The 72,089-nt window shown below is 27.2% G+C and overlaps 4 protein-coding genes across 4 annotated transcripts; 1 reads left to right on the top strand and 3 right to left on the bottom strand.

Annotated features, from left to right (window-relative positions):
* The first annotated feature begins 7,879 nt into the window (after positions 1-7,879).
* Positions 7,880-10,810, top strand: LOC136084019 (extracellular calcium-sensing receptor-like). Its single transcript, XM_065804036.1, has one exon. The coding sequence runs from the start codon at positions 8,050-8,052 to the stop codon at positions 10,615-10,617; it is 2,568 nt and encodes an 855-aa protein (XP_065660108.1). The 5' UTR covers positions 7,880-8,049; the 3' UTR covers positions 10,618-10,810.
* A 7,064-nt stretch (positions 10,811-17,874) lies between these two features.
* Positions 17,875-19,389, bottom strand: LOC136083496 (tigger transposable element-derived protein 4-like). Its single transcript, XM_065802899.1, has 2 exons — positions 18,346-19,389; positions 17,875-18,255 (listed from the first exon to the last, which is right to left on the bottom strand). Exons 1-2 carry the CDS (start codon positions 19,387-19,389, stop codon positions 17,875-17,877), a joined length of 1,425 nt encoding a protein of 474 aa, XP_065658971.1.
* A 6,188-nt stretch (positions 19,390-25,577) lies between these two features.
* Positions 25,578-27,164, bottom strand: LOC136083495 (zinc finger MYM-type protein 1-like). The gene has a single exon (XM_065802898.1). The coding sequence runs from the start codon at positions 27,162-27,164 to the stop codon at positions 25,578-25,580; it is 1,587 nt and encodes a 528-aa protein (XP_065658970.1).
* A 24-nt stretch (positions 27,165-27,188) lies between these two features.
* On the bottom strand, positions 27,189-27,692 carry LOC136083494 (zinc finger MYM-type protein 5-like). Its single transcript, XM_065802897.1, has one exon. The coding sequence runs from the start codon at positions 27,690-27,692 to the stop codon at positions 27,189-27,191; it is 504 nt and encodes a 167-aa protein (XP_065658969.1).
* Between the last annotated feature and the right edge of the window lie 44,397 nt (positions 27,693-72,089).

Genomic DNA, 72,089 nt, shown 5'->3' with positions numbered 1-72,089 from the left:
AACTTAACGACATAATTGTTTTTTGTAAAAATTTTGTATATTTAATCAGACGATTTTGTAAATTTAGGCAAATAGTTTTGGAAATTGAAAAACTTTATTTAAAAATCTTTACAATCACTTGCAAAACTTGCTATAACATTCCTTTTAAATTTTTTTTTTTTTTAAATTTATTTTTTTATACATATTCGTCATTATTAATATAAGTTTGTACAACATTTTACCGTGAAATATATGACTGGAGCAGTAGAAGACAATAGTCTTATCATCTTGCCCCATTTTTGTCGTTGACAAAATATAACAAAAATATAAACCAAGTACAAATATAATAAATTATTTATAATACATATTATTATTTTTTTTTTTACTTCTTTTACAATGAACATCATTAAATAACCAAGCAAGTAATATAATAGAATTTCAAGAAAAAGTGAAGATTTAAATTGAAACAGAAAAAATTTAAAAATAAGAAAAAATTTTAAAAATAAGAGATTGTTTCTTTAATGTTGAGGTCTAGTAGCTGTTGCTTTACAACGCATTTAAAATGTTGGAATGAGTTTATCGTTTTTATTTTGTTTGTTAGAAATGAGTTCCACAATTGGGGTCCTCTGCTGGATATTGAGAATTTAGATTGTCTTAAAGAGGTTTTCGGAATATAGTAGTTCTTGATAGAGTATTTTGTTTGATATTTGTGATTAATAAGGCGAAAAAAGTTATGGAAGACTTCAGGGACCAGATCATTTTTGAGTTTAAACATGAACTGAAGAATGCAATAGATATTTTATTCGTATATATTAAGAACTCTCATTTCCTAATATCTACGAACTCTCTCAGTGTTGCAAAACGTGATTTTAAGCAGGTGAAGACTTTTATAAATTAAAAAATTTTATATGGGAATTATAAATAACAATTGGATATCTTTTTATATCGAAACTTATTAATATCGATTTATTTAATATTAAATTACACAGTTAACTTAAACTTTTTAAAAATGATTTAAAAGTGAATCATAAAACTTTGTACTCGCTTTGGTCCTAATTATTTTTTATACTTATTTATTATATTTTCGAATTTATTTTTAATTTATATTATATGTAAATTACAAGTAAACTCAAAAAAAAAAAAAAAAAAAAGGATTTTTAATCAGTATTTCAAAATATATTTAAATTGGTAAGTTCTTGGCCCACCTTAAAGAGAGAAATGGGCAGAAATTTAGTATCACAAGAAATCAAATTACAAATAGTCTGTCTATCCAAGTAATCACAAAATGTCAACTAGAAATAACAATTTTATGTTGTCTTTCACAATCCTGTGTCCAAAGAATGCCAAAATGAAACGTACATTACTAACGTAGTGGTGTAATGTGGGTCTACATAAAATGTTGGTAGTTCTGGTTTAAAATACTGCTAGTCAAGAAAAATCTAACATACATTCTCAACACACGCACCTTTTTTATAGTATATATACAAGGTTTTAACTTAACTAGTAGTCTCAAGTGCATACATACATACATAACATAACAATAAAAATTAAAAACTCGGAGAAATAAAAGTAAAGAAATGATTATCTAAAACAGATATAATAAAGTTTTAATAATTTGTTTTATAAAAAACAACTAATTTTTTGATCACTGATCTTTTATGGTAACATTCGGGCTATTTTGGGCACTACTTAGATCTTTTTGGGTATTTCATTGATACTTCAGTAGAGGTAATAGTTTTTTTTGTAAACTTTTTTTTAACTTAATTTTTTTCCTCTCTAACTTTTTGTTCCTCAAGTAACCGTCGTTTGACTTTCTCATTTGTAAGGAGTTCTTCACATTTTGCTTGTACTCTCTTCCTTTTTTGTTTTTGTAGTTCCATAATTGCTGCTATTTCTGCAGGTACATTAGAACATATAACTGACCGTAAAGCTTCTCGCATAGCTGATTTTGGAGTTTGTAATCTTGGAGATTTAGGGCTACAACGTTCAGGTGATTGGTTAAGAAAGTCAATATCTGTTATTCTTTTTTCCATTTTATCTTACTTAATGGTGAGATACTTGTACCACGAAATCCTGCTATAGCATTTGCTGGAGAGAGTCTCTGAGACGATTGTTTCAATAATCCTGTAAAAGCTGTCTTATCAATACTTTTGTGTTGTATTTCTCATGCAAACCGCTTTAAAATTTTTCTCCACTCATTCTTTAATGGTCTGAAGACAGCGACATCTAACGGTTGTAATGCGTGTGAGCAATTTGATGGAAGACAAACAATTCGGATATGGTTGTCCATGGCCGCTTTTATGGTACCATATGTTAAATGACTGCCATGACCATCATAAAGCAAGAGTATTGGTTTTTGATCTTATTCAACAAATGGTAGAAAGTGCTCTTCAAACATAAACGAATAATGTATTTACTTCTATTTAATCCTTTGTACCGGCTTTAAGAACAACAAAGGCTATTTAGTGTAAACACAATATTAAAAAAAGAAAAGAAAAAAAAAATTTGAAAGAAAAAATGAAATTTATAAAATTCAAGTAAAATACCAGTTTTCAAATAGAAAGTCTTGCATCCATCCATTCGCTGTTGCCTAAAAAGCACATCCTGGTGGTCCGTTTTCAATCCATTTAAAATACAGATAGCCTTCTCCCTTAAAAACAACAAATGGTGGAAGATATCTTCCATCTGCAGACACACAGAACAGCACAGAGTACATAGCTTTACCAGAAGAAGCAGCCAGTTCATAAGCATCTTTGCGTTTTGGATGTACAAATACTCTCTTCGTTAAGTGATTTGTGGAGAGTCCAGTCTCGTCAATTTTGCATTCTACTTGGTAGAATTTTATTATGAATTACATCAGATAAAGTAATAAAAAATTTATCTACAACTTCACGAGATAAACTTTTAGCTCTTGAAAATGTAAGTATTTCAGGTTTTCGTAATCAAAGTTTATCAACATGACACTTCCTTAAAGAAATTATCCAATCTTTCCCAGGAATTCCATTCTTAAAAGGAGTTTTCACCCTCATTTTTGTGCAAAATTGAGCAATAAAATTACAAATGTCAAGAGAATCTAATGGAAGACCATACCTTGGACAATACTGCGTTGCAGCTACAATCATAGTTTCATCATTGTCACTTAGCACACTTTTTCCACCTTCGCGTTTGTTTGCATTAAATTCTTGTTGTTTTATTCTTCGTCTCAATGTTTCTTTAGGATCAGAACATTCTTTAGCGGCATGATAAATATTCTTTTTTTCCTCACGTACTAACATAATTGCTCTTTCCAAACATTCAGCCTTGTACTTGGGTTTTATTTTTTTATTGTAACATCTTGACATTTTTTGAATACTTTCTAAAGTAATTTTTAGTGAAATAATTAAGCATAAATCATAGCATATCACAAAAAATTTTTTTTATCACCAAATTGGTCTTACATAATATTTTATTTGATCTAAATGAATGTATTGTTTCATATAAATAAATACACATATTTCCTAATATAAACTTCATAGAGATAAACTTCAAATATAAGAGTTTAATAGTTCTGAAGAATTATTAATACAAAAATAGTTAGGTCTGATGAAACTAATAGGTTTATAATGTTACTAACAACAACTTCGATAGTATAATTGCATATCAATGTTTTACATACATAGATCCACTTTACCCCACCTAATTATATTTTAAATTTTAAACAAACCATGTGCGTTAGTGTCTTAAAGATATACTTTCCTTAAAATATAGTAATTTAACTTTCAAAATTTTTATAAGCTTATGCCTTATTTGAATATATTTTCTCTTAAAAACGGAGAAAAATGACTTTGCTGATGCATCTAGCATTTTAGCTAAAAAAAGTGCCGTTTCTGACAGCATAGCTAGGTTATATTTTAAAATTAATTAGCCTCATATGTTATATCTAAATGGTAAAAATTGCAACTTTATACCTAAAGCTATTATAGAACAGATAAAAATGAGTTAGACCCAGATTAGCCAGCAGACCCACATTACCCCACCCTAACCTAACAAGTGTATTTTCATGCTAAGTCTCTGTAAGAGCTATGACGTCAAACGTGTATTTTATAATATTTTAAAAAGTTTTTAAACTTGTTAATGTTTTGATTAACAGTTGATGCGTAAGTTATCGGACAAAGGAAAAGCGTCAACAACTTATACATAAACGAAAAAAAAACTATTAAAATAATTTTTTTAAATAATGTATTTCTCTTAAAATAAAAATAAGTTATTTTTTAAATGAAAAAACATCACTATCTGCAATTGATATGAATTTTGCTCTGACACCGTTCAAAAGCGACTATTAAAAATTTAAATCGATTTCTTGTAGTTTTAATTTAATCGATCAATCAAAACTTGCTCTATTGACGCTTGCCAATATCCCAAGTAAACCTTCTGTGTCAAATATCCCGAAAAGTTTTTAATTGTTGTGCTTGAGGCATGTTTTGGACATTGAATTCTTTACCAATGTAATAGACATGTCGGTGCATCCAATTTAAAGAATCTTTAGAATAATGAGAACTTGCTCTCTCTTCTCTCTCTCAAAATAAATTCTCCATGATGTTTGTACATGAATGGAAGTCGTTTTTTTAAACATTCGTCATTATAAATTAATGAATTAATTGCTGCAACCTTGGAAGTGCAAAACAATGGCTCGGACATACCACCCAGTGGGCACAGGACGTAAAAAAGACGTCTTTTAACGTCTTTTGAACGTTTTGGACGTCTTTTAAACGTTCAAAAGACGTCTTATTTAGGTCCTGTGCCCACTGGGCACGGTCAGATATGGTTATGATATCCATATTAAGAGTTTTTTTGGAAATTTCTCCTTTCCTATAAAACCAACACTTTCTTTGCCTGTTTTCTTTTTCGTTTGTATAGTATCCAGAATTTCCAGGCATGGTGTCCACTGCAAAACAAAAGTGTTTTTCGTCATCGATGACCAAAAGCAATTTTGTGTTATAGAGTTGGTTGACTAGTTTCCTGCTTCTTTTCTTTGACTTTAACTTTTGTTCTAAAGTGTATTTTAGATTCTTTTCACGTTGTCAATATTTAATACTAATTTTTTTTAACTGACGACCAATTGTCGATTAATTTTTACCGAATTTAAAGTCTATTTTTCACTGACTGACTCCTTTTCGATTGATGGCAAGTCTCTTTAATTCGGCTTTCTTTTCTCTAGTTCAGGATGTTGGACGACCAGGGTGCTTTCTACCAGAAAAGGGTTGAACAGTTTTAAGTCCTTTTAGTTTATCATATATTGTACTTGGAGAAAATCCTTCCTTTTCAAAATAATTGACGATTTCATTTTTTTTTATATAATAGATTTATTTACAAAACATTTTGAGTCGCTTTTGAAAAGATTCCGTTCAGCTGCATTAAACTTTATCTTAAATAACTGTGTTTCAAATAATAAAGTTTATATTTTATAGAATGATTATGCCTACGCATAAAACCACAAAAACAAATTGCTATGCTCAAATAATTATATTCAGATTTGTGCGATAACTTCCGCATCACCCGTTAATGTTAAGAACATTAAGATGTAATATAGAATATGAAGTTATTACTTAACTTCATAAGGATCAAAATATGGTCTTTTAATTGCATTCCTTTGAGTTTCTTGAAAAATATTTGTGTTATTTATTGTCTTCAAAAGAGTCAAAGTTTATATTTTTAAAATTTTGTTCAAAAACATTCTTCGAATCCATTTTTAAATAAAATAAGTATATAGGAATTTAGCTATAAATATATCAATAAACTATTTATCCTGAGGTATTACATTTTCCGTGTTTTCAAAGTTTTTTTTGCTGTTGTCGTTGAAATTCATGCACAATAAGTTTATTATACACAACTTTTAAAACCATTATGTCTATAAATTTTAGACTTACCGAATAACTCTTTTTGAACATTTCTAGTAGTGCTACAATAACCTTCGTTAACAAAAATATTGGTACCTTTTAGCTTCGATGCGTTATCAGTGATCGCTTTTTTTTTTCTTGGAGTCGTGAAGTTTCTAAACAATTGTTTGTTCATGATTATCATTTTTACCTCCAACTACATGCGATCGTTTAATTTCAATTTCTTTTTCGATATTGAGATTTTCAACTAAGAGTTTCTTTACTTTTTCTTTAGTTTTTTTCCTTTCCTTTATATCACTATTCTCAGCAAAGCCATCGAAATTTAAAAAATAAAGAGAGAAATGAGTTTTTTCAAAGAAACAACTTGCAAGTTGTTTATTCAATTTTGATCATCTAAGTGGAAAGTATGTAGAAACAAGCAACTTGGTCTGGAACATACTGGTAGTTGACTAAGAAATGTTAAGCGAAAGTTATAAAATTTATTTAAGTGCTCCTATGTTTTGTTTCTTGAGATATTTTTTTTCTACCTAAAATCATTTACTGTTGATTTTAAAAAGTTTTAATAAATGACTTTGTGTTCTTTTTGATATGACTGGTTAAATTCATTGTATTCCATTTTTCTTTATCTTTTAAACCATTTTTCTCATTATTTTTTAAATGATTTTTTAAATGTTTGACATAATATTTGATGAAAAAGACTCAAGTAAAAAACTGCCTAAACTTTCCGAAGCAATTATGACTTTTTGAAACAAATATAAACTTAAACAGTTTTTGAGAGATATTAAAAGTAATAAAAATCTAAGTCTAAGAGTGAAACCTTTTATTAGGAAAATTAAGAAGTCGTAATTCGCCGAATATTTCTGATGCACTTCGCTAAAATGCAAAACTTCTTTTGATCGATTCCCAGCATAACATTTATTTTTAGAGCTAAGACTATGTACAGCTTATAATTTAATATAAAGAATTAATCGAATTACCATTATCGGTATTAAAATACAAACAAATTAGAGAATTAACTTTTATTTTTAGTACAAGTTGAATAAAAAAGGTATAAGATATTTTAATCCACCGTAATTATATGTGCATCGAAATCACCGTAATTATAAGTGTATATTCAACGTAAAAATAGAAATATGAATGCAATTTTGTTATGCTTTGTTATGTTACTTTACCTTTGTTATCATTTCCTAAAGAGACATATATAAAACGCGTTTGTAGAATTTATTTAGGGAGTTTCTTGCACGTGATCATAGTTATGATTATATTTGTTAAAATTACCCGGCTCGTTGAAGTTTTTGATCTCATTGTTCCTCGCACAATGACACTTAAAAATAAAGTCTACTTTGTATTTAAAACTGTCCTGCTCCTACTACTACTCTCTTCAATTTATATTGTGTTTATTTATACTATTCACAACAATAAATATAAAGTATTTCTTGGAGAAGAAAAGTTGAATAAAAAAGGAAGATATTGTAATTCACCGTAATTATATGTGCATCGTAATCACCGTAATCATAAGTGTATATTCAACGCCAAAATAGAAATATGAATGCAATTTTTGAAAATCTTTTTTCAAAATCACACTCCTCAAATTTAGTTTAGAAATATCATTATTATAATATAATAACCAGCAATCATTTTGTCTTAAAAAAATGTTTTTATATGCTTAAAACACAAAATTATGTGGTTAAGTTTGCAAAATGACTTTTCTGAGAAAAGGTTTCTTGCAGCGTTTCATTTATTAAAAGAAATTAATTGAAGCACCTATATTAGTGTAAGAATCTACGCAAAATGTAAGTTAAAAAGTTTATTTATAGATTATGTTAAATAAAAAAGGTAGAGACTATAATCTAGTGTAATCTTATGATTATCGGAGACATATAGATAATTCTACTTTTTTCGAAAAGGTTTCCGAAAATCTTTATGGTTCATATATGCTTCAAGATTACAAATATATAACTATATACAATGTGCTATAAAAAACAAACATAGCTTTATACAAAACTATTTTATTTCGTTTAATTCAACTGAAGGTTTTGATTTAAAGAAATATTTAGTTGTTAATAATTAATCGCAAAAAACATTTTTATTAACAGCAAAGGCATTTAGTCTTTTGAAATAAATATTAGAAAAATAACGCTTTAAAAATTTTTTTCAAACGATGTTACGTATTAGTAAATAAATTTTTTCACAAATGTTCTTGTGGTTTAATTTCAAAAACTTTTTGATTTTTTTTTTAATTGGAAAAACTTGTTGTAAAACTTGCATGAAAACAAAAGTTCAAAGTGATTTTAAAGGGGAATTCACAATACCAGCCTTATTTCCTTTAAGGTGTTCTTCACAGGAAAATATAGATATGAGAACTGTTGCATGGATAGAAGCTATGAAGTATACTATTGAGGAAGAAAATAAAAAGCAAAACAAGAATTTATTCGATTATGTGATTTACGACACATACGATTCTACAAACTTTGACAAAACCTCATTTGCTCTTCTAGACACATTAATGTTTAGCCCCGACAATAAAAGTGAAAGTTGTGCGTGCAATGACTTTGTTCAGCAAAACAAAATATTAGGCTTTATTGGTCCATCAGAATCAGCAAACTGTATTTACGCTCTCGCACTAACACTACCTTATACAGACTTTCCAATCATTAGTTACTCTGCAACAAGCGTGGATTTAGATAATAGAGTTTTATATCCAAACTTTTTTCGTACGGTTCCCCCTGATAACTATCAAGTATTATTTATTAAAGACGTTTTAAAAATGTTTCATTGGACATACGTTGCCGTCATAGCGATTGATACTTCATACGGCAGAGCAGGAATTGAGCAACTTGTAAAAGTGGTTGAAACTGATGCGTCCGAAGATAAAGTTTGCTTAGCTTTTACGGCATTACTACCGCAAGTTTATGATCAAAGTAAATATTCAAAAGTAGCAGAAAAGTTGATTAAAGAGAACATGGCATCAGTCATAGTGGTTATTGGAACATTTAATCTTGTACAAAATATTATAAAAGAAACAGATCGTTACAGTATATCAAATCGACTATGGCTGTTAAGTGAGGCTACTGGTAAAAACAATTGGTTTTATAATTACAATAATACACTTGGAAATACTTTTCTGTTTATTGTTCAGACTGAGGGAGAAGACGAATTATTTAAAAAATACTTTCTTGGTTTAACTTACCAAAATTCAAGCTCATGGTTAAAAGCAGTTTTTGAAAAACTCGGAGCAACTGAGAGTTCAAATACAACAAATGACATATCACAAGTTTTTGATCTCAGCATGGTTTCATTTATTCAAGACTCAGTGAAAGTTTTAATTGAAGCATTTTACTTGTATCAGAAAATGTATTTCCCTAACCAGATTCAAAAAATTCACAATAGAACAATGTTCAACGAGCAAATCAAAAAAGTCAGCTTTCCTATATTAAATAATTCCAAAACTTTTAGTTTTAATTTAAACCAAAATCCTGAGTCGGCATATTTTGAACTTTATACCTTAAGTAACTCTACGTTTTCGAAAATTGCATTGTGGTCAAATAACTTAGGTTTAACGTATTTTAATAAAAGCATAGAACTACATTCTATAAAATCAACGTGTTCGACACCTTGTAATCCGGGAAATATGAAACTAGTCAGTCCGCTGAATAAATGTTGTTGGACGTGCATTTTATGTCCAGACAATTCAATAACAACGTCGTCAGATGATGAAAATTGTACAACATGCAATGAATTATTCGATTTTTACCCAAATGAAAACAAAAGTGAGTGCATCAAACGTAACCGTTTATACTGGAACTTTATGAGCAGCATGCAAATGCCGCATCAAGTTATAGTTTTATTATTATGTAGCATAGGTGTATTAATTAGCTTAACGTTCATTTTCACTTTTGTTTTGAAAGAATCGACACCCGTTGTTAGATCTTCAGACTACATATTGTCGTTGATTCAGTTGTCGTTGCATCTTGTTATGTTTACTTTACCTTTATTGTCATTTCCTGAAGAGACATATATAAAATGCGTTTGTAGAATTTATTTAGGGAGTTTCTCGCACGTGATCATAATTACGATTATATTTGTTAAAGTTACCCGGCTTGTTGAAGTTTTTGATCTCATTGTTCCTTGCAAAATGACACTTAAAAAAAAAGTCTACATTGTATTTAAAACTGTCCTGCTGCTACTACTACTGTCTTCAATTTATATTATGTTTATTTATGCTATTCACAACAGTAAATATAAAGTATTTCTTGAAGACGAAAAGGGAACAACGTTGTTTTCTGTGCAAAAGTACTGCAACGCGCATAGTTTTTTATTATTTCACTTATGTTACGTGCTCGTTTATTCTATTATATGTGGCTATCAAACATTTAAAATTAGAGATCTACCAGATAATTACAACGAAACAAGCAAGATAGCATACTCTTTGTTTTTTTCTAACGTAACCCTGTGCGCGTTGGTTGGACTTAATTACAGTAGTTTTGATTTAAATACGAAAAGGTTTATAAGTTGCATACTCTTCAATATAATAATGTTTTTTCTGATGATTATCTTGTTTTTTAACAAAATAAAAACAATATGGTTTTACCCTAAAAAAAATGATCGATTAGAATTTCACAAAAACTCTTTTAAAACAATTTGTTCGCACACTTCACTTTGTTCAATCCCATCAAACCAAGATGAGCCTGTTTCCTCTTCACTCAAAAATCAAGATCGATCAACTGTATATATAAACAAATCTGTTTGCTCTTCCCTCTGAAATCAAATGGAGCATATTTCGTCTTTACTTATAAATCAAAAAGGATCTCTGTGTTCAACAGTATATGTTCATACAAAGTCGACATGTGAAGATGAAGGCTTAGCTCTTTTTTTTTTCTTTTGCGCATTAAAACTCTCTGTTAAAAGATTGAAAAATTTTTTTATATTTTTTTAAAAGAAATGGGAGTTTAATACGGAAATTTTTTGATATTTTTGTCATTTGAGACGTTTTTATAACTACAACGTATTCTTAAGTAATAAAAACGACTGTTTAGTGGGACTTATATGCCATTAAACTTCTTTATTTTTGTACATAATTTTAATTATTTAAATACTTAAACAAAAAAAATGGGTTTTTGCTTTATACATTAGATTCTCTAGGCTCACGAATCAAAATATAAAAGCTGAAAAGAGAATAATAAACACCATTAGTTTTAGTATAAACAAAACTAAAAACCGAAGTGTATTAGGCAATGTTTAGCGTAATTTTCCAGCAGAAATCAAATGCTCAACGTGGTTTGTCCGCAGAAACTAAATGTATAGTGCAATTTGCCAGCAGTAATAAAAAAAAATACATTATTAACATGGAATGTGAGACTGTTTTTTTTAAAGTTTGCTTTGTGTTTCATGGCCTATTTAATGCATACAACCTAATATTCCCTATTTTGCCAAAAAAAACAGAAGGCAATTAACAAGAATAACAATGCTACAAAAAGCAAAGCAAACAAACAATCAAAAAGTTTTTATTTCTAATAAAACTCTTTTATTCAACAAAATTTTTTTTCTTTATTTAATAAAATTTTATTTTTATTAAATTTTTTATGTCTTAGAACAAAAAAAAGGAATATTTGTTTGTTTTTAATCTTTTAAAAGCGTCATGTGTTATATTTGTAGTTACACTATAATTATCCGTGCAACTACAATCGGAAATTTTCATTAATTTTATAACATTGTTATGTCAATAAATGAAGATTAAAATGAAAATTAAAATGAAGATTAAAATGAAGATTAAAATGAAGATTAAAATCAAAGAAAATTGAGATTTTATTATGTTAATAAACTTCATTAAAAAAGAATTTAATGTTTTTTTTTGGTGATATTTGTTTCAAGTTTTACATGCTTACTCTTTTGTGTTCTCTAATCTTGTCTCTTTTATAATCTCAAACTTACATAGTCTCTTATTTTCTCTATCTTCTCAAATCATTAGTTCATGACAGATTTTACTGAATCTTCTAAAGTTTTTTTGTAACAAAACCGAGAGTATAAAAATGAGCTTCTCTACTATCTCTGACAACGCTACATTTTTAAAAAAGAAAACTGGACACTAGAGACTATCAAACAGAATAGCTAGCACAACAACATTTGTATTGAACGAGACAAATTTTTAATAACCTTTGTTTTAAGATTTTTGAAATTGATACAGCTTATATAATCTATGGAGTATTTTTATCTAAACTCTTTATTACAAAATAAACAACACTTTTTAAAGTTCGTCATTATTAATTACACCTGTTAAAGTTTCACCAGAGTACTTAGCAAACACATTTCTTCAATATTGTTTAGATATATTTTAACATTTTGCAAATTTGAATTATTAGTTTTGCAGATTTTATTGCACCTTAATTACTAAAACTAACTTTATTTAATAGAGAAATGAATTAATAGTAAAAAAAGTTCTTTCAAAAGCACTTCGTTGGATTGCATGGATGTATTTGTATAATATATGTATATGTATGTTGCATAATATAAATGATATATTTAAAACTTCATCTTTATTTGATTCACTGATCAGCGTAGCAGTTTTATGCCCATTTGATTAGAGCTTACATGCAATAGCTCGGCATGTAAGCTCTCATCAACTCGCATACACTCAATGATGTCTGCGATGCAAAATGAACATTATGTATTAACGTTTAATAGTCACTTAAGCATTAAAAATCAGCAATACAATCTTAATTTTAAATAAAACTATTTTTTAAATTTTCACTTGTTTAATTATTCTAGTAAATACGTTTTGTTGGAGATTTTCTTTTCATATTCATTGTTGGTATACATGATATAGCTAGGAAGCTTATATGTATATATGGTCTTGGTTTTATTTTTTCATCTCTATAGAAACAAATGATTTAATGTTGTACCAACAACCTGAATTAATGCTATATTTTTCTGGTATAGTATTGAAAGACAAAAGACAAAAAAAATATTTGTTTTTTTGAAATATTAAAGACAAAAATATTATGCACATAATTAAGCAGATTATGCACATAACTAAGTCTTTTTAAACAAAAGATGTATTCTTATTTTAAAAATAACTTTATATAAAACTTGTCTTTTTTAGTAAAATATTTTAGTTGAATGAGTATGAATGTTAAAGTTTTTAAACTTTGTTACAAACATACGTTTTAAACATTTTTTGGAGCACGCGTTCACATGTCTTATTGTCCAACGTCTTAGTAACATTCTGAATCCCCTTATCTAAACATCTTTTAAAAAGCTCGTCAGAACCAACGTATTTCCAATAAATTACTTATAGATATTGGTGTAAATATTTTGTCCATGTATTTGGAAGTATCGTTTAATTTATGATGTTAGTACTTTTGCAATGATTTAATAATACGAAGACAAATTTTAGACCGTCTTCAAGATCATTGTTGCAGAACAATAATGTATGAGTGTAGCAATACTCTTTTTCATACCATATGTATCATCTTTTTCCAGTCCTTTTTTTGAAAATTTTTAAAGCATTCATTATTTTAAATTTTATTTCCAGAATATTTGCCTGCATAAAATATATCTTTAAATAGTTTACTATCTCCATTACCTCTTTATTTTCTGTACTGTAAACTGTTTATTCTGACAGAATGTTGAAGCATTATAAGCGCACCAGATGGTTAGTTTTATAGTTATGCAAAGCATACTTAATATTATAGGCAGGAGACTCAAAACTCCCAGCATTTACAATTAGAAACAACCGCTACCACACCATTCAGGGATGAATTTCCGCGTTTCCGCCATGTACCTTTAAAACTAAGAGTTACATTTCTTATTGGATTGTCTTTCAAACACTTGGATGATTTTTAGTATTATTTTCCATGCATTTTTGTGAGGCTACTAAAATTGAACTTTGGGCAGCTTTTGCATACGTCCCTTGAAAATTAGCTGTAATAATTTCGTACAAAGTTCAAAAGTTGTGACATGTTCATTAAGCTACAAAATTTTTTATACGGATAAGACCTTTGACAGTTTCTTAAGATACCACAGCTACTCAAATGTTGACAATAGATGGTTTTATTCCCATTCCTGTAAATAATGGAGTTATCCGCACTTCTATATTTTATTGTTTATTAGGTGAAATATCTTTTTGATCACTCACATCTCAAGCAGTTAATAATAGGATTCAGAATCTTTTATAACTTTTATGTCATATTTCAGTGTCCATTATTATTAATATTTTTTTTTGCAAATGTTGCTTTGCTTGAAGAAGTCTCTGTTCTTGCTTCAGTTATATCTGTATATTTGCGTTTACTTGACGTTTAAAACGTTTTTATGTTATCCCATTTTTCAGTGGTTATACAAATAAAAAGCTAAGAAAAATCCACACAAAAAAACAAGATATATCTTGATTATTAAAATGGTTTCCGCTCAATTTGTGGTTTAGAGTTATTGATTTCAGAGTTGCCTCAAAGAGGATACCAATCTATATAACATCCACTGCGTTATTTCCAAAAACACGTTTTTGTGTTAGGGTTTTTTAAGAGTTTTACACGGTTGCTACGAGCGTTGCCAGAGGTCAAAAACTACTACTAAAAAAAACTATTTTAAAATAAAATCTTCATTTAAGATTTAAATTTTTTATTTTTCAAAACGCAATATCTTTTTTAAATTTTTTAAATGTTGAAACTATAAAGATTATATATGTGAAAATACGACAAAGTGAGAATTATTTTTCTGCGCTTTTTTGTTTTAAGTATTTTTCTTAATAGATTGTTACTTAATTGGAATTCAATTTTTAATATTTTTAATTTTTCGCTTACAATAAATAAAAAAACTGGCACCACATCATGTTATAGATATATACAAGACAAATATATATATACAAGAAAGAAAAAAATGTCCGAAAAACGAATAATCTTTATAAAATAAAGAGACAAACAGATAGGGGCCCAAAAAAGATGAAGATGACAATACATCATCGCAATCTTTTTATAGAGTCCCTATATATATTCAATGGAATACAGGTATTAATTTAAATATCCTAATGGGCATAAAACTGATGCGCTAATCAGTAAATCAAATAAAGATGAAAAAACTGAAAAATTAAAACCAAATAACTTCAGAGTTACTCAAGATCAAATAAATCTCAAATTTTAAAAATTTCTATTTTGATTAGAAATTTAATTGAACTTAATGACTTTGGCACTCATTTGAATCCTTTATGATTAATATTTCAAATACTTGATCCTCAATATGCAATGCTATAATCAAAATAGCTTTTAAAGTTTTGAGGTAGTTTATATGTGCTACTAATATTTGCTCTTAGATAATAGTTTTATCAATTCAATTTATTTCAAACTTTTTATTAAGGTTTTCAGGAGAGAGATTATTGTTGAACTGATACACAAAAGTTAAATGATGAGATATACTTATTTCAAAAAAACCATTGATTTCATATCTTTCATTAAAGGTTTAGCGTGTTCACGCTTTTTTTTTTAGAGTAAATGATTCTGCATGCATGTTTTTGTAAACTATAATTTTTTTCTCAAAATTTGATGGTTGCGTACTTGCCCATGATATATTTGCTTAGTTGATGAAGGAATAAAGTTTAAACAACGGCCAACAACATTTTTCAATTCTTTGTTTTCACGGAAACAACTTTTCATTTATAGATAATTACACTTTTATTCAAAACCATCCAGCGGGCATTTATTTTTAAAAGTTACGCAGTAAATGTATTTTAAATGTCTTTCAAACGTCTTCTAAACATTCTTACGTAAAAAATATTTAAAAGACGTTTAAAAAACATTTCGAATGTAACTTTCAAAAACAAATGCCCGTAGGGTGTAAACCAAATTAGTCTTGTATTATTTCGCTGACAATGCAGAATACGAGGCCATATGTTAAAACAACTTGATATTTTGATTTTTTTTACTTTATATAATTATTTAGATTTTTTTTTTACTTTAAAAAATTATTAATAGGTTTTAAGGAAAAAAGTTTTTAATAATAATGAAATCAAGAAGAATCAAGAGATGGAAATTTACAAAAATACCAAGCTTTTAAAAAGCCCATTACAGCAAAAGCTAGAGTTTTTACGGCGAAATATTTTTTTACTGCAGATTCAAATTTTTTAGTTTAAATAAATATCCAGTTAATACTGACAATAAAACACATTTTATTTTCAAAGCGTATTAAACTGTTATTATAAAAAGCCAAATAAAACAACAATAAAACATTACTGCAAGGTTGTTTTGCGAATAAAAACATCTTGAATAAATATGAAAGACATGCTATGCTGTTTTGTTGCTATTTTTTTTACAGTTTTTTATACACCTTGAAAATTTAATAAGCGTTTATAATAAAAAGTGTTTTATTTTCGGTATGAACGAAAACAAAAAGATTTAATCTCATAAAATGCTAAATAAATGTTTTGTTTATGGTTACTAATCAAATTACGATTCAAATTGAAGTCTTCGCTTATATAATACGGTGCGAAAAATATAATTATATCGATGCTTTTATATGCTTTTATCATTACTTTTAAGTAAACAATCTAAAATTTGAGATTGCCAAATTTACTTTGGTTAAATATTATAAAATACGCCTCCGAGTTATAAAATACGCCACCGAGTTATAAAATAGGTTTTTGAAAATATTAATAACTCGGAGGCGTATCTTAATTTTTTCAACATGCTCCTTTTATGTAATTAATATCCAATCCAACATATATTATTTAAAAGAATAAAAAATTTTATAGGATAAATTTTAAGGTCCCCGCCAGGCGATTAAAACACCCAACATTTTTGCCCAAAATCGAACTGGCGGGGACCCTAAAAATTGTACAAATATACTTTTTTTTGATCAAACTTATTTTCATATAAATGGTCAATATATAAATCGATTCGAGAGTTTAATTTCAAAAATTGATAAAATATGAAACACCCTAATATATATACATATATATATGCATATATATACATATATATAAATATATATATATATATATATATATATATATATATATATATATATATATATATATATATATATATATATATATATATATATATATATATATATATATATATATATATATATATATATATATATATATATATATAGATATAGATATATTTTAGGGTGCGTCTTTTTCAACAATTTTTCAAAATAAATCCCAATCACATGAGTTAGTTAACCACTTTCATTTAAAAAAAATTTTAAAAACCCATTTTTAGGTCCCCGCTTTTACAAATTGTGCCCCAAAACCCATACTTTTTTAACCAAAAAGGTTAAAACATTGTAATAAAACACCAAGATTTTTTTCTATGATATCTAGAAGACCAAAATATGTAGGGGAGATGGGGGCGCATTGATCGCCGTAGCAGTGTTTTGAAAATTGCGCAGAACCTTAAAGAGATGTAAAAACTTATTAACTAGGAAACACATGTAGAACTATCTGGCTTTTGGAATATATAAATATTTTGATTTAAAAAAATGATAAACATGAATAATTTTAACTTTTAAACAACCCTCTCAAAAGATCAATGTACCCCAAACTATGGGGTACTATGATCTCCGAATTGGGGCACATTGATCTTATATGCGTAATATTATCTAAACGTTTAACACTTCTATAACTAAATCTTGTAAATAATTTAGTCAAAGGGTAATATTGTATAACATATAATACATCTAAATTTTTTAATTATTTTTTAAATATAGCAGTTAAACCCACTAGTCTAATTTTTAATTAAAAAATGTATAAATCACAGCAGCTATAAGCTACCCGCTTTATATACGTTTAAAACTTTACAACAACTTGAAATTTATAAGAACTGAAATATAAAGACTGAAATAAGAATACAACTTTTAAGTTTACAAAACTTGTTAAAAGTACAATATTTTGATTAAGAATATTTCATCATTTGTGAAAGTCAAGTTGTGAAGCAGCTTTCGGTTTACATTGTTTTTTATTCCTAAGCAAGTAATTCTTAGTTTCTTTCTTATCTTTTGTGGAGACTTTTTGTTGATTTTTGGTTTGCTACAAAATTTTCTTTTCTTTTGACAAACGAATTTCATTTCTGACAGGAGTATCAGTCAAGATCCTTGTTTTTAACTCCCTACTTTTAACATTTTTTTTTCTGGCAGATGCTTTTGGGTAAGGTTTTAAAACCTCAGGTGAGATTATAGAAGCAACACTTGTTGACACTTTGTTTAAAATACTTGTTTCAATATTTACTATAGTTATTTCAGACTCTATGTGATTAACATGTGCTGGTATCATTTCAGATTCCATGTTGTTGACAGGAGTGATAGCAACTGTATCTGGAGCAGCTCTATCTGTAACTGATGATGGTAAATATTCGTCATCTTTGAAAATTTCAGAATTGAATGGCTCAATGCCAGCTACTCTAAATCCTGTCTGTATATTAGATGGTGAGAAAGCTTTTGTATACGGTTCTCAAACTATTGAAACAATATCATAAATGGTCATTGGTCTTGGGTTTGAAACCATCCAATTATCACATGCAGAATTGTAAAACCTTTTCAATGGTCCAAAAACAGTTCTATCTAATGGCTGCAATTTATGGCTGCAACGGGGAGGAAAACTTATCATTGTAATTTCGTGTTGAATTGCAAGCTCCAAGCCTTTAACAGAAACATGACTTTCATGACTGTCGAGAAGTAACAAAACTGGAGATTCCTGAGAACAGTTTGAATATTTAACAAAATGTTTAATCCATTCTATGAAAATTTCTGAGTTCATCCAACCAGAAGGATTTGCAAATCCCACACATCCAGGAGGTCCTTCCTTAATCATGTAATCATGAAACTTTACCCTAGAAAAAATAAATAATGGAGGAATGGAATTTCCAATAGCATTAGAGGCACAACATGCAGTTACCAATGTTCCTCGTTCTGCGGATGTGATTCTTCCAACTTGTTTGCTTCCTCTACCAGCTAAAACCTTTACCGGCTTTTGAACGGTTGTTAAACCAGTTTCATCAACATTATATATACAGTTAGGATTATATTTATATCGATTTCTTACCGTTTTAAGATTTTGAAAAAACTCTCTTACAGTGTGTTTGTTAAAAGCTGTTGATCGAGCGAAGCTCGTTGCTTCAGGTGTTCGTAGAGACAACTCTGGTTGTCTTTTCATAAAACCTTGCAACCAATCAATGCCTGAAATTTTATTTTTGATCCATGATGATGGGCATATCTTATTGTTTTTTAAAGCAAATTCAAATGCCAATAATTGCGTTGACCTAGTTGAAAGGCCATAGTTCATTTTTGATGCAATTAGTAAATAACTTGATAAACTTTTTTCATCTTCTGCTGTAAAAACTTGTCTATTGTTGTAGTTAGGCTTGAAAGCTTCATTTGGATCAAGCCTCTTTTTACGACAATATCTTTTTAAAGTCATTTTATCTATGTTAAACTGACGTGCTACAACATTCAGTTGTGTTCCTTCTAAAACTTTATTAACAGCTACTTTCATTGTTTCACTTGGTATAGCAACTTTATTTGTTTTTTTAATTCTATTTCTAACCATTTTAAGATCTGTAATAAAATATACCAATAAAAACATATGTTTTTAATAAATGCTAATTTTTAACATAATAATATTATGCTAAATATTTTTTAATTATTATGTTAAATATTATTCTTTTGATATTATAAAATAATAGTATTATTATTACTAGCTTATAACATAAGTAGATTTAAAAAATGAAATGCTAAAAGCTATTGTTTGTTTATATATAGTTTTTTTTTAAATTATAAATACAATTCCATTCGTTTAACTGTATTGCTTATAAACTAAAACATGGGGCACTTCGTCTTCTATGGGGCATTTTGATCCTCCGATCAATGGGCCCCGCATAGTCAAAGATCAATGTACCCCAATAGGTATAGGTAACATATTGATAGCAATATCTACTGTATAAATTGCAGCCAAATAAAAATTATATATTATATTATACACCTAACACTTACAAATTTAAAATAAAATTGTTGTTAACCCATACAGACATCTAAATAAAAATATACTTGAATTATAGTACGATTTAAAAAAATCACTTTTTATGACGAAAAACAATATTTTCTTTATTTTTTTTGACGCTGATAACCTTATAAAAAAATATTACGAATAATCAATTAGGGAAGCATAATGGTTAATTAAATTGCAACCTCACTTCTAGTAAGGCAAAAATGAACGAGTAAAAGCCAAAAGATCATACTGCCCCGGCGATCAATGCGCCTCCATCTCCCCTACTTGGATTGACCCACTTTTTTTCTCTCTCGACTATTCCGTTACAAATTTTATCAAATTTTTGTAAACGAAGAGTAATTTAAGTCAAAATTTAATTTTAAAAATAATTTCTCATATAGAGACCCCTAATAGGAGGGCTTGCGGTAGGTGGTAAAGGGTTCCTTTCTCCCTCACTCCTCCATCCATTATAATTTTTTTACAGAATATTTATGTACCATTTGCCTTGAAGTTTAATTTTTAGATAAAGTTTAATTAGATTTTCAAAAATATGCGTGTTGTTTAAATAATTTTATTTTGATCTATCTCATGCAGCTGGGGTAGTTAAGGTAAAAAATAAATTTTCTGGTAAGTTAAATAAATAAAGATATTGTTAAGGTCAACAATGATAAATAAGTAATGAATCAAGACAAAGTTTTCTTCATGCTTTTGTTAAAAAACTGAATAAATATTATCCAAATTATGTTTTGCAAGCGCCTTTTTTTTCCCCCTCTCAGCTGTTTGTCCTTTTTCAAACTCCCTGAAATGATCCCTACTTTGCTGAACAGCTGACTATATCTTTCCTGTCCTTTTCATTGTGAACAGAATTAACAAACTCTGACACAAGCTTAATTGCCAGTTTGAGCAGTTATTGACTACATATACTCGGCAAACAAGTTCAATGAAAGTTTTAAATTGGTCGAATAACCTCCAAAAAGATGAAGAACAGTTCGGCCAAGGTTTATCATCGTCTTTACTTAATTTTAACAGACTGAAAATAAACCAAGAGTATATACCCACTAACTGTGAAAAGCTAGGTGGTTTCTCAAGGGTGAGGCCTAGATCTTTTGGTAGAATAGGATTTTCAGACTTCTAATAGTGTGTAGGAATAGGTTATGAGAAATGATATTTTACAACTTTTTCTTCCTCATCATCTGCGAGACATAATGGAATCAAATTTGATCCAAATACCACGTATGTCTCTCCATTGATTTCAATACTTTTTCAATTTCCTCTTGTAGATTAATAGCTCATGATCATCTGATTCTACCCAACTTTTATACTCGACAATCTGCCTGTATGCTTTTATATCCTGAAATGGTGAAGAGGATACCAAGGAGGAATGCACAAACAATACAGTATAAAATATAATTCAATTCAATCCATATATTCTGAAATAGTTGTCACATTCACGGAAGTTTACAAATAGTACATGTACTAATCTTAAGTAAAAACCTTGTAGAAATAAATTCTGCTATTTTACTAACTTCTTTTTGTAAACAAGCTGTCTATTGGTAGGGCAACTGATTACTTAAAACTTCAGGTGAGTCTACGTACTTAAATACTAAAAACTCTAAGTAATTAAAACTCTAAGTACTTAAAACTCTCAGTACTTAAAACTCTAAGTACTTAAAACTCTAAGTACTTAAAACTCTAAGTACTTAAAACTCTAAGTACATAAAACTCTATGTACTTAAAACATCAGGTGACTCTAAGTTCTACTAGTTTTTTATAATCACCTCATGGAAATTTTAAATTGGCAAGTGCGTATTTGTAAAAATGAACAGTTTCTTCATTCTGTTTTTCTATATACGCTCCTTTAACTACAACTTTTTCAAACTTTTTGAACTTTAATATATCCATAGTCTCTTTTTTTGCTTTCCAATTAGCTTAGAAAATTTTCAACATCAGATTTTAAGGAGCATAAATTTTACCAATGTGAACTTTTTACATACAATGTTTACAGTGAATCTAGTCTTTGCAAGCAAACTGTAATATAATTAAAACCTGAGCATTAAAAGAGCCTAATGTTTGTGCCGGAATATTTTCCTGTATTAGTTGCAGTTGTGTCAAACACTGACCCTTTATATAAGTTATTGGCTTATATTTATACAAAATGTTCACTAGAGTATCATGATGAAATTTTCCAGTACCGTTTTCTACTAGCGAAATGCCAACAAGCTTTGAATCACCATCGATATTTGCAAGAACAGCAAAACAATCTCTTTTTTGTTTTGTACCTTTAGTAATATCCTACAAACTTTTTTCCATCAAAATGTTTGACTATTGGAAATTTACTTGGCTTTACAGCTTTTACTATATCTTCTTGATATTTAGCTGTACTTGTACTTACTGTTTTCTTTTTTTCCCGTCTGATGATGGATTTAGAAAGCAAGAAACCTTTCAAACTGCCCCAAAAAGTAACTATTATGTCAGAGAGACTTTGCTAAAAATGACTTGGAAAGTGGTCTCGTGATTTTTAATAGCATCTTTTTTTTTTTTTAAATCTTCTTTTTGTTTTTCATTTCACAGTAAAAGTTATAAATGACAGTTGATAATTAAAAAAATATTCTTAGGTTAAGTAAAATTATGGCGTTTTTGAAATTTTTCTAATTTTTATGAAATAAATATTTCGAAAAATAAAGATTGTTTTTGTTTGTGACAGACGTGAGTTAAATTCGATCTCAAGCGTCATTCTATTTAAATATGCTTAAAAATTATAAAAGGTTAATACGTTTTAATTTATTTTTCTTGATCTAAATTAGTATATTTATATTTAATATAAACTTCCAAACCCATTCCAAAATATAATTTAGGCCTTATAGAGTTCATAGAAAAAAATTGGTAATTTTTTCAATGTTTAAGGCTCCGGCTTTTTGGTTGAAAACATTGGGGTTTTGGGGCACCAATTGTAAACACGACCTTCAAAATGGGTTTCAAAAACTTTTTTTCACCTTAATATGATTTTTATTCAACCGGTGAACAAACCCAGGTGGTTAGGATTTAATATGTATATATATATATATATGTATATATAAATTAGTAAAAAAAACATTGAAGTTTCACCATTGCTGGATCATCAGGAAGAGTTCTTCCTGATGATCCCTGAAGAATTTTTCCTGATGATCCAGCAATGGTGAAACTTCAAGTAGAAGATAAAAGTTAGATAAGTGTTTTTTACTAATTTATTATTGCTCTGTTCTTTAAGAACATTGAGCACTCTATTAGTAAATTACACTAACATAACTTACATATATATATATATATATATATATATATATATATATATATATATATATATATATATATATATATATATATATATATATATATATATATATATATAAATATACTAGACTCTTTTTTTCATCTGCGGCATTGTAAGAGCAAGACTTGTTTATCAAAAAGTTTACAAAATGAAAGTTACAATTGTAAATATTAAAAACTAATTACCACCAAACTGGAAGAACAAAAAAATAGTATTCTTAGTGAAACTATCAACCTTTTAAAAAAACAGGAAAAGATATTTAGTGATATCTTAGGTGCAAATCTAAAAATAATAGCAGATCTGCTTGAAATCGAAGGTTATTACAATTCAAAAAGACATCAACGATATAGAGTATCAACTTTCAGGAAGAAAATTTCTTTATGAAAACATCGGAAACAAACAGCGTGATGGCCAGGAAAATTAACAATTTTAAAAAATATCTATTGACCTTCACGCCGTAATAACCTAAAGATTGATGGCTTGAGCTGAGCTGCCCATGGAATCTTGGAATGACTGTGCAAAGGAAGTTAAAGATCTATTTAGAAATAAACTGGGAATCTCTGAAGACGTAATAATTGAAAGAGCTCACCGTATTGGAAAAATAAAGGAAGATAAATATCCAAGAACTATAATTACTAAACTACTAGACTTTCAAAATAAAAATAAAATCTTAACGCTATCAAAAAAACTCAAAGGAACCGAAATAATTATTAATGATGACTACGCGAACGAAACGACGGAAATAAGAAAACAGCCATGGAAAGATGTAAAAAGGATTCAAACAGAATATAAGTTTGCTATTATCAAATGAGATAAAATATTCGTCAAAGGTTTTCGTTAATAATTTTAATTTAAACCAAGTACTTATTCGAGATTAGTGAAATAGTTCTGTACCTTTTTTATTATGCTAGCACGTTTAAATTTATCGCACTCTAAGCAATGGCTAGCCAAAACAAAAACAAAAGAAAAGATTTTGAAACGTTTGAAACTTACTCGAATTACAAAAAGTACTACTACTTTAATTGATCAAACTATAATTAATAATTTCAAAAACATAAAAATAAAAACTGGAATATTTATTACAGAAATATCTGACCATTTTTCGGTTTTTATAACAGCTCAAAAATTGTTTAAACAACTTTCTAAAAAAGTAAAAATTAAAAAACAAGTAATTAAGGACGCTTCTCTTGTGACATTTATTAGCCTTTATCTACAACAAACTGGGAATCTGTTTTGAGAACAAAAAATGTTGATGAAGCTCATGATAAATTTTATCATATATTTGAAGGTCACTACAATAAAGCATTCCCAATAACAACTAAATTTATTAAAACAAAAACTTTACAAAATCCCTGGAATAACACCCGGAATTATAAAATCTTTGAAAAAAAAGCAACGATTGTATGGGAAGTTCATAAAAAAAAACTTCTAAAAAAAACAAACTCTAAAAACAATAATCGTCTTTTTGTGGCGATTGTTAAGCGCTCAAAAAAAGTTTTACTATAGAAGCCAATTATTAAAATACAAAAATGATATACAAAAACCTTGGAACATAATAAAAGAGGTTATAGGTAAAAAAGATATGGATATTAGTCGTTTACCAAAAAAATTAATTATAAATGACTATGAAATTATTAACGACGCAATAATTGCTAATTTCTTTAACCATGCATTTGTTTGCACAGGTCCAAGTTTAGCATCATAAACAAAAAAAAAAGTTAAACTTGCTTCAAGTCATACCAAAACTCTAATAATAATACAATGGACAATAATATGCTAATAGAAACAGAGTTGGTTGATGCCATGTAATTATTTAAGCCAAATAAAGATAATGGAGTTGATGATGTAAGCAGTAATGTAGTAATTAAATCAATACTTTATTCAAAAGTTCCGCTTTTGCATATATTTACGCTCTTTTTAAATAAAGAAATCTTTCCCGATAAACTTAAGTTGCAAGTTGCCAAGGTAATACCTATACTAAAATCAGGAGATGAAACTATTATCTTTAATTACAGAACTTTCTCCATATTATCATGCTTTTTAAAGTTATAAGAACACATTATGTATAAAAGACTGTATTACTTTTTAGATGTAAACAATATTCTTTATAGCAAGCATTTTGGGTTTAAAAAGAGCCACTCTACTGATCAGGTTATTGTTTATCTTGTTCATGATATCTTTAAATCATTTGATGAAAATAAAAATATATTAGATGTATTTATTGATCTCAGTAAGGCTATTGTCACTGTCGATCATTACATCTTGTTAATAAAACTTGAAAACTATGGTATTAAATTTATAAATATTGCGTGGTTTAAACAGGGCCGTCTTAAGGCCATCGGGGGCTCTAGGCTAGACTTAATTTGGGGGCCCCCTTTTTCCTTAGTAAAAAAATTAAATCAAATACTAAAATAGGAAACATCTATTAAAGCAATGATAAAATTTACATGTGACGCTTACGTGATTTTTTTCTTGAAAATTCTTTAATAATATCATCAAAATCAATGGTTAAAAAAACATCTAATTCAATTGACATTAACGACAAACAGTTCAATCTTTCTTGCAGCATGGTTGAGCGGAGTTCATTTTTTATAAGTTTTAGTTTTGAAAATGATCGCTCGCCAGTGCAATTTGAGACCATCATTGACAGAAAAATTCTAAGGGAAATTTCAATATTTGGAAAAGTTGATTCCAAGTGGTCTCTTTTTAATGTTGAGTAAAGTTCTGTAAATGAATGTTCATCTTTTGAAATGTAATATTTAAATTGCTGGCACTCAAAAAAAAGTTCATTTTCATTTATGTCCTTCTTATAAATTTGTGCTAGGTTTGAACAATGGTCTTTTAGTTCAACATTGGCAATTGTTTGAATGTTTACTAGAAATCCGAAATTGTCATTGATCTTCTCATATGCTGATGTTCTTTTTTCTAAATTTGATGTTAGTGAATCAATAACAGGAAGGTATGTTTCAATTTTGAATTTATAACTTCCCTGAAATTCCAATTCTTCAGCCTCACCATCAAAGAAGGCCATACGTAGGCTTCTTTTTTTTGTTCTTTTTGAAGAATCTCTGTAGTCAGTGTTTGGAAGCAAGATTTTGGCTTTTTCCTGGTAATTCTCAAATTGACTCCTCAAATCTTTAATGAAATGCAACAATGACTTTAGAATCCGAACTGCAACATCCAGGTTTAAATTTTCTTTCTGTAAAATCTTCGATGTTTCATTAAAATGACAAAGAATATCATTCCAGAAAATTGTCAGAAAAACAATCTCAAAAGTGTTCATTTTCGTGATGAGATTTTGAGCATCATTTTGAGTTTCTTTTGACTGACTTATGTCCTTGATCAAAAATTCAAGTGCTTTTTTAATCTCATCATAACTGTCATGCAGACAAGTCACAGCATCTGCACGTGCTGACCATCGAGTTCCAGAAAGCTGTTTGACAATTTTTTTGCCTTTGCCAACAAAAGACAGAAGCACTTGCCAACGATGAGTTGATGCAGAAAAAAATTTGTAGAGGCATTGAACAAAGTCAAAAAAAATAATTGCTTCTAAACAACATCCAGCTGCACTGTTGCCAACCAGATTTAAAGAATGTCCAGCACAAGGAATAAACAATGCTGATTCACTTTTGTCTTTAATCCTCTTTTGTAGGCCTGAGTACTGTCCTGCCATATTTGATGCATTATCGTATGACTGCCCACGACAGTCAGATATTGAAATTTCATTTTCTTGTAAAAAATTCAAAATCACTGTTTCTAAATGTTCAGCTCCATGCCCGTGAATGGGAACAAATTGCAAAAAACGCTTAACTGGTGCCAAGTCTTTAACATATCGAACTGTAAAAGTTAATTGATCTACATGTGACAAGTCTGGAGTTGAGTCAACGCTGATTGAGTAGTATTTTGCTTTTTTTAATTCAGAAATTATTTCGCTCAAAACTTTATTTCCCATTAGGCATATAAACTCCTCACAGATATTGGCAGAGAGGTATGAAGTATTACCTTTTCCAGAATTTCCATGTTTTTTCATGTGTTCATGTAGGAATGGGTCAAACTAGCTAAGTAACTCAAGAGTTCCTAAATAATTACCATTTTGCTCTGAACCAATGGTTTCATTGTTTCCACGAAATGGCAATCCTCTTGATGACAAGAACTTTACAACTGCAACAATTCTTTTCAGCACATTTTGCCAGTACAATTGTTCGTTATGTAACTGTTTTAATAATACAGAGTCAAGCTGGCCACTTTCTCTCTGCCGACTGGAGTAAGTAAGCATATTTTTGTGATGTTTAGAACCATTCTCGTGTCCAGATATACATTTTAAGGCATTTTTCCAGTCATGAAATTCAGTTGTGGAAAAATTAGAGTGTTTGCTGGAGAATAAGGTACAAGTAAAGCAAAAAACAGAACCTGTTGAAGGTGAGTATAATAGCCATTCACGATTGACAAATTCACCATTGTGTAGTTCACGTCTAAAGCAAGATTTTGATAAGTACCTTTTTTGTCCGCAACTCAACCTTTCCGAATTTTTGAAGCTCCCATCATTGTTCTGGACCATGGACGGGCCATTAGAAATCCAAAATGATTGAGCTTCTTGGGATAACTGATGCCACAATGCTGGGTCAGTTTATTGAGTAGTTTTTGTTGTTGCGTTTGGATAAGTTTTAATTTGATTTGATTCTGGCTCCTGTGCTGGTTCTTGCTCCTGTACTGGTTCTGGCACCTGTGCTGGTTCCCTAAAAATCGGGGGCCCTAGGCTGCAGCCTACCTAGCCTATGCGTTAAGACAGCACTGGGTTTAAAACCTATTTGTCAAATAGAAAGTAATGCATTTCTTATAATGAAGGTAAAACCACCAATATGAACATAACATGTCTGGTTCCTCAGGGATCTATATTAGGACCACTCCTATTTCTCATTTTAATTAATGATTTAAGAAAACTGGTACTGAGCTAGATACAACTTTATTTGCAGATCACACAAATCTATTTTATGCATATAATGATATAAATATTCTGTCAGTAAACAAGAGCTATTAAATCTTACTGAATGGTTTAATGCAAACAAATTATCTTTAAATGTAACCAAAACAAAATATACTTTTTTCTATCGTTTTCATGACCAAGATAAAATTCCTTTGAAACTTCCAAAACTTTGTATTGCTAATCAGAATATAAAAATACAAACCACTTTAAAATTTCTCGGCGTGCTTCTTGATGAAAATGTGACGTGGAGATATTATATACAATATCTCAAAAATACAATCTTAAGAAACCTAGGCCTGCTATGTAGAGCTAAGCCTTTTTTAAATCCAACTTGCTTAAAGCTTTTATATTTTTCGTTCATTCATTGCCGTCTTAATTATGCAAACATTGCTTGGTGCAGTACAAAAAAAAAAAACTATTTAATAAACAAAAGCATGCAATCAGAATCATTTCCAATGTGGGCCGTTATGCACACTCTCAAGCATTATTTGTTAATTCAAGTATAATGAATGTTTATCAATTAAATGTCTATCAAATTCTTATATTTATGTTCAAAATTAATAAAAATATATCTCCTAAAATATTTAATTCATTATTCAAATTAAATCAGAATAGATACGTAACCAGATTTTCAAATAACAGTTATATTTAACCCAAAATTATTTTGCGACGACTAAATTTTTAATTTCTACTAAAGAGCCAAAATTATGGAAAAAATTAAATAACTTTATGAACTAAAACAATTGCTACGATTAATGAATTAAAGAACAAATTGAAGCAAAAACTACTGATGAACGACGTAGAGCTCAGCTTTTTCTGAAGTTTTAATAATTATATCTGTTAAACTTACCCAACAATTATGGAGTTTGTCATTATCGGCTTGACGATCTTAGAAGAGGATCGTGCCACTTGTTATTGCTTAAATTTTTCTTTTCTTTATTATTGTAAAAAACACAAAAAAAATTATGGTTTATAAGAATTATTCACATATTTCAAGGTATATGCAGGTGTCAAAGGAAAGCTTCAGGATTATGCGTATTTGCTCGCATGCATTTTAGTAATATTGTTTCTTTGTACTAGTTCTTTTTTTTAATTTTTCTTAACCAATACAAAAAGAAAAAATTAAAGTAGGACTTTAGGTCCAATAATTTTCTATTTATTAAGTCTTTAGAAAAATGTTTTATATTATATAGTGGTATGTTTTTTAATTTTTGTCGTTTTATATTTACGGTGTAGACTAAGGGGTTTGGTAATATAACCAATTATGTCTTCGTCTTGCCCTGCTATTTACATTTATGTTATAATTCATAACTTAAAATTTTTTTGATTTAAACTTTTATTTTTTATTGCCATATAAATAAATTTATATGGCAGTACAGAAAAAAAACAACAAAAAAACAAGTACCCAAAAATATTAGTAACGCATAGCAGTTTCTTTATTATATATATATATATATATATATATATATATATATATATATATATATATATATATATATATATATATATATATATATATATATATATATATATATAATTTTTGATTACTTCAACACTGTGTTTCACCATCAGTAGGTTCATCAGGAAGAATGTCTAAACATAAAAAAGTTTTCAAATCATAGAAAAATTATTTCACTTGTTTTTATAATAAATGACCAGTTCAAATTTATCCTAATTCTAAAGAATTCTTTTCATGATTTTTTAATTATCTAATGTAGTTGATGCAACTTCGTGGTCGCAAAATACTACAGTTATCATATAATTAATTATAACAATTCCCAACTTCCTGTGAAATAATTTTTCTGTAATTTAAAATTTTTTTTATGTTTAGACATTTTTCCTGATGAACCTACTGATGGTGAAACACAGTGTTGAAGTAATCAAAAATTAGATAAGTGTTTATACTTATTTATTATTGCTCTATTCTTTTAGAACATTGAGTACTCTGATTTTAGAATACACGAACATAATTTATATATATATATATATATATATATATATATATATATATATATATATATATATATATATATATATATATATATATATATATATATATATATATATATATATATATATATATATATATATATATATATATATATATATATATATATATTTATATGTATGTATAAATATATATATATATATATCAGGGCCTACGATGCCCCTTCCCTCCACTTTTTTTCTTAAGGTCTTTTTTTTATTCTTTTCTTAAGGTCTTTTTTTTATTTTTTTTATTTTTAGAAAATTGAGGTTATAGAAGACTTTTATTAAAAAATGATTATTTTGCCCCCCTCCTCCACTTCGATACCCGTGGCGTCGGTCATGTTTATATATATATATATATATATATATATATATATATATATATATATATATATATATATATATATATATATATATATATATATATATATATATATATATATATATATATATATATATATATATATACATATATATACATATAAACTATATTTATAATTTAAAGAACGCAGTAAGAAAAAGATTTATTTTCCTGCTAGTTATACAAATTTTTTCTGCGAGATTCCATTTCCAGCGGAAATTTCAAAAGTCAAACAAACTTTCCTGACGCCCTAAGTACAATATTATTATAATACTAGCTGCCAGGACCCGTAAGATAAAGGCCATGTTAAATCTGTTCCACACTCGACTTTTTCTAAACTTGTTCAAAATATAGTCTCTTTACTTCAATAAATTCTAGTAAACGGCAAAAAAATAATTGATTTAAAAGTTTTGGCTTTTCGTTAAAAATTATTTTAATATGCTTTAGTATATTTATTAACTTATTACTACAATATTTTTAGCATAAAAGTATCTTTAAGTTAGAAGACAGTTCAATAATATTTCTCTAGGTGTTTTTGGAAACTTATGGTTATGATGAAATTTTAACCTTTTCATTAAAATTTATTTAAAAAGGAAAAATGCACAGAATACGAGCTAAAGAAACCTACTTATGTCAAACAAGTTAGCCTAATATATTTAGATAAAAGAAACTCTTAACAAATTCATTCACTGTAACCTGATTTAAATACCGAGCTTGGTATTTAAATTATTATTATTAAAGCTGCTGTTTGTGCCAAAAATCGATATTTAATACATAAGGAAACCGTCTAGATCTTAATCAACAATGGTGATAAAAAATTAAACGGTGTCCACTCATATATAGAAAATATAACAGAATTAGAAAAAAACAAAGCAAAAAGGCTTATGTATCCATACAAAATAATCCCGAAGCGAACTAATATTGAAATTTGTTTGAGAAACAAAATACATATTTCTCTTGAGATAAAGCAACTTAAATTATAACATTGTTTCATTATTATTTAGCTTTTAGTAAATGGTATGAAGATTATCGAAACTTCATTTTGGCTTTTAGAAAATAGTCAATTTCAAAACAATTTATAAATTATGCCATCAAGGAACTTTTAAAAATTAGTCATAAGAGAAGGATTTCGTTTTAAAAATGAAGCAAAATTTTTAATGAAAACACTTATTACACATTAATGTGTTATGTACTGTATTTATTTTTGAGTTTGAAAATTCAAAAAAGTGACTAAACAGATTACAGAAAAGAAACTTACTTTGTGAGGTTGTTTTTCTTTTGCAAAACTTTTGTTACTTTTTATGAAAAGTTGCAAAAAATTACCATCTTTAGCATTGATTTAGGGCTAGAAATGTAAATTTATGTATTTTTTTAAAATTTTTATTACAGTGTAAATATATATCATGCGTTTTCCTATAAAATCTGCTCTTTAAAAGTTATATACAAAATGAAAGTCTATTTATTTAACTAGTACTAAACTAGTACAAAAACTCGGAATAATCAGCTGGATAGACTAAATGATGGTTTCCTTAACTATCAACATTATTACTTTTAAAGATAAATTTCATTTGGATCTCAATTTCCAGTTTACAACTATACCTCTAAATTACAGTTAAATAGTAGTTTTAAGCAAAATAGACATAAAACTCACTGTTTTTTAATGAAATACATATATATTTACGACATTAGTTATCAGAAGGTATATGTTGTAAACTAGAATCCTAGGTATACACATTATAAACCCATGTGTGAATTTTTAGATCATAAGATGCATCATGGATCAATTCTATCCACGAGTTTGATATTAGGTTACTTTATCGATAATAAATTGGTTAATAAACCATTTTGAATTTTCAATACGTTATTCGGAGAAAATTTATTTAATTGGCGCTTAAAAATAAAATAAACTGTTTTCTTAACATCCATATCCGAAAATCTCGTAAATATATAGGAGGTGGGAGAAAAACAACCAAAAAAATTACCGTGGCCTGCACAAAGGCCATGCAATCTATGCCGTTGCATAGAGCAACGGCATAGATTACATGGCCTTTTATATGCTTCGCTATTGATTTTGTACATTTTTGCTCAGCTTAAAAAAATTTTGCTCAATTAAAAAAAATAATTAGATTGACCAATAGTAGTTAGTTAATTGTGGAAAAAAGAAGTTTGTTAGTAAAATTATTTATTTAAATCGTATTTTTTGTATGGTAGATGTATATTGTAATCGTAAATTTATATTTTAGGGCGCCATAGTTTATATAACTATTGATTTTGTATGTATTTGTTCTGTACTTTTATGAAAAAATAATTAGAACAAAAAGCAATAGCAATTTAATTATTTGAAAGAATAAGTTTATAAGCCATTAAGGTGACCAAAAAGAAAACTTCGAGTTTATTTCTAAAGAAAACATATATCAGATATGGAGAGAAGAAAAAAAAAAACAAGAAAAGATATTTTTAAAAATGATCCAAAAAATATTCAGTTGCATGTAAGATTTGGTATAAGAGTGCATTTATTGTTATCAAGTTAGTTAATAAATACAAAATAATAATAATTTAGAAAGATAATAAATTACCGTTGTTTAAGCCGTTGTGCTCATAACTATTGTGTTATATTTTTATAATATTTTTTCCTGCATATTGGGTGTCGCGTTCATTTTCAACCATTTTTATAAATCATATCAAACAGTTTATAAAACAACTTATACTTTAGGAGCAGAAGACAGAAAAATCACATTCTCAAGATTTGAAAAACATTCCTGATGAAGCAGTTGAAGCTTTTTCTCTATAAGAACGCTTTAATCTACAACCAAGTATAAGTACAAGAACGTCAAGTTCACCATTTTCATTGTAGACTTTTTTTGAAAAAATAACCTAAATACAAATAAATCACAATAACATTAATTTTTATGTTTTAACTTGAAAACTGAATCCTTAGCTTTTAGTGAATGATTATATGTAGTCAGTTTCAGTAATGAATAAATAATAGAATAAAACTAAAGGAAAAAACAACTTTTAAATAAAAAATAATAATTTTTATTTCATTAGTTATAATATTTAATTTTTTTTTCTAAATTCTTAAAGTTGCTTAGTTGTTTCCTTACTAAACCTTTATTATGTATAGCGAAAAGTTTGCTACAATGTTGTGTTGAAAGAGCTGCTACTGACTCAAGCAGATACAATGTTAAAATGTTTATAAAAAAGCTTTAACAGCATTAATGAAAGAATCCTATTATTTAAATATATTGAGGAAATAAAACGAGGTCTTAATTTTGTTAAAAATGATATTGAAACCAAACTAAGCAAAGTATATAGTAATATGGTGATAATAAAAGCAGCAATAATTGTGATAAAGTCGTTTCAAGGATCGTTAGTAAACGAGGCCACAGAAAGCAAACGCAAACTGTTGAGTAAAAAAATTGCAACCAACAAAATAGTATGAGAATTGTAGGCACTAAAGAAGGATTAAAAGAAACTAATAAAAATATATACATAAAAAAAAAAACTCTCAATAAAGAAAACCTTAAAAAAAATGAGTCTCTTACGATTGAAAGGGCTCATAGAGTTGGAAAGTTAGAAAAAAGACCAAGGATACTTGTCTGCTAAATACGTATTTGGCAAGATAAATAGGCAATTTTAACAAACGCTTGTAAATTAAGAGGAAAAAATATATTTGTTAACGAAGATTTTAGTGAAGAAACAACAAGAATATTCTGAAAATTTTTTGCTCAAGCTAAAATTCATAAAAGTAACGGCAAATATGCCACTGTGAGCCATAAAGACCACCAGGTTCAAATCTCCCCACCTCTAATTTTATTTTTGAAAAAAGTAAATGCAGTTTGTGTAAGTCATTTTCAAGCGCAGAACAAATCTAAAGTCGATCAGGAGAGTTAGTATTTCAAGTTTTAAAAATTAGAAAAACCTAAAATCTAAGCCTCAAAAATAATGCAATCCGCCCTTCTTGGCTTCTTTTTCTTTAATAGTTTTGAAATGATTTAAGTAAGAAACATCATACAGTAAAGATGGTTGATTTAAAATGCTCTGTTTGTGCAGTTTGTTTGGAAAAAAAAGGTAAATATTGAAAATTTTTAGGAAAAGTACAACCATCTGTGGCAGATCAAATGTATTTAGCCTGAGTATTTGAATCTGTAGCGAATGGTGTGTTTTTGGCGTGAGTAAAATGCAGAGTTAAATGTCTGTCCTGATGTAATTTGTTCAATTTGTAGAAAAAGCATCTTTTTGCTGGTAAAGGAATCAAACACTTATCTTTCAAACTAGATAAGTAAAGTTTTTCAAGTATATGACTTTAAGTTAAATGATTGATACATACAAAGACAAAGATTTTTTATAAAATACTATTTTTAAGTTAGGTTGACAGACCAAGAATTAGACGTAGAACTGAGCTTAGTGATATTATATAATCATCTCACCTTAATAAAAAAGATATTGAATATCTGAAAAAAAATTTGCAGCTGCTGCTTTACTCTCTTGGAAGAGGTTAAAAATTATTATGTTACTTGATGAGTAAATTAAAAGTTATCAAATATTCATTTATAAACTTTAATAAAAAGCTTTAGGCGTATATTAATTTAAGAGTAAACTTTATTCCTCAGGATGTCATAACAACTGTTGTTCTTGTCAGGCTGTTTAAAATTTAATTAATTTGACACAAACTCTTGATCCCCAAATCATGTGAGCAAGTTGCTTCAGGCATAATAAAAAACAAGATGGGACGAGAAGACATTAAGAAAGGCCAGTCCTTTAAAATATCTTTAGGTGTGTAAGTTTTTGTTTCAGTTTTAAATAATTAAAAAGAGTTTATTTGTTCAGATAAAACTTAAATGCACATATAAAACACTCAGTAGATATGAGGCTTTTAACTAAGCAGTTGTATAGGTTGCTAACAATATTTTCAAAATGTTTGCATTGTAAATTTAAAGTAGGATAGGTAAAGATACATATAATTATTTATACTTTATCTTTAAGGTGGAAATCCACTAACTTTAACTGTTGAAACTAAAGCCAATAAATCTTCTAGAAAGTTTTTTTATCAGATATCATTTCAAACAGTGATGGAATTAACTTGTGTACTGGAATTGACAAAAAAAAAAACAAAAAAAAAACTGATATCAAGTCTCCGTATGAATCTGGGATCATCTACTGTTGTGGAGAATAATTTAATTAGGATGATGGCATCATTACAAGAAGAAATTGGATTTAAATATAAAATAGAGCAAGATAACTTTATTTGGAATAATAATATTGGAACAAGACATGTAGTATTTATCCATGACACTTCTGAATTTATTCTTAGAATTTTAATGGAAAGAAGATTGGATCCTTTCTCCAGTATGGTATGTATATCAATTGATGGAGGTCAAGAATTTCTTAAAGTAATTGTAAATGTCTTTGATAAAACCAATAAAAATGAGATTTATATTGCCAGTGGAGTTAAAAGGTGTTTTATTCTTGCTATTGTTGAAGATGTTTGTGAAGACAATGGAAATTTGCAGAAAATCTTGAGTAGATTAAATCTGGATAATGTTACGCATCACCTTGCATTTGAATTAAAATGTGCTAACAGCAACTTTGGTTTGTCTTCTCATTTAGGTAAATATGCCTGCTTGTGGTGTGAAGGCGAATGTTCCCTAGAAAGTGGTACTCCAAGAACGTTAAGTTCTTCTGATCATTGGTACAACTTATTTGTTGAAAAAGAGACAAAAGGCTTAGAGATGAAAGATTTTTAAAATGTTATTAGTCGTTGACTCATTTATTTAGATAAAAATTCTGAAGATGAAATTATTTACTTAGTCCCTCCACCAGAGTTACATCTTCTTGTGGGGATTGTGACTACTTGGTAAACTAATTTTATATCATTGGTCTCCTTTTAAAAATTGGCTTCAAGAACACTATAAACTTTGAGGTTATCATGGATAGGCTTTGATGGGAATAATTCTAATAAACTTCTGAAAAAAGTAGATATTTTAGAGAAAGATGTGTTAGCGTCTCAAACTAATTTATTGGCTATAGGTCATTGCCTCTGAAAGTTTTCAAATTTTAAAGAGTGCACCTTTAGATACGAATTAGGCAGCAATGCTTCTTCCGTTAACGAAGAGTTCAAAGTATCATTTTGTAACCTACATCAGTATGCAAAAATACATTTAAATACAGAGCTGAATGTTACCTAGAAAGTCAATATAGTTGTCTATCATATTCACCCATTTGTGAAGTTTAATTGTTGTCCTCTGGGATCATATGCTAAACAGACTGAAGAAGCTGTTTATAGTGCCTTCAAACCAAGTTGGTCTCAATACAAGCGAAGGATTGAACTTAAAGATTATGCTAAACGATTGAAATCTGCCATTGCCATTTTTTGATCAGATAAGATGTAAATATTGTAATATAAAAGTAGTTATGTTGTTTTTGTTTATTGGATTTTTTTATTTTTTATTTTTTTGTTGCTACAATGGTGTAAAATGAGTTTAAATCACTTCAACTTAAGATTAGTAAGAAAAAGGAAGGATTGCTTTAAAGAGAATAATGAAAGATTGATTGAATTTTTTTTTTTGAAAGGAGGTAATATCATCACAAAGGGGTAACTCTATCACCTGAAGGGGGGTAAATAGGGTAAAAAATAAGTTTTTATGTTACTTCTGATCGACTTTAGATTTGTCCAATACAAATTTGAGGTGAAGAAAAGTTGAACCTGGCGGTCTTTATGGCTCACTGTCATGCGAGGATTTATAACCGCTTAATTGTTAAAGGAATGCCGAATGAGAGAGATGGTAAGATAACAAGTTAAACTTGGCGACATAACAACTTAAGCAAGTTTTTAAATTTTGTTTTTGAATTTTAATGATTTAATTTTTTTTTCAATGATAAAAAGCAATATGACAGAAATTGATAACTTTACCATCCAATAAATAACTTTGAAAACTTTATATATCTTCTTTTAGAAAGCTTAAAACCTCATGAAAACAGTTTTATAAACAGTTTAAATGCTAAATACGCAAGCAGTGAGTACCATAAATCCGATCAATTTATTAAAGATAAAGTCATAGAAAATTTCAGCATTCTAAGTGTAAACATGCGTAAACTACGAAGAAGAATTTTAAATCGTTTAAAAATTTCTATTACTCTTTAAAGTATCTGTTTGATGTAACTTGTATTTTAGAAACATGGGAAAAAGCGAACATGCTTTTGTTAGAAAATTCTCTTTACAATTTATTGTTTTATAAATTGATTAGCCAACCACAAGTGAGCTGCATTGGAGGTGGCGTTGCTATCTATTTTCTTGAAAATTTTGAATTCAGCAAAACAAATAAAAATATCGAAACCTTATCCATAGAAGTTCTAGTCAAAAAAAAAAAAAACTATCAAATCATTATTTATTTCCTCATTATATTGACCACCTTGTGGAAATCAAAATAGTTTTATTAATGAAAAATATAACATCACGAATAAGTAAACATAATAAATATATACTTTTTACAGGTGAAATAAATATTGATGCTATACGTTACGAGATATTTCCAAACATCAAATCTTTTACTTATCCATTACTTAATTTAATATAGTTCCTAGCGTCTGTCGGGGTAATTTGGGTATAGTGAAGTAATTTGGGTATAAATTATAGTTTCTGTATAAAAGTTAGTTATTATATACCCAGATAATATATATATATATATATATATATATATATATATATATATATATATATATATATATATATATATATATATATAAAATATATATATCATAAATGTGTTGCACATGTACTTATAAAAGATATATAAAAAAACTATAACATATAAAAACAACTACGAAAATTATATTGGCAACAAGACTCTTCTAAAAATATAGGTTAAGTACAACCGTCACCCAGCGGGTATTTGTTTTTAAAAGTTACATTCTAAATTTATTTTAAATGTCTTTTAAACGTCTTCTAAACATTCTTACGTAAAAAACTTTTAAAGATGTTTAAAAAACGTTTAAAAGACATTAAGAACGTAACTTTCAAAAACAAATGCCCGAAGTGCAGTGAAATAAAAACAAAAGCATCAAAGCATTGTCATTTGTTATTCCATTAAGATATTTTAATCTAATTTATGTATGTATGCATTGCATATGAATACTTTAATTTTTTATCAATTTGGGGTACTGAGATATATTGTTTGTTTTTTTACTAATTTTTTAAAAGTTCGAGGTAATACAGATACAATTACGGTAAACTTTAAAACTAACCTAACTTTTTGTTGTTGATCATGCCTCGCACATATGTGGAAAAAAACCCTGCTTAATATGATAGCTATGATCTACAAAGGGCTAAAGAAGATGTAAAGAACAGAAAGTCGATGTATGCACAGGTGCAATAAAAATACAATATTCCGTGTAAAACTTTGAGACAACGGTGTGTGAATACTCCAACCCGTCAAAGCCTGGCACAGGAACCGTATTAACAAGAGACGTAGAGGGATTGATTGCAGGTGCCTTAATATTTACAGCAAATTGTTGATATCCACTAGACAGAAAAGATTTGCAAGATATGGTGCACAGTTATGTACTGTCAACGGCTAGGAAGACACTATTTAAAAATGGCACACCCGGTTACGACTTCATTATAAATTTTGAAAAAGATGGAAAGAAGAACTTGCAAGACGAAAGCCTAAATTAGTGATTAAAGCAAAGGCCAAAGAGCTATCTAAATATGTGGTGAATGAATTTTTTAAAATTTATTAAAACGTTTTGAATGGAAACAATTTAAATAACCATCTAGAAAGAATATTTAATTCAGACAAAACTGGCCTAGGTACTAACCCTGCTATACTGTATGAGAAAGCCATGGGATGCATATATATCACCTGATCAATCTGAAGATGCGCGTACATCTTTGAAAAATTCTAAGACAAAGAAACGAAGGGTACAAGGGCGTTGTGGAGAAGTTCTTACAACTGATGAAGTACAAGAAAGGTTGAAAGAAGAGGAGGTAAAAAGAAATGAGAAAAAGAAAAAAAGAAGCACTAAAACTCATACGTAAATGTTAAAAAAGGCAAATACTTTAAAATTAAAAATACTACCTACAGCTTTAGATCTTAACATTAAACAGGAGAAAGATTTGATAAAGAAGAGAACTTTAAATAATTCTTGTTCCTGATTTTAATAGGATGTTTATTAAATTTTTTAATGTTTAATAATATTATAAAACAAAACTTAAATACAACTTTTTCATTACATCTAACATTTTATTTCTACTCTACCTACAATCAACCTAAGTTGGGTAAACTGGGTATAACAACTGTTAAAACAATGTTTTACCTAAAAAAAATTTTATACTCTAATTACCCCATACATGGAGTCATTTAAGTAAATTATAAGTAACGTTTTGAATTTTTTTACCAATAACCTTATGACCGCCAATTTTATACAAAACTGTTCCAGAAGGTCACAATGCTAAGACGGACAAAAATAGATTCCATTTTTTTCCAAAAAAATTAAATATTTCAACAAAAAACTCTTATATTCCTGATTGTGAATCTGGTATTTTAATTTTTCTGATGATTTCCCCATTTTTCACATTGCACGTGGTATTCTACCAAATAGTAATAATAAAAAATAAAGAGTACACGGGAAATATTGGCATTGTCACTTTTAAAAAATTTTTTGAGAAAGTATATATTAATAATTTATATAAGTTTTCATTTAAAGCATAGAAATAAATTAGAAAAAATTATTTCTTGATTAATTTATCTGAAGTTTACATTTTTAATAAAATATTTGTAATTTTTATCAAAAAAAATTTTTTCCTAATTTTATTTAAAGACTTTTATAAATAATTAATAAATACTTTCTTAAAATGCAACTATGCCGTTTTTTCCCGTGTACTCTTCAAATGTCTTGTCACTAAAAGAGACCTAACTAAAAAAAAAATCTCAATAATTTAAGAAATTAACTATTTGTGGAGTCCTGGAAAAATGTATACTCAGCTAAGGATCAAAATCAGGCATTTAGCCACTTTACGGCTACTTTTAAATGTATATTTGATACTGTCTGTACAATAATAACATTTGAGGTAAAAAATAAAGAGAAAAATCAAAAGTTAAAAGAGCTTAAAAAATCCCTAATGACGAGTAATCTTATAAAATTGTTTAAAAGAAAGCAAAAACTTTATATAATATTTTGGAAATCAAAGGATGAAGGTGATGAAAAATATACAAAGCCTATAAACAGTTTTTTAAAAATATATTCGACAAGTTAAAATATTATTTTAATCTAATGTATTATTCTAATCTGCAAAATAAAAATACATTAGACTTAAAAAAGATATGGTCGATTATAAACGAAGTAAATGGTAGAGAAAAAAAGAAATCCTTTTGCATACCTCAAAAAATAATTTATGATAATAAATGCATTGCATATGAATCAGATATATACCATGAACTTAACAAACATTTTGTAAATCTTGGTCCCAGTCTAGTTTCAACAATAGTAATGCCAAATAAGAAGTTAGATGAATTTATTGGAGAAAAACACCTATCATGTATACTAAATGAAAAAATACCCTTCAAAAAAATTTATCAAAGATTTATATTTCTCATACTATTGGAGTTACCACATTTTCTACCATACTTTCTACTAACTACTTTTGTGCTAACCACAAACATTCTTAGTTTCGATGTTTATGAGTGATATTTACTTATTATATTTATAAGACACATTTCAGCCATGAAAGAAACGGTAAGTTACTCATAATTACTAATTATTATTTTCTATTTGCTTTGTGTTATTTCTATAAATTTAAACTGTTTATTTTTATACATACGCATACATGCATGTGTACACGTTTGCCTCTTCTAGTGTAAGTGTACATGATATTTATATGTATTTACATATTTGTTTATATGTTTTATTCACACCACGCGCATCCCTTATCACCCTCATGAGATCTCTAAAATGTTAGAGTTGTATTAAAAACTGGGATAGAGATTAGAACTTTTGGCTTTTGTAATGTAGTCCTAATATATTGCAATATTGACTAGCATGACGTAGAGTGCAGGTGGTGAGATCTGTTGCAAGGATACGCCCCAGACAAGTGGCGTTAGTGCAGATCTTCAGCTCTCCGAAACGTCATTGGTGATCGCAGTGCATTTCTGAGGAGGAGATCACCATTATCCACTACTTAATTCTGATTGTTTATCATGGTACCAACATTTTTTTTACCTCTTACACCTTACACCCACTTATTATAGCGCTTTGTTAGCTTTATATTATGAATTTGCTACATTAACGATATTTATATACTTTTATCTCACACAGATGATTTTCAGTTTTCAATTTATAATCTAGAGTTTAGACCATAAATAGCAGCACATTTATTAGCCTATTTTTTCATTTAATATTGCCCGTACCTTAAAAAAAATTTAACAAAGCTCAGGCTAAACTTAAGCAAAATAAGTCATGCGGATAGGACGAAATTACCAGCGATGTAGCAATGTACATCATTGAATGTATTAGAAAACCCTTGATAAGGGTTCAAGAGTTTGATATTCAAAAGGAGATCATCATTTTATTGATATCATTTACTTTTGAACACAGTACTTTTCCTGGTATGTTAAAAAATGTTTAGTCAATCCTGTTTAAAAAAATAGAGATTGTGATAATATGTTTAACTACCACCCAATTTCCATCCTACCAGTGTTCTCTAAAGTTCGTGAAAAAGTAAACTTTTATATAAAAATGAAATTGGTTTCCCTCTAAGTTGCTATCATTGAACGTACTAATAAATTATTTCAAGTTTTTGATAAAGGAGATCATGTACTTGGAGTATTTACAGACCTTTCAAAGGCATTTGATACAGTTGACCACAGCATCTTACTATCAAAATTAAAACTTTATGGTATCAAAGGTCTAATGTAAAAATGGGTAAAAAACTATCAGAGTAGCAGATAGAAGTTTGTAATAAACATAGAGTCAAGTGTTCTTGATATTGAGAGTGGGGTCCCTCACGGCTCAATGTTGGGGCCGTTATTATTTTTAATTTATATCAATTATATGAATAAAGCATTATCTTTAGTATTTTTAATAATGTATGCTGATGACACAACTTTGTTTTATATTCATAGTAATTTAAAATTGAAGTTCGCAACAATAAATACTGAGCTGGTAAACGGTAGTTTATGGTTTAAAGCAAAGAAACTATCCTTAAACTGTGAAAAAACTAACTAAATTTTATAACATAAAACAGGTCAATCAATGTTTCTACCCTTAAAAATTCCAGAACTGCTCATTAACAACAAAATAATAAAACGGGAAAATATGCAAAGTTTCTTGGTGTTCAAATTGATGAAAATTTATCAAGAGGGAATCATATTGGGCACATTGAATCAAAAATATTATCTGCAAAGGTATTTTATATAAAGCTCGTTCGTTTCTTGATTTCTGTTCTAAAAAAAACTTTACTTTGGTTTAATTTATATTTATCTCACACATGTTATTATAGTGTGGGCTAACACACACAAAACAAAATTAATCAAACTACAAGACTTCCAAAACCATGCTTGTAAAGCAATTCATTAGCTAAGTAGAATTGGCAATCCTTCTAATGCGGTGACAAGTATGAAAGTCTTAAACTTGGAAGAACTTAATTTATATCAGATTCTTATTTTTAGGTTCAAATATAGAAATATAATGCTACCTAAATCTTTTTTAGACAAATTTTTTACATCATTTTCTCAATGTTATAGCTTGCAGTCAAATAGCTTTCATAACTATTGGATTAAAAAAACTAAAACCCGGTGTTCTGAAATTTCAATTATATCACAAGGCTTCAAAACATGGAAAAATTAAAAATTAAAAGATTTAAATGAAATATCATCGTTTAAACGGCAAGCGAAGCTGCAAATTCTTAGTTTGTAAAAATGATCGTAATAAATTAAAAATAAAGAAAATAAAATATTAAAAAAAAAAAATAATGATAATAATATTATTAGAAATAGTCATTACACAGCTTATTACAAAAAAAAATATTTCTAAGTTCACTTGAATTAACTTTTCACATAGCCATAGGTTTACCCCAAATGTTTAGAGAAACTGCGAAAAGATTTCTTTTGGAGTTTTTTACCCTAAATATTTTTTAATTTACATGCTAAATATTTTTTGATTTCCTTTTTTAAAGTATTAAATGTTGGAAAAATAAATATATCAAAAATTTGTTATAGCAAAATTTACATTTAAGTTTGTATTAATGTTATATTAATGTATCAAAAATATATTAATGTATTTTGATCAATCTGATACGTAATAATTTTGTAAATCTATTTTCATTTTTTCAATATATCTTTATACCTGAAGGAAAAAAAAAAAACAACTACAAAAAATCATTTTTAACTATAAACACTGACGTCAAGGTATGCCAATTCGTCGATCAACACAAAATGACACAACAATAATATTCCAAAGTTAAAAAATAACATAAAATATTACAGTAACCTCTCAATAGCTCAAGTCTCCAAGAGATCTGGAAATTAGCTTATAAGAGAATGTTAGTGTTATTGGGAATGCAGTTCAAAAACTAAGGCTAAACTTGAATTTAAAATTAGTTCAAGTTATAAAGGATTTTCGAATTTTCTCGAGTTTATTTTACATATTTAAACTAAAAACAGCACACACAAAGAAACACAAAATATAAATCCATATAACTTATATAATACATATTAACACATAATAAAAACACACGTTACTACCTCAAGTGACGCATAAAAATACTTATTAAAAATAAACCAAGACAATTTACAAATATAACATTATTTGTGAAATACTTGTTCAATGACATACCTTACAATGCAACGAAACAACCTGGTTTGTTTTTTTATAAAAGCAAACCGATTTTATGTAATTTTTATAAGTAATTAAAAAATTTAAAGTTATTAAAAAACTTATTAGAAAATCTATAACAACTGAGTTATTCATTTTATTTTTTATTTTAAGTTTACTTTTTGTTCCTAATACAAACTCGAAATTACAAAAAAAAAGGAGCTGTTAACAGTGAGCATATAAATATATACATATATAAATGAACATATAAAACTAAATATTCCAAAGTGGTTTTACAAAAATAATAAATTCACAACAACACTGTAACAAGAACGCGGAAAATTTGCAGAAGACCTGGTTTCATAATCAAAAACCGCTTTACATTGCCTTTAATATAAAAACATATTCATTAAACTTTTTTACCTAAAATCTTGGCATTATAATGGTATTAAAATGTCAGATAACAAGTATACAAATTTATTTTACCAATAACGTTTTTTTTTTCCTATAATATTTACAAATTTATTACTAATACTATGTTGAAAATATTTTTATCTATAATAAAAATTAAGTAACTATTTAAGAAGCTTGCAGAAATAAACTTAAAAAAAAAATCAATAACTAAACTTTATACTTTAAAATACTCTTTTTAATAGTTTTTTTTTAAAGCAATTAAAGTTTTTTAATTCAATATTATTTAAATTAATTAGTGAAAACTTATTCCAGAAATGAGGTACACGATAAGCCATTTTGAATTGGTCAAGCTTATTTTTGTATGAAGGCTCTAATTTGTTTAAGTAGTAGTTTTTTATAATATGTAACGTGAATAGTATATTATTCCTATGCTTTTGGGTATTTTACTACCTAAATAAGTGATTTGTATCACTTATTTTGTTAATAAAATATCCAAAAGCATAAGAATATATTCTTTTCCAAACTCAATATCAATCTTCTTTTCCGAAATTTTTTATTGAAAATAGAAAAATAAGTAGGGATACTATTACTAAATTTTTTGGTGTTTTTATTGACGAAAATCTATATTGGAATAACCATATGTTTTTCATTTTTCAACTGTATCCCTACTTATTTATCTATTTTCAATAAACAACTTCGGAAAAAAAGATTGAACTTTTTTTTTTAAGGAGAGGATGAAATAAAGAAAACTTTGTTCGAGCTAATAACAAAGAGAGTTTGTTTGTCCTAAACTATTTTAAAATTTTTACTAAACAACCCATGCATATCTGATTACGAAAGAAACAAGTTCCCTTTCGTAATCAGATATGCATGGGTTGTTTAGTAATTTATACCGCAAACTATTTTTAATATAAATTACAACATCATTGCCTCTTTTTTTCGATTTTCTTTGCAAATGCACTCCTTCATAGTTATTTAATCGAAAACGCGCGCTTTCGTTAAGTTCGTTATCAGTTAACCATATTTCGCTTAAACAAATAATATTAAAAATGAAATTGCTTTCTTCTAACCCAGTACACACCGATTTGTTCAAAATAGGTCAATATTTAGTCGAAACCGGTCGAAAAAGGGATAAAACATTTAGCAATCTATTAATGACTAAAAATCGACGCTTGATTTGAAACTTTTTTCATATATAAGTTTACTAAACGTCGATCTAACGTTTAGAATATCAATCTACATTAGTCAATATTGTAAACTCTTAATCAACCTTAATTAAACCAAGGAGTTATTATAGACTGGAGTGAGAACGAAGTTAAAATACGTCATTTCTCAAGGAACAGTCTTTGTAGTAAAATAATTTTCTCTTAAGCACTGCGTAATTATTATAATTAAAGTTAACCAATCAAATTCCACGTTTAACAAAAATCGTTTAATGATATTGTTTCAAAACCTTATAAAAAACTATTGCAAATAAAAGATGGAAGTTTAAGAAATTCGTAAACAATATTTAGAGTTAGTTTATTGTTATTTTTTTGTTGTGCTTTTGAACGACTAATAATAAATTTCTAAATTAGAATTTAACTTATAAATGTCTAAATAAGAATTTGGTAGTATTTTTGCCGAATATATAAAAAGAAGTTTTATATTTCTATATTTGCTTTTAAATCCGACAAAAATACTCCAACACAAAATAAAATCCGACAAAACTACTCCAGCACAAAATAAAATACTGGAGGGATTTAATAAGTCCTGGCCAAAAAAACAGTTTTAACGAACGTAACTTACCTATAGCTGAACAGGCAAGCAAAAAGTAAGGTTCAAATAGGTAGTAGAGATTAAGGCAGAGAGTCTAAAACTTTGATATTTATACCAATAATTAAGGTAAGCAAGAAAAAATTAGTTCGCCTTAATCGTAATTTTTGTTTTAATTAACTTCTTGATTGATCAAAAAGTTGTTAAAAACATATCTAACAAACTTTTCTTATATTAATCCATTTCGATTACAACTCTCAAAGCTTATTGATTACATTTTAAAACTTTCCAATTTTTTGAAAAATCGCCATTTTGACTTGCTTCTGGAATAATTAACTACAAAGACTGTAACGCGATTTTAATTCATTTTCGGCTTTGTTTTCAGTTCAGCTAAGCCATTATAACTCCTTGATTAAACGTAAACATTTTTAGATTTAAAACCGACGCTTTAGATTTTTTAATATATACGTTTATTAAAGGTCGATCAAATGTTTACAATATTGACTAATATAAGTCGTTGTTCTAAACGTTTGATCGACGTTTATTATATTATAATATAGTAATATAGCCATTAGTCAGAAAACTCACATAACAGCTTAAGTCACGCGGTTTAAATAGACATAATTAAAACGAAATAAAAAACTTATTAAAAAATTATTTTTGATTGTCTAAATATTAAATAAGACTTATATGTTTTCAAGATTCACTTCCTTACAACAACTGAAAGCAAAACGACTGATAAATAAATAATAAACGAGTGTCGGGCGCGCCATTTTAATTCATAGAAGTTAAAAAATTCTTATCACGACAATCTACCTTCCTAAATGTCAACAAATCAATAGATACCGATGTTTTAGAAATTATTGATGGCGGCATTGACACAGTTAAAAAATATGAGTTGCTGGTCTCTCGTTTTGAAAGTCCTGCTGCAAGATCTTTTTTTGTAAGTTTTATAAACAGTTTAAATTTATTTTGTAATCTCTAGCATGATTGTGTAACAGCAGTTATTCATCTTTGAAATAATCAAGAGGTTTAATAACTAAATATTTTAGCTCAATTTAGTTACATTTGCTAAAGAATATTGGTAAAACAGAGCTGGTAAAAACCACAGCATATGTTGTGTCGCGACGTAACTAACTTTTTAATGTCAAAAAATAATTATGGATGGTGCAGGATAGTTCAGAAACTTCCATTCAGAAAATCCTCTATATGTAAAGTTGTTCTGTGTAATTCCAATTTTGATTTATGAATGTACATTTAAAATGCTAATTATTTTATCCTCGTTTTTTGCGGTTACAAATCAGGTTATACAATCAGACGATCAGGATACAAATCAATCGAAATCAGACGATTAGGATACAAATGTAAAAAATGATGTTGCACAAACAGGTACATGATGAATAAGCGGTAGACGGTATTTTTGAAAGATTTTTGATAATGCATAAACCAGAGAAAACAGTGATCCAAAATATTTGTTTATGAGTTTGTTAATTTTATTAGTAATTTTATTATTCTTTGACTTAATATTAATGCAAACTTTTAGTTTCTGCCAATGAGAATTCAAAAAATCTCTGATCAAAATTGTTACTATAAAATTTCCACTGCATAAAGCTTGATCGTTTAGTTTTTTTTTAAACATCGAAACATAAACAAGTATAAACATTTTTTTTCTAAATCCCCTCTATATGAAAACGTTTTATATAAGTTTATAACTTTATATATAGTTTTATAAAAAAAAAGTATAGTATAAGTAGTATGGTATAAAAGTATATAATCATATTATAATAATTATAAAAAATATAAAAAATAAGACTAGGTCTTTTATAAATGTATCTTATATATAAATTTCATTACTTTTATAACTATATCTTATATATAAACTTCATTACTTTTACAACTATACTTTATTTATAAATTTCAAGACCTATATTACTTATATAAAGTTAAAAGTTGATAACTTAATTTTAATTTATATTAGTTTTAAAACTTAAATAAATTGAAATTACGTTAACTAAATCAAAGAAACTATTAGACAGGATCTAAAAGTTTAGTATACGTTTACAAAGACTAAATCTAAACGCCTTATATACGTTAATTAGACCAGATTTAAACGCAAATTAGACAAAATCTAAACGCTTTATATACAGTATAATAATCCTATAATAAACGTCTAAAATACGTTTGAATATAGACGTTTTATGGACGTTTGTTCTAAACGTTAATTAAAAATTTTAAACGGATAATCGACGAAATTTTAACGTTTTGTCAAAACGTTGTTTTGACGTTTAATTATTGCACTTTCAATCTTTTACAATTTTTATACCGAAGTATTTATCAAATAATGTTTTTACTTTTAATCTGTTTTCCAACCAGCTTTCATTATCATCTTTTTTATCTCCGTCAACTCTTAGATTATTTCTCCTTAATCTTTCTTCTATTCCTCTCAGCTTACAACAAATTTTTTTTTGAGTTCAGTGTTGTTATTTTGAATTTCGTTAGGAATAGATTTATTTTTCATGAAAATATCTAAGGCGGTTTTAATTTTGTTTTCAATCAGTTCCTCGTGAAAATTTAAACTCACTTTTGTTTCTTCAACTTCTGTTGCAAATATGTATATTTTTTAAGCTTTTTCCTAAACATTTTCCTCTAATCTATCCAATCTCTCGTTTCAAATGTTGGTGTTTGCACTAACGATATTTATAAAATTGTTTTCTAATTACTTTAGCGCAGCTTCCGTTTCTACTCGTACTTTGAAAACGTCTTTTATCATTTTTTTAGATTCCACAAAAGCTAATGCCATAATTTAAGGAATATTTAGTTATCAGTATTAGTTTTGTTGTTATTTATTTTTTGCTAACATTAAAATAGAGTTCTTAGTAAAGAGTTCTTAGCTGAATTTTCAGTAACATCGGTTTTTAGTAACGTAATTGGTTTCTTTAATTATTTATAAAAAACGTGGTGTTTAACAGTAAAACAATAATTGTTTATCAATAAATACATTTGTGAATATAGAATTCTTTGTGTAGTATTTATTAAATGACATATTCATCATGAATGTTCATCAAGCTAATAATAGGGGAACCTGTTGTACCTTTGACCACTTTTTGCTTTAAGGCGTTTTTTGCGTAGTCTGTTGAGTAAATTTAAACATTCAAACTATATAATATTCTCTCATATTTTACCCAAAAATATACTTTGGACATTTTTTTCATTCGACCAAGAAGTATCTTTTTCCCGCGTTAAAAAAAAGTAGTCAATTGGTCAAAGGTGCAACACGTACGTTATACTTTTGACCGATGCGCGTTGTTCCTTTGACCAAAATGTTATTATTAAAAAATCATGTTTGAACCTCTTCAATATTTTAGCAATTATATAGCAACTTCTGGCCTACCTTATGTCAATAAAGAAAAAAAAATTTAACTATTTTGTAATCAATCCTAATTGTCTAAAAAAAATTAGAAAAATCAATCCTTACAATCTTGCAAAGACTTGTGTATCGAAGTTACGATACTCACTCAGTATTACTAATAGTGTTACTAATTTTTTTAAATAAAATCAGTAATTATAATTATTTAGATAAAGTCACATATTTTCTTTAGTTAGATGCTACTTACATGAAATAGTTAGGGTTAAGATTCAAAACTTTTAATGCAACATAATTGTGACAACAATTGATGGCGCTAGAGTACTGGTTGGTTGCACCAAAGACGTGTCTTTTTTAAATCTGAATGAAAAATAAAAATGTTCTTTGCAATAGCCATTTCTTTAATTTAGTTAATTATGCGTCGTGCAACGACGATGGATCCATTCGGAACTCCGTCTCGTCGGATTTTTCTCGGTTTTCGGAGTTTCGGAGTTTGAGAAACTTCGACGATGTTTTCAGAAAATGTCAAATTTTTACTGTTAAAATAATTAAATTCTTATTTCATTTCTACGCGGATTTTACAATAGTTCTTGGTGTTTTCAAAATAAGTGTAAGTGTTCTCTTTATTTAATTACAACATTAATTTATATCGCAAAGAAATTGGTAATGCATAGTGGTCAAGGTGGTAGTGCAGGAAAAAACCTCAAAAAAAGTTGATCTATTCAAATCATATATTAAAATATACTCTAACTTTTCCATTGTACTATTTCAAAAACTCTTTTGAGTATAATAGTATCTTTTTAATAATTGGATTTTTTTTAATCCACAAAAATCAATTGCGGTATAAAAAAAATGAACACATAATAAAATACTTTATTTTTTGTCAAAAAAGCAAGAATTTTTTGATTTATAAGCAAAAATATTGTAAACAGTGAGTTTTAAAATATTATGCGAATGTGATATTAGTTAATATATTTAAACTATTTAATAGTTTACCTTTACAAAAAAAATATTTAGTCAAGATCATTATTTATAATATATACAAAAACTGGTCTTAAAGTAAAGAAGTATGTTTTAACATAATACTTTTATTTTTTACAAGTAGTGTCATACATCGCATGATCAAAATAGTTTTGTCCACCATAAGTTTAATATCCGGCCCACTGTGCATTGTGGCAAAATTATGTAATAAAATATTATTGATGATAACAAATAATAATAGTTAATGTTTATTTATACTTACCTATTAGAATAAATAATTTTGTTAATAACTTAAAATATGATAATTTATCACAGTTCAAATAAAAATAAAAACAATTATCTGAGGTCATTATCAAATTAATAATTTTTCTTTCATAGAGAAAAATGTATTCGGCAAAAGTTGTAAGAAAATACATTTAAAACCATTCAGTTCCAAACCAGTTTTGACTAAGATGTTGTTAAACTATCTTCTTACCAAGTTGACAGCTCTTGATGGGTATTCGATTAGGTTCATAACTCAATCTGAAACACTAAGAATGCCTTTTAAAAACTATGGGCATAGTTTGTCTAAGTCAGTGTTCACAATTTTAGAAAAAATTAACATGTTTCATGCTGAAGTCAAATATTTAATGATCGCTGAATTGGCTGCATTGAAAGCAAAGGAGAAAATTTTGAACTAACAGGTGAGGAATGGTGTAGCAATAGAGTAAAAGATACTACAATTTAAATGTTCATCACGACAGAACGTATCGTTTAAGAATTGTGAGATTGCCATCTTCTAGTTCTGCCAACACATTAAACATTTTGATAATGGAAAGATTATAAGATTTTGGTATGGATATTAAAGATATTGCTGGTAAAACTACGGATGGCTGGAGGTGGATGGTGAAATTGGGTACCATATTTAAGTTTCCACATCAGATCTGCCAGAATCATTCAATTCATTTGAGTGTTTGTGATTTGATGTACGATAAAAAAGATTGTCGCGAAATTGTGAACAAAGAAACTGAATCGGAGTTGAAACAGAAACCGAAACTTATGGAGAGACTGAAGGAGAGTTTCTTATTGACTATTCGGAGAATAAGATTGAATATGAAAAAAATATCAAAAAACATCTACAGAAACTTCGAATACTAAATAAGTTTTTAAAATATTTATCGGTTCGATATGAAGTTTTCAAAAGAAAAATACACAAAATTTACGGATCTTCTCATGACAAAGGACTGTTGCTTGACAATCGCACTAGATGGAACAGTGTTTTTCAGATAATCGAATGATTTTTGGATCGTTTAGAAGCTGTAAAAAAAATATACTCAAAAAACTAAGCTGCATAAACATGTTAGATGGCATTGACTTAAATTTCTCAAAATCGCTGTCTGATTTATTGGAAGTCATTGCTGACGCTGTAGTTCGCTTGAAAAATTAAATATAACAATTTTGGAGTGGGACATTGTTGTGGAAACGTTAGTAAGGAAATTAAAGGATGTAGAAAATGACATCAGTTCTAATTTTGCAGAGGCGTTAATCTCCAAATACAAAAGTTGTTAAAATGTTATGATCGTATCATTGAGCCGTTATTTATACAATCCCGATTTTTGAAAAATAAAAAAACCACACACATTTTTATGCTTCCAAAAAAGATATTTAAGTTTATGCTGCATAATAATTTGATCAACTATTTGCAACAAAAGAAAATAGTCTCCGAACAAAATCATATGGTCGCGCTAAAAGTAAACAAGAATAACCATTACAATTGACATCTTTTTTTTGCCGAAATTCAAGAAGTTCTATATCAAAACCAATCAGCAGCTAAAAAGCCAAAAAAAGTCAAGACCTTCACAGATTAGTTAAAATAATATGAAGTAATTGATGTGAAATCAGAAGCAGCTTTGAATTTTGAACTAGCCATTCACAGAATTTCAAGCAACTTCGTCGGTAGCAGAAAGAATTTTCTCCTCGTCTTCAAGATTTGTCACAAAGTTTCGAAATTCGCTTTTTTATGAAATGATAGATGTTTTGATCTTTTTCAAATATTATTTAAAAAGATCTTTGGAATAATTACTTTTCTATTTTTTTTTTAAACTTTTACCACCCCAAGAAGTCTTTATTACAGAGCTTCGCGGAAGGGCATTAACTGAAAGTTCATGCCTTCTTCTCAACCAATACCGGTTAGAAAGCCGCTTAATAGATAAAACTTTTCTGCTAAAAATTAGTCTTAAAAAAAAAAATTTAAGTTCTAAGAAATATAAATTCTTAAAAAATTTATATAAATTATATATCGAAATGTATAAAGATGAATATATATATATATATATATATATATATATATATATATATATATATATATATATATATACATATATATATATATATATATATATATATACATATATATATATATATATATATACATATATATATATATATATATATATATATATATATATATATATATATATATATATATATATATATATATATATACTATATATATATATATATATATATATATATATATATATATATATATATATATATATATATATATATATATATATATATATATATATATGTATATATATATATATATATATATATATATATATATATATATATATATATATATATATATATATATATATAAGAACAATGTTTAATTCTAAACTAGATTGTTTAATTTTTAAATTTATAACAAAATATTATCGAAACTCTGATTTTTTATCGACTCTGACAGAGTTTTATCTAGATTTCTCTCGACTCCGTTTTTCTTGATTTTAAATCCTTTATGCAACGTATAATATGTCCGAAATGGCAAATGTTAAGGAGATTTCATACTTTTTAAATCTTTCTTTTTACAGGAAAAAAAAGTTTTAGGAGCATGTTAAAAGTATTCCATAGGCTTTTAGAAAAATTAAAAGATGCTTGCAGAACACGTTGGGCGGAAAAGTAAACTGTTCGGATACTTTTTAGTAAATATTTCGTGCTAGTTTCTACAAAAATGAATTCAGAAGTTTAATGTTCTCGTGAAACTAATTAGAATGATCTTATTTTTAGTGACATTTATGGAACAGGTTTACTAAGTTTTCTGGCTTTATCTGGTGGGCTTGATTTATGGAAGTCATCTTGTTAAATTTTTAAGGTGATATTCCTTTCAATAAATGAGTGAGAGCAATAAATTTTCATGATTTTGAATACATAAATATTTGTTTAAAAGCATGTGAGTGTAACTGCACGTATACTTCACCTTGACGTTTAAAATATTATATTTGAAGCATCATGATACAGGACCACCTATATGGTTTACCTGAATATTCATTCCAAATAATCAAAAAAATCATCGATAAGTTTATAGATATATCGATATATATACAAATCCTATTTTTGAATTAGGATTAAATAAAAAAAAAAAGATTAAATGGTAGAGTAAAACTCTACCATTAATGAAATTATCAACAACTGCAAAAGTTATTATCCAAAAAATTTGCTACAGTAAGCAATTATTTTTTAAAAAAGTATTGGATTAGATATAAACACATTTAATCCGTTTCAATTTACAAAGCAACTATAAGAGAAGCAAAAAATATAAAAACATTATATCAAAAAAATTTAAAAAAAGAAATCGGTATCTCCATTTTGATAAAAAATGCTTTAGCCATAATGAACACCAAGTAGTAGTTATGAATAATTCAACAAATAAAACAAATTGGCTTCAATTCAAAAATTCAAGCTTCAATTGAAGGTACAACAAGAGCTCTTTTAATGGATTGGTCGAAGTTATTGACTCTCTTGATATAGAAAACTATATGAAAATGATTATAACAGATACAACTGCTGTTACGATTGGTAAAAAAAAATTCTACTGTAAATAGACTACAAAAACAAAAAAAAATTTGACGACTTTAAGTTTTGATAATCCGCAGTTTGTTTCATGTCAAAGTTATGTTCTAGACAAAGTTTTAAAGTTGATCATTGATTCTGTATGTTCTAAAAAGTCTACCTCGCTTAACTTACATTACTTTTTTATTAAAATCATTCTTAAAAATTAAAAAAATATAATAGTAACATCCAACGATGTATTTGCGTATAGAACGCCACGGCCTAGCCCAGCTAGCACACACATGTTGGTAAAACATTAGATCGATGTTGCAAGTTGTAAGGGCACAAAATCAAAGGCCAAAGTTGTTTTTATATCATTTAGATTAAATATGTGACGCTGCTAAAAATTACAAAAAAAATATTGGCATAACTTTATATTTTAACTTGGCAAAATGTGTTGTTTTACACTTATTAAACGTTAAATTTTTGGTTGACACAACGTTTTATTTTACGTTGATTTAACGTTGTATATTAAGTTAGCCTATTATACAATGCGTTTTTACACCTTTTCTAAAAGAAAAAGGGCATCATTCAAAGGTCCGCTTCAGATATGACAACAGCATTCCAAACTCGGACAAATTTAAGATTTACAGAATAGAATCCAAAGTAAGAAAGCGGCAAGCACGATAAAAAGAAGTAAACTTAGCAGATACCAATTTTGCAATGGATTTGATATATGGTTTCCAAGAAAGATCGGAAGTAAGAGGTAATCCTAGAAGGTGCAAAGTAACTGACGCATTGAGTACATTACCGTTCATTAATATAGGAAGTTCTAAATTATTGCGATAACAATTGGCTGAAACAAATTGAGTTTTATCTGTATTGAAGTTCACCAGCCACTGTGAGCCCAATGCTGTAGCAGAAGTAAGATACTTTTTAAGCTCAAATTCCCTCTCCAAGTAATCAGAGAGTGTTGGTTTCATATTACGGCAAGAATAAATGGTAGTATCATCAGCAAACAATGCCACCATCATTAATGTAAATTAAAAAGAGTGTAGGGCCAATGATAGAACTTTGATGAGGGAGCTGGAAATAAAGCCGATTGTACTGGGTTTTATGTTACCAGTAGCAGGATAACCTGACCTAACAAAAATTGCTTTCAGGCTCTCATTGATTGCATTATATTGCTTACACTTTACCTCAACGGGAAATTACCAAGAAATGTGGACTAAGTAAAATAGCAGTTTTTACCATAAAGAAATGATTGGACGTTGATTTTACGTCTTCTCCAAGACGCTCCACTTTAGGCCGAAAACCAATCATGACGCCACGTGGAAAACGGGTTCTGCTAGCAAACTGTTGAAAAAACAGAAGAATGACCAGCTCCAAGGTGTGCTTCAGGAGCAATCAGCTATAAGCAATCAGCTCCAAGGTGTGCTGCAGGAGCACTAGATCAATGTTTCAACAAGTTGTGTTTGGATATGTCTAATTCAAGATGGATTTGTAGCACGTCATCCACGAAAGAAACCGCTCTTGACCAATGCTCAACAAATGCGGCGGTTGCAGTGGGCCATCGATCACAAAGATTGACCACAGAACAATGGAGAAAGATACCATTTTTTATAAAAGAGCTTACAATCATGTACTAGTTAAAGCAAAATCAAACATATTTTTTCATGTAATAATGATTTTTAATATTATACATTACCTGCTAGTGCAACTGTTTTATGTCCATAGGTATCGAACATTGTACCAGTGGTTATGTTTATTGCATGAATGCAAAATGAAGTGAACATGTAACCAACGATTACAGGATGATTATTTAACTTATACAGTGTGTTTGTATTTTTAGGTTTGCTTCAGTAACGAGTCTATGTTCGAGATACTCGACGATAAATGTTAGTACGTGCGCCGTCTTTCTGCTGAAGAATTTCAACCGCAATGTCTGGTGAAGACCGTCGAGCATCCTACCTCAGTAATGGTATGGTTGATGATAAGTTCTCATGGTCTTGGATCCCTTAGAATTGTTGAAAGCAGAATGGATCAACATCAATACATCAACATATTGGAGAAAAGACTTCTACCTCAATTTCCAATTCATTTTCCTGATGGTGGTTTCATCTTCCAGCAATACGCTGCACCGTGTCATATGGCACGCTCTCCTACAGACTTTCTGAACCGTAGTAATGTTCCTACCCTACCATGGACTTGTAATTCACCTGATAAACATCTGATTGAAAACTTGAAAAATTGAGGTTCTCATAGAGGTATATATATATATATATATATATATATATAATGGAAAAAGGTATGTCAAGCAAAAAAAACAATAATTGAATTTTTGAAATTTGAAAAAAGATTTATTTCTTTTAAATAAATATATAAATGATAAAAAAGCACTAGAGGCCTTTCACTATTTTCATCAGTTGTGCTATGTTTAATGCTTTATCAAAATTTTTTTATATATAACTGTAAAAAGTTAGATAATAGAAAAATTAAATTGCTATATTGTAACGATGAGTTACCATAGTAACATTTTTTTAAAAAGGAAGTCTCAATTAAATGTGTCATGTTTTTGTTTATGTAAATGACTTTTATACGACAACAAATATTTTTCACTTTTTAATTCAAGGAAAACAAAGAGTTGGAAAAAAGGTTCTACAGTTTTGTTGTGCAATCTCTAGCATTCAAATACATGATTGTCAAATTGGTCTGTAGAATTTAACGTTTAACGGAACTAAAATTGTGGTTAAAAGAATGTCTTTACCCAGATAATATTATAGAAAAAGCATTTCATAATGCCAAATTACAAGGACCAGGACCTTTAAAAAAATCCTAAGAAGTTTTTCCTCTGGTAACTACATTTTATAGCAATTTAAACTGCCAGCATATTTTAACAGAAACTAACCTTTTACTTAGTCTATCTACTAATGCAAGGGTAAAGGAGGTTTTTTCAAATATACATCCAGTAATAGCCTACAAAAAACCACCAAATTTACTTAGACAACTAACTTCTTCAAAATTTCATTCTATTTCATCTATCAAAAAAACGGGTTCATTCAAATGTAAAGATATTCGTTGTAAAGTTTGCCAATTATATTTACAAGAAGTTGATAAGTTTGAGACGTCTAATGGAACTATTTGGAGTATTAAAAGTCGCATTACTTGTAATAGCGAAAATGTTATTTATTATTTAAAGTGTTTATCATGTAATGGTTTATCTACTTACACTGGAAAAACAAATAATTTAAGAAACCGTAGTAATGGTCATATTTCCAGTTGCAGAAAATGAAATTCTACAGACCAATTTGACAATCATGTATTTGAATGGCAGAGATTGCACAACAAAACTATAGAACCTTTTTTCAAACTCCTTGTTTTCCTTGAATTAAAAAGTGAAAAATATTTGTTGTCATATGAAAGTCATTTACATAAACAAAAATATGACACATTTAATTGAGATTTCCTTTTTAAAAAAATGTTACAATGGTAACTCATAGTTACAATATAGCAATTTAATTTTTCTATTATCTAACATTTTACAGTTATATATAAAACTTTTTTGATAAAGCATTAAACATAACACTACTCAGGAAAATAGTGAAAGGCCTCTAGTGCTTTTTTATCATTTATACATTTATTTAAAAGAAATAAATCTTTTTTCAAATTTCAAAAATTCAATTATTGTTTTTTTGCTTGGCATACCTTTTTCAATTATATTGTTTATTATCAATTTTGTATATATATATATATATATATATATATATATATATATTTATATATATATATATATATATATATATATATATATATATATATATATATATTTATTTATATATATATATATATATATATATATATATATATATATATATATATATATATATATATATTTATATATATATATATATATATATATATATATATATATATATATATATATTTATATATATTTATCGTAAATTTCACCTGCATTCTTAGTATGAAGGAGTACCTTCTTTGACATAAAGTGTTAGGAAACATTACAAATGTTTCCTTACACGTTTTTGTCAAACAAAGTACTAACAATGCTAACAAGGTATATGAGAAGCATGGTTGGCTGGAGTTACTGCTTTTTTCAAAAAATAGCAATTTCAGACAATTTTGCTTCTCTTATATATCTTGTTAGCATTACCTGACATTAGTAATATATTTATAGATTTTTGATAACAATTTTTTTAAGCAATAATAACAAAATAGTATAAGCAGAAAAGCTTGTATCCATCCAGTCGGAATCACGTGATTGTATATCGAAATCAAAAGTAACCGTATTGAATTCAGGAAAAACAAACTATTCTTTCTTATGCGCGAAGTCAAGTAAACCTTATTTAAGAACTTCTTTATGTCCTACAATAACATTGAAAGTTATTTAATAAAAACAGCAGAAAGATATCTTCAAAACAGAAGTTTTTTAGATGGTTTTATTTTATTTTTACAGACTTTTAAACCTTCTTCTTAAATAAAATAATGCCTTTTATTGCTGTTTTTATATTATTTTAGTTACTTTATTATTGAGTTATTTTATTTCGTCATTAAAAAAAGAATACAATGCCGTTTTATATAATTAAAATTGACATGATCGGGGCTGAAAGAAGACAATACTTTACTTTAAGGTATAAAAAAGTACTGATTTTTGATATTCATTTACCAATACTAAAATAAAATGTATATTTAAAGTAACACACCAGTAATAATGTGTGCCAAACAAACATTAAAAGATTTAGGAGACCATTGCTTTCTAGATACACTACAATCGGCAAATATACATTTAAACACAAACTTACATATACATACATACACATACATAAACTTATACATACATACACATACACAAACATTCGAAATCAAAAGTAACCGTATTGAATTCAGGAAAAACAAACTATTCTTTCTTATGCGCGAAGTCAAGTAAACCTTATTTAAGAACTTCTTTATGTCCTACAATAACATTGAAAGTTATTTAATAAAAACAGCAGAAAGATATCTTCAAAACAGAAGTTTTTTAGATGGTTTTATTTTATTTTTACAGACTTTTAAACCTTCTTCTTAAATAAAATAATGCCTTTTATTGCTGTTTTTATATTATTTTAGTTACTTTATTATTGAGTTATTTTATTTCGTCATTAAAAAAAGAATACAATGCCATTTTATATAATTAAAATTGACATGATCGGGGCTGAAAGAAGACAATACTTTACTTTAAGGTATAAAAAAGTACTGATTTTTGATATTCATTTACCAATACTAAAATAAAATGTATATTTAAAGTAACACACCAGTAATAATGTGTGCCAAACAAACATTAAAAGATTTAGGAGACCATTGCTTTCTAGATACACTACAATCGGCAAATATACATTTAAACACAAACTTACATATACATACATACACATACATAAACTTATACATACATACACATACACAAACATTCGAAATCAAAAGTAACCGTATTGAATTCAGGAAAAACAAACTATTCTTTCTTATGCGCGAAGTCAAGTACACATACATAAACTTATACATACATACACATATTCATAAATTATTCATAAACAAATTTGAAAAGTATTTAATAAATTGTAAAATTTTAAAGTTTTAATGGAAACAAATACATTAATATATATATACATTATTCAATTGAATTTTATATACACATACATGTATATATATATATATATATATATATATATATATATATATATATATATATATATATATATATATATATATATATATATATATATATATATATATGCATAAACATATATAATATTATTAAATGTGTGTATATGTATTTATGTTTGTGTATGTGTATGTATGTATAAGTTTATGTATGTGTATGTATGTATATGTAAGTTTGTGTTTAAATGTATATTTGTGTGTATGTATATATGAATTTATGTATATGTGTGTATATTATGTATATATACAATTGTTACATACTCACCTGTATTGAATACAGGGGGGTACAAGTATATTTATTTATATTTTTTTGTGAACGTAAGTTGGTATGTGTGTTTGTATATATGTATTTGTGTGTGTCTATATATGTGTGCATTTATGTGAATAATATTTAATTACTATTATTTTTGTTATGATTATTGGATCCCTTAGAATTGTTGAAAGCAGAATGGATCAACATCAATACATCAACATATTGGAGAAAAGACTTCTACCTCAATTTCCAATTCATTTTCCTGATGGTGGTTTCATCTTCCAGCAATACGCTGCACCGTGTCATATGGCACGCTCTCCTACAGACTTTCTGAACCGTAGTAATGTTCCTACCCTACCATGGACTTGTAATTCACCTGATAAACATCTGATTGAAAACTTGAAAAATTGAGGTTCTCATAGAGGTATATATATATATATATATATATATATATATAATGGAAAAAGGTATGTCAAGCAAAAAAAACAATAATTGAATTTTTGAAATTTGAAAAAAGATTTATTTCTTTTAAATAAATATATAAATGATAAAAAAGCACTAGAGGCCTTTCACTATTTTCATCAGTTGTGCTATGTTTAATGCTTTATCAAAATTTTTTTATATATAACTGTAAAAAGTTAGATAATAGAAAAATTAAATTGCTATATTGTAACGATGAGTTACCATAGTAACATTTTTTTAAAAAGGAAGTCTCAATTAAATGTGTCATGTTTTTGTTTATGTAAATGACTTTTATACGACAACAAATATTTTTCACTTTTTAATTCAAGGAAAACAAAGAGTTGGAAAAAAGGTTCTACAGTTTTGTTGTGCAATCTCTAGCATTCAAATACATGATTGTCAAATTGGTCTGTAGAATTTAACGTTTAACGGAACTAAAATTGTGGTTAAAAGAATGTCTTTACCCAGATAATATTATAGAAAAAGCATTTCATAATGCCAAATTACAAGGACCAGGACCTTTAAAAAAATCCTAAGAAGTTTTTCCTCTGGTAACTACATTTTATAGCAATTTAAACTGCCAGCATATTTTAACAGAAACTAACCTTTTACTTAGTCTATCTACTAATGCAAGGGTAAAGGAGGTTTTTTCAAATATACATCCAGTAATAGCCTACAAAAAACCACCAAATTTACTTAGACAACTAACTTCTTCAAAATTTCATTCTATTTCATCTATCAAAAAAACGGGTTCATTCAAATGTAAAGATATTCGTTGTAAAGTTTGCCAATTATATTTACAAGAAGTTGATAAGTTTGAGACGTCTAATGGAACTATTTGGAGTATTAAAAGTCGCATTACTTGTAATAGCGAAAATGTTATTTATTATTTAAAGTGTTTATCATGTAATGGTTTATCTACTTACACTGGAAAAACAAATAATTTAAGAAACCGTAGTAATGGTCATATTTCCAGTTGCAGAAAATGAAATTCTACAGACCAATTTGACAATCATGTATTTGAATGGCAGAGATTGCACAACAAAACTATAGAACCTTTTTTCAAACTCCTTGTTTTCCTTGAATTAAAAAGTGAAAAATATTTGTTGTCATATGAAAGTCATTTACATAAACAAAAATATGACACATTTAATTGAGATTTCCTTTTTAAAAAAATGTTACAATGGTAACTCATAGTTACAATATAGCAATTTAATTTTTCTATTATCTAACATTTTACAGTTATATATAAAACTTTTTTGATAAAGCATTAAACATAACACTACTCAGGAAAATAGTGAAAGGCCTCTAGTGCTTTTTTATCATTTATACATTTATTTAAAAGAAATAAATCTTTTTTCAAATTTCAAAAATTCAATTATTGTTTTTTTGCTTGGCATACCTTTTTCAATTATATTGTTTATTATCAATTTTGTATATATATATATATATATATATATATATATATATATTTATATATATATATATATATATATATATATATATATATATATATATATATATATATATATATATATATTTATATATATATATATATATATATATATATATATATATATATATATATTATATATATATATATATATATATATATATATATATATATATATATATATATTTATATATATTTATCGTAAATTTCACCTGCATTCTTAGTATGAAGGAGTACCTTCTTTGACATAAAGTGTTAGGAAACATTACAAATGTTTCCTTACACGTTTTTGTCAAACAAAGTACTAACAATGCTAACAAGGTATATGAGAAGCATGGTTGGCTGGAGTTACTGCTTTTTTCAAAAAATAGCAATTTCAGACAATTTTGCTTCTCTTATATATCTTGTTAGCATTACCTGACATTAGTAATATATTTATAGATTTTTGATAACAATTTTTTTAAGCAATAATAACAAAATAGTATAAGCAGAAAAGCTTGTATCCATCCAGTCGGAATCACGTGATTGTATATCGAAATCAAAAGTAACCGTATTGAATTCAGGAAAAACAAACTATTCTTTCTTATGCGCGAAGTCAAGTAAACCTTATTTAAGAACTTCTTTATGTCCTACAATAACATTGAAAGTTATTTAATAAAAACAGCAGAAAGATATCTTCAAAACAGAAGTTTTTTAGATGGTTTTATTTTATTTTTACAGACTTTTAAACCTTCTTCTTAAATAAAATAATGCCTTTTATTGCTGTTTTTATATTATTTTAGTTACTTTATTATTGAGTTATTTTATTTCGTCATTAAAAAAAGAATACAATGCCGTTTTATATAATTAAAATTGACATGATCGGGGCTGAAAGAAGACAATACTTTACTTTAAGGTATAAAAAAGTACTGATTTTTGATATTCATTTACCAATACTAAAATAAAATGTATATTTAAAGTAACACACCAGTAATAATGTGTGCCAAACAAACATTAAAAGATTTAGGAGACCATTGCTTTCTAGATACACTACAATCGGCAAATATACATTTAAACACAAACTTACATATACATACATACACATACATAAACTTATACATACATACACATACACAAACATTCGAAATCAAAAGTAACCGTATTGAATTCAGGAAAAACAAACTATTCTTTCTTATGCGCGAAGTCAAGTAAACCTTATTTAAGAACTTCTTTATGTCCTACAATAACATTGAAAGTTATTTAATAAAAACAGCAGAAAGATATCTTCAAAACAGAAGTTTCTTAGATGGTTTTATTTTATTTTTACAGACTTTTAAACCTTCTTCTTAAATAAAATAATGCCTTTTATTGCTGTTTTTATATTATTTTAGTTACTTTATTATTGAGTTATTTTATTTCGTCATTAAAAAAAGAATACAATGCCATTTTATATAATTAAAATTGACATGATCGGGGCTGAAAGAAGACAATACTTTACTTTATGGTATAAAAAAGTACTGATTTTTGATATTCATTTACCAATACTAAAATAAAATGTATATTTAAAGTAACACACCAGTAATAATGTGTGCCAAACAAACATTAAAAGATTTAGGAGACCATTGCTTTCTAGATACACTACAATCGGCAAATATACATTTAAACACAAACTTACATATACATACATACACATACATAAACTTATACATACATACACATACACAAACATTCGAAATCAAAAGTAACCGTATTGAATTCAGGAAAAACAAACTATTCTTTCTTATGCGCGAAGTCAAGTAAACCTTATTTAAGAACTTCTTTATGTCCTACAATAACATTGAAAGTTATTTAATAAAAACAGCAGAAAGATATCTTCAAAACAGAAGTTTTTTAGATGGTTTTATTTTATTTTTACAGACTTTTAAACCTTCTTCTTAAATAAAATAATGCCTTTTATTGCTGTTTTTATATTATTTTAGTTACTTTATTATTGAGTTATTTTATTTCGTCATTAAAAAAAGAATACAATGCCGTTTTATATAATTAAAATTGACATGATCGGGGCTGAAAGAAGACAATACTTTACTTTAAGGTATAAAAAAGTACTGATTTTTGATATTCATTTACCAATACTAAAATAAAATGTATATTTAAAGTAACACACCAGTAATAATGTGTGCCAAACAAACATTAAAAGATTTAGGAGACCATTGCTTTCTAGATACACTACAATCGGCAAATATACATTTAAACACAAACTTACATATACATACATACACATACATAAACTTATACATACATACACATACACAAACATTCGAAATCAAAAGTAACCGTATTGAATTCAGGAAAAACAAACTATTCTTTCTTATGCGCGAAGTCAAGTAAACCTTATTTAAGAACTTCTTTATGTCCTACAATAACATTGAAAGTTATTTAATAAAAACAGCAGAAAGATATCTTCAAAACAGAAGTTTTTTAGATGGTTTTATTTTATTTTTACAGACTTTTAAACCTTCTTCTTAAATAAAATAATGCCTTTTATTGCTGTTTTTATATTATTTTAGTTACTTTATTATTGAGTTATTTTATTTCGTCATTAAAAAAAGAATGCAATGCCTTTTTATATAATTAAAATTGACATGATCGGGGCTGAAAGAAGACAATACTTTACTTTAAGGTATAAAAAAGTACTGATTTTTGATATTCATTTACCAATACTAAAATAAAATGTATATTTAAAGTAACACACCAGTAATAATGTGTGCCAAACAAACATTAAAAGATTTAGGAGACCATTGCTTTCTAGATACACTACAATCGGCAAATATACATTTAAACACAAACTTACATATACATACATACACATACATAAACTTATACATACATACACATACACAAACATTCGAAATCAAAAGTAACCGTATTGAATTCAGGAAAAACAAACTATTCTTTCTTATGCGCGAAGTCAAGTACACATACATAAACTTATACATACATACACATATTCATAAATTATTCATAAACAAATTTGAAAAGTATTTAATAAATTGTAAAATTTTAAAGTTTTAATGGAAACAAATACATTAATATATATATACATTATTCAATTGAATTTTATATACACATACATGTATATATATATATATATATATATATATATATATATATATATATATATATATATATATATATATATATATATATATATATATATATGCATAAACATATATAATATTATTAAATGTGTGTATATGTATTTATGTTTGTGTATGTGTATGTATGTATAAGTTTATGTATGTGTATGTATGTATATGTAAGTTTGTGTTTAAATGTATATTTGTGTGTATGTATATATGAATTTATGTATATGTGTGTATATTATGTATATATACAATTGTTACATACTCACCTGTATTGAATACAGGGGGGTACAAGTATATTTATTTATATTTTTTTGTGAACGTAAGTTGGTATGTGTGTTTGTATATATGTATTTGTGTGTGTCTATATATGTGTGCATTTATGTGAATAATATTTAATTACTATTATTTTTGTTATGATTATTGGATCCCTTAGAATTGTTGAAAGCAGAATGGATCAACATCAATACATCAACATATTGGAGAAAAGACTTCTACCTCAATTTCCAATTCATTTTCCTGATGGTGGTTTCATCTTCCAGCAATACGCTGCACCGTGTCATATGGCACGCTCTCCTACAGACTTTCTGAACCGTAGTAATGTTCCTACCCTACCATGGACTTGTAATTCACCTGATAAACATCTGATTGAAAACTTGAAAAATTGAGGTTCTCATAGAGGTATATATATATATATATATATATATATATATATATATAATGGAAAAAGGTATGTCAAGCAAAAAAAACAATAATTGAATTTTTGAAATTTGAAAAAAGATTTATTTCTTTTAAATAAATATATAAATGATAAAAAAGCACTAGAGGCCTTTCACTATTTTCATCAGTTGTGCTATGTTTAATGCTTTATCAAAATTTTTTTATATATAACTGTAAAAAGTTAGATAATAGAAAAATTAAATTGCTATATTGTAACGATGAGTTACCATAGTAACATTTTTTTAAAAAGGAAGTCTCAATTAAATGTGTCATGTTTTTGTTTATGTAAATGACTTTTATACGACAACAAATATTTTTCACTTTTTAATTCAAGGAAAACAAAGAGTTGGAAAAAAGGTTCTACAGTTTTGTTGTGCAATCTCTAGCATTCAAATACATGATTGTCAAATTGGTCTGTAGAATTTAACGTTTAACGGAACTAAAATTGTGGTTAAAAGAATGTCTTTACCCAGATAATATTATAGAAAAAGCATTTCATAATGCCAAATTACAAGGACCAGGACCTTTAAAAAAATCCTAAGAAGTTTTTCCTCTGGTAACTACATTTTATAGCAATTTAAACTGCCAGCATATTTTAACAGAAACTAACCTTTTACTTAGTCTATCTACTAATGCAAGGGTAAAGGAGGTTTTTTCAAATATACATCCAGTAATAGCCTACAAAAAACCACCAAATTTACTTAGACAACTAACTTCTTCAAAATTTCATTCTATTTCATCTATCAAAAAAACGGGTTCATTCAAATGTAAAGATATTCGTTGTAAAGTTTGCCAATTATATTTACAAGAAGTTGATAAGTTTGAGACGTCTAATGGAACTATTTGGAGTATTAAAAGTCGCATTACTTGTAATAGCGAAAATGTTATTTATTATTTAAAGTGTTTATCATGTAATGGTTTATCTACTTACACTGGAAAAACAAATAATTTAAGAAACCGTAGTAATGGTCATATTTCCAGTTGCAGAAAATGAAATTCTACAGACCAATTTGACAATCATGTATTTGAATGGCAGAGATTGCACAACAAAACTATAGAACCTTTTTTCAAACTCCTTGTTTTCCTTGAATTAAAAAGTGAAAAATATTTGTTGTCATATGAAAGTCATTTACATAAACAAAAATATGACACATTTAATTGAGATTTCCTTTTTAAAAAAATGTTACAATGGTAACTCATAGTTACAATATAGCAATTTAATTTTTCTATTATCTAACATTTTACAGTTATATATAAAACTTTTTTGATAAAGCATTAAACATAACACTACTCAGGAAAATAGTGAAAGGCCTCTAGTGCTTTTTTATCATTTATACATTTATTTAAAAGAAATAAATCTTTTTTCAAATTTCAAAAATTCAATTATTGTTTTTTTGCTTGGCATACCTTTTTCAATTATATTGTTTATTATCAATTTTGTATATATATATATATATATATATATATATATATATATATATATATATATATATATATATATATATATATATATATATATATATATATATTTATTTATATATATATATATATATATATATATATATATATATATATTATATATATATATATATATATATATATATATATATATATATATATTTATATATATTTATCGTAAATTTCACCTGCATTCTTAGTATGAAGGAGTACCTTCTTTGACATAAAGTGTTAGGAAACATTACAAATGTTTCCTTACACGTTTTTGTCAAACAAAGTACTAACAATGCTAACAAGGTATATGAGAAGCATGGTTGGCTGGAGTTACTGCTTTTTTCAAAAAATAGCAATTTCAGACAATTTTGCTTCTCTTATATATCTTGTTAGCATTACCTGACATTAGTAATATATTTATAGATTTTTGATAACAATTTTTTTAAGCAATAATAACAAAATAGTATAAGCAGAAAAGCTTGTATCCATCCAGTCGGAATCACGTGATTGTATATCGAAATCAAAAGTAACCGTATTGAATTCAGGAAAAACAAACTATTCTTTCTTATGCGCGAAGTCAAGTAAACCTTATTTAAGAACTTCTTTATGTCCTACAATAACATTGAAAGTTATTTAATAAAAACAGCAGAAAGATATCTTCAAAACAGAAGTTTTTTAGATGGTTTTATTTTATTTTTACAGACTTTTAAACCTTCTTCTTAAATAAAATAATGCCTTTTATTGCTGTTTTTATATTATTTTAGTTACTTTATTATTGAGTTATTTTATTTCGTCATTAAAAAAAGAATACAATGCCGTTTTATATAATTAAAATTGACATGATCGGGGCTGAAAGAAGACAATACTTTACTTTAAGGTATAAAAAAGTACTGATTTTTGATATTCATTTACCAATACTAAAATAAAATGTATATTTAAAGTAACACACCAGTAATAATGTGTGCCAAACAAACATTAAAAGATTTAGGAGACCATTGCTTTCTAGATACACTACAATCGGCAAATATACATTTAAACACAAACTTACATATACATACATACACATACATAAACTTATACATACATACACATACACAAACATTCGAAATCAAAAGTAACCGTATTGAATTCAGGAAAAACAAACTATTCTTTCTTATGCGCGAAGTCAAGTACACATACATAAACTTATACATACATACACATATTCATAAATTATTCATAAACAAATTTGAAAAGTATTTAATAAATTGTAAAATTTTAAAGTTTTAATGGAAACAAATACATTAATATATATATACATTATTCAATTGAATTTTATATACACATACATGTATATATATATATATATATATATATATATATATATATATATATATATATATATATATATATATATATATATATATATATGCATAAACATATATAATATTATTAAATGTGTGTATATGTATTTATGTTTGTGTATGTGTATGTATGTATAAGTTTATGTATGTGTATGTATGTATATGTAAGTTTGTGTTTAAATGTATATTTGTGTGTATGTATATATGAATTTATGTATATGTGTGTATATTATGTATATATACAATTGTTACATACTCACCTGTATTGAATACAGGGGGGTACAAGTATATTTATTTATATTTTTTTGTGAACGTAAGTTGGTATGTGTGTTTGTATATATGTATTTGTGTGTGTCTATATATGTGTGCATTTATGTGAATAATATTTAATTACTATTATTTTTGTTATGATTATTGTAATTATTTTTATTTTATCATTTTATTTTTATTATCTTCATTTTACTATTTTAATTGTATTGTTAGTATTGTTATTACTAGGGAAAGGTTGCGTATGTTAATCATGTTAACAGTGTATTGTTTTTTTGCTGCCGAAACATAATATTTATATTTGTTTTTTCGGATTACCATAATTTAATCTTTCCTCTTAAAAAATATAAATGAATAGTTCATTTAAAAAAAAAAAACTTTATACCAAAACTGCGTTATTTTTAACACACCTAATCATCTCATTTTAGGACACCAGTTTCCTAAGATTTTTTTAATGGAACTCAAAAAAACTCAAAATTACAAAAAAATAATCACAAAAAAAATTAAATAAAAATATATCTTTATGGACTATACTTAAGTATAAAGTAACTCTCAAATCTTAACCTTAAAAAAAAACAAAGGCAATTATAAATCTTTCCTATCTCTAAAAAAGTTAACGATTCTACTTTTTGAAAATTCTTTCGCGCTTGAATACCATAATAAAGCTCCGCAGAGAAAAACTTTAAAAAAACGCACTTTTCCTAATAAAAAGTCGTAACTCATCTTAAGCAACTTCACCAAGTACTATCATAATTTAAATATCATGAAAACAGCCTATGTATTATCTTATGTGAGCCATAGAAATAGCAGTAGATAAACATAAAATATTAAGGACGTAAGAAATTTTTGATGATCTTGTTTCATTTTGACGTAATTTAAAAAATAATGAATAATAAAAAATTATAACGAGGAATGTAAATTTTTTTAACAGTAAAATAATCTAAAAATATTAACTTTACAACCAATAAATTAAAAAAATAACTCCGTCGAACTCGTATGAATAACCTTAACCAAAAAAGTTCGCGAAAAATAATTAGTCTACCCGTAAAAGAGGTTATACCATCATAGAAACCTGCTCAACTTACGCAACCTTTCCTTACCACTTTTAATACTTTTAATGTTCGTTTTGGTACTGCTGTGGTCGAATAATATTACTATTAGCATTAACTGTATATTTGTTAGCTTTTATTTGCATGGATTTTACTTAAGATTATTGCATGTACTATTTGTAAACTTCCATGAATGTAACAACTAATACAGAATATATGAATTGATTGATTGATTAAATAATAACATATAATTAACATTTAAATAATAACAGTCAATTACAACAACATAGCCTTCAATAATATATATTAGAAATGAAATGCGTCAGAACTGAATATTTTAAGTTGGCAATTTTAATTTGACACTCTTCCAAAGTTCAGGCAAACAGACTTTGATCGTGATGCTGCGTTGCCAAATTCGGCATTCATTATAAAAACAAAAACGGTCTATTGTGCTCTAGCAACAATCGGCATTTCGCAGGCAAATCAAGCTACGGACCGCTGTCAAATGCCGGCAGCGGCATTTTAGATAATGGTCTGTTACCAGCATGTATGTAGGTAGTACAGCCTTTTTGAATTTTTTAAAATTGCTTTAGTTTGTATAATAATGTTTGAACTCAAAACTATTTATTGGATGGTAAATGTTTATTAAGTTTTAAAACACTTATTCTATGATAAATGTTGTATTCAATTTTAGTTCTATTAAGTTGTTTTTTGTTTTTTCAACTAAAATGGTGAATTGAGTTCGAATTAAGCAAAAAAGATATATACGTAATCCTTGGGATTCAACTTGTAATGATGTTCCAAAAACAACTAAGTGGAGAAGTAAAACTACGGTAATGTTTTATAAATATCAAGAAGGAAATTATTTGATACGCAAGATTTTATTTCACAGTTAAATGTAAGCATATAAGCAGACATTTTGACTGGCAATAGAATTAGTGTTGTACATATTTCAGATAGATCAGAAGAAGAAGAAATTAGCTTTTTTTAAATTACCATTTATAAGTAACAATATAATTGTCTCTGCCTTGTTCAATATAACCGTTACCAACACACAGGTAACATTTATATATTCATATAAATCTTTTTGTTTCAACTTTATCAATTTATTCAAATTACTACATTATCAGCAAGCAGATTTGGCTGATAATATAAATGAGGTTGTACACCATGCAGATAGCTCAGACAAAGAAGTAAATTTATAATTCTTAAAATTACAATTTATAAGTATAGAAAACCGTATTTGCTGCGCCCTTGTTCTATACAAATGTAACTCACATGCAGATAAAATTTATATATTTATTAGTTTTTGCATAAACCTTTTTTATTTAACTTTATTATTCTGTTTAAATAAATACATTTTAAACAGGAAGTTTTGATTGGAAACAAAAAGGATGTTGTGCACCATGCGGATAGCTCGGGCGAAAAAAAGGCAATAATCTTACCATCATTATTTATAAATAATAATATATTCATTGCTACTTTTTTTCTATCTAAATGGTATCCAACATTTGGCAACATTTATATTACCTGGTTCTGCAATGATTATGTTTAATGATGAAATGGTTTCAGCGACAGTTGGTGGTGCAATCGCGCTTATAAATGACCTCGATATTTCTTTGGATTGAATATATTTTATTGCTTAT

This window comes from Hydra vulgaris, chromosome 08 (genome assembly GCF_038396675.1).
Source record: "Hydra vulgaris chromosome 08, alternate assembly HydraT2T_AEP".
NCBI lineage: Eukaryota > Metazoa > Cnidaria > Hydrozoa > Anthoathecata > Hydridae > Hydra > Hydra vulgaris.
The sequence above is the reverse complement of the archived record's forward strand: the minus strand, read 5'-3'. Positions and strand labels throughout refer to the sequence as shown.

Excerpts from the sequence above, each read along its gene's own strand:
- LOC136084019 (XM_065804036.1), top strand. The coding sequence starts at position 8,050 with ATGTTCTTGTGGTTTAATTTCAAAAACTTTTTGATTTTTTTTTTAATT.
- LOC136083496 (XM_065802899.1), bottom strand. The coding sequence starts at position 19,389 with ATGGTTAGAAATAGAATTAAAAAAACAAATAAAGTTGCTATACCAAGT. Across the intron at positions 18,256-18,345 it reads CTGCATGTGATAATTGGATG|ACAGGATTTAGAGTAGCTGG; the intron begins GTTTCAAACCCA and ends TCTAATATACAG.
- LOC136083495 (XM_065802898.1), bottom strand. The coding sequence starts at position 27,164 with ATGAAAAAACATGGAAATTCTGGAAAAGGTAATACTTCATACCTCTCT.
- LOC136083494 (XM_065802897.1), bottom strand. The coding sequence starts at position 27,692 with ATGGTCCAGAACAATGATGGGAGCTTCAAAAATTCGGAAAGGTTGAGT.